The following is a 72,089-nucleotide window of genomic DNA, read 5'->3' on the forward strand; positions in this document are numbered from 1 at the left end:
ATGTGATAACAACGATCTTTAGTGTGCCCCAACTTTCTACAATGATCACATTTTGGTCATTCTCTTTGCCCTTTACTCTTGAAGCAGAGATTGTTTGATGGAAATCAATTTTGTCGCCCACCATGATCCACAACCGCAACCATATTATTTTTTACTATTGGCATTATTCTAAGTTCTTTATGTCTTTCCGCTTACAATACTTGGCAATGGATTCATGATTAAAATTTGGCTCCTTATGGGACCATAAGATTCATTGTGACCCATTAAAAAATCTATAAGTCTCTCTTGTTGAAGTAAATTCGAGAGAGATTTGGAGGCTCTGCAAATACATGTAGGGATAACCAGTTGTGTTGACAATTCGTCCCATAGAATTTTCATCTTTGTATAATAATTTGAGATAGAGAGATTTTCTTGATGAAGGGTCACAATGGAGCGACGAATTTGAAGAATTCGTGGTTCATTGGTTTGAGAGAAACGTTCATTAAGTTCTTTTCATACCTCGACTGTCGTTTCTCCATAAATCACACTCTTTGTCAAATCCTTTGATAATGAATTCAATACCCATGAGAGGACCATGTTATTACATCTGGTTCATTGGGCAAAGGTGGGTGAAGACATGTCCAGTTTCACAACTGAGCCATCAATGAATCCCATTTTATTTTTTGCTGATAGGTCTACGGTTATGGCTCGACTCTATGACACATAGTTATCACCTGTGAGAGGGCTGTTGACCAATATTTGTCCTGAGTTATCAAAATGACACAAAAAGAATGGGTTATCATTCGACTCACCGATAGTTGATTTTGGTTTAAGCTCGCCAAATCTACTACTTTGAATTGATTGAGCACCTACATCCGCCGTGATGAAAAAGGTCGCTTGGAAACACCGTTATCAGACTCGTTCGGATATCATATTAAGAGAAGCGTGATAATAAAGGACACCATCACAAACGGAAAATTTAGTTACCTCATTCATCTCATCATATTCTACATTGACCTGTTCCTTATATGTAATACAAAAATAAACTAATTCCTATGAAAAGGAAAAAGTTACAACAGTCAAAAAGATGCAACGTGATCTGTGATATTGATAAGGGCTATCCCGATGATTAACAGGATAATGGCAGCAACTGCCCACATGACAATTGGGATCAACTGTGAGGATAACGCGATGACTTGCTACAGTGCAAGTGTAACAACTGAATGTGAGGATAACACGATAACAGTCCACGATAAGTGGGATGAGTCCAACGATATCCACGATAACTGGCCACGACGTTTAACACAGCTCGTGAATTGAGCCCGAGCAACCCAAGCTTGGCTCTCTTAATTACCAGCCCATGTCCCAGCCCCATGTATGATAGGTCTGACATCCTGGAGCCGACCCTGTCTTAATGAAAACCTATCTGGATCCACATCCGGTTCAGGGTCGGGCCGGGTCCTTTAAACCTGACGTTTTTAGCACAGAGCAAGTGATGCCCCAATTAACATAATTCTTTGTACATTACCCAAACCCAGCCCGTTTACTACCCAACAGTTTCAAACTGGTTGGACTCCGGATTGTTTAAAAATGTCTCAAAATGAAACATACTGGAAATGGGTCGGTTCAGTTAAGATCTGAGTCATTTTCCTTCTTTTAATTTTCCACCTTTTTAAAGCGTTCAGCCACATTTCCGCGTTATGTTCCTTCTTTTCCACCTTTCTAAAACACGCGGTTAGGAACCCTGGTACGGACTAACGTGTCAATAACGCCACGTGCTAAAAGAGAAGAGCAACGTCTCCTGTGGGGTCCACATTATAACCTTCCTAGCTTCCCACCAGATCTCCCGCCTCCACGCGTTCCCCGCAGCATACACAAACGCGTACCGTATATCTCCAACGGCTATATATACTTATGCTATATTTTCAAAATCTCACCTCCCCTTCTCTCTATTCTTTCTCCTTTTGCCCCTATTCAAGATTCAAGCACTCAAGTTGCAGCCTAAGCTCCCCTCCCTAAAAAAAACATGGCTGAGTCAAAGCCAACCCACTTCAATGGAGCCTACTATGCTGGTCACCAAGGGGTCTCAAACCCTCCCCAACACCCTCCTCAGGCCTACCACCACCCTGGCAGCCATCACCGCTCTTGCGGCTTCTGTTGCTTCCTGACCACCTTACTCAAGATAGTCTTCACCATAGTCATCATTATCGGCATCGCCGCTCTCGTCATCTGGCTTGTTCTCCGGCCGTCTGCGGTGAAGTTCTATGTAGAAGGTGCATCTTTGACACAATTCAACTTGACGAGCACGAACACCCTGCATTACAATCTCAAATTGGATGTTAGCTTAAGGAACCCCAACAAGAAGATTGGTATTTACTTTGACGAGTTCGATGCTGCTGCGTACTATGGCTTTGAGAGGTTCGGCTGGGTTCCACTGCCTACTTTCTATCAGGGACACAAGAACACCACCATGGTTTACCCTGCCTTCAGTGGGCAGTCTGTCATGGTTCTCGGTGACTTTACTGCTACTTACTTTAATGAAGAGAAAGCAGATGGGTTGTTCAACATAGACATCAAGATTCATCCCAAGATGAGATTTAAGATTGGGCATTTGAAGACGACCAAGTATTCTCCAAATATTTGGTGCCACTTGATGGTCCCTTTGGCTTCCAAAAACTCATCATCTCCCAATGGTGGGTTTACAAGGACCAAATGTGATGTGGACTACTTTTAGATTGGATTCTTCCATTCTTTCTTGGATCCAATTATGTTCTTCATCTGTTCTCTTCATAGATGCTACTGTGTTTATTACCATTGATTAGTCATTGAGATTTCTTCATTTTTGTGAGTATTTTTTTATATGTAAAAAATAAAATTCATTGTTTCTTGTGGATTGATGATATTTATTATAACTGAGTTTCTATGAAGAGACTTTGATGGATTTCTCTTCAGTTCCTTAGACATGAAGTCATTCATCCAATGACCAATGTATTTTAGTGGAAGTTGATAAACGTGTGCTTTAGTAAAAATCTTGGAAAGGAAAACAGTGATAGAGCGTTCATCTAGACCAAGTCTGGATCTTGCAGAGGAGCGGATGCAGTTGGATCTGATTCATATCCTATAAAGCCAGGTCCCGAGCTGACTTCTAAGAACCAGCTCCATTTAAAAATTTTAAAAACCATTTATAGAATGTATATGCCAAAAAGAACATTCTAGTCGCGACGGTCGGGTCCGGTTTATGAGGCCCAAATGGGCATGTTCTCATGACATAGTTTTAAAACCATTTACAGAATGCATATCCCAAATTGTACCCGTTCCTGATGGTTTCCAGATCATTGGTGAGATTTGGTGGAAAAGGATGTGAGAGGGTTCTATTTTTCTTAACCAATTAATAAATGTGGGAATGGTCCCCATTGACCCAATCAATCGCAACCCTATCCGTTCGGATCATGTGGCTTCTTGTGTCTGCACTAACACATATCTCTTGTGAAACTTTACATGGTGTACTATTCGCTGCTTTGCGACCAAATAACTGCGTACTAGTCATGCATTGCTGACCAAGCTCCTAAACCATTCTTACTGGCGCGCGAGCTCTAAACCCCCATGAAAGCATGGTGATTTGGGCTTTTCGGCCAGCCATGTATTCCTTTGTCAATAAAGGCCAGTGTGGATGCAAATCTAGATATTTAATTGTCTAGTTATAATTTTTTTTGAGGTTTTTAGAACCTCAAATTTGAAAGTTCAAGAAAAGTGATAGTGCTTCGCTGCACTTTGATATTAAAAAACATATCCCAGTTTTAGTTTTATGCATGTTTGGCAGGCTCGCTCTCTTTCAAACATCATGTTACTAACAAGAATTTGCACGCATGTGGATCAGTAATTAAGGCACCTAAAACATGATATGTATAAGTTAGGAAGCCAAGTTCTTGGCAAGTATGATATCAAACAAGTAGGCCAACTAAGTTCTCACAACTATGATATCAAACAATGATGCAGTTGCAGAGGCATTGGGGCTAACCTAGCAACGCAGGAATAAAAAAAAAACCCATGATGTAATGATAATATATATTGGGGCTGGGCTGGCTGGGCCAGAGGCCTGGTTCCGGCCGAGCCAAGGCCAAATTTAAAGGCCCAGGCCCAACCCATGACGAACTGGGCCAGGCCGGCCCGCAGGCCACACGGCTCATTGCCCACCTCTAATTCTACATGCTACATTGAAAGTTCACCTTGATCAATTTACATCCCCAACTTTCCATGACTTATGGCAGTCCATGTACCCAAATTTCTCAGAGGCATTTCATCAAATAGTTTTTGTTGCATTGATCTCTCCCAAGTCAAAACGTTTTTCCTCCAGCCTCCTCTTTTCCTGCCATTTGATTAGCTGTTTATTCTTTAGGTCCTCTTCATCTGCCCATCCTTTGGACTCTCTGAGAGAGAGAGAGAGAGAGACAGAGAGAGAGAGAGAGAGAGAGAGAGAGAGAGAGAGAGAGAGAGAGAGAATTCTACCATGGTAAATTTCCGTTTGATATATTGAAAGTGATCGTAGAGGACACTCTGAAGAGCGTGACCGCCATCACTTTCACACGATTGCCGCTTCTTGGAGTGCCTAAGTTTAGACGGCCCCAGGACAAGTTGACTAAGGCATGAAGGACGATGCATGTTGAGCTTGAGCTTAGGACAGGCCGAAGAATACAGGAAATGAAAAACTTCACATAACCATAAGAGATGTTGTCTTCTACCTGACGTTTGCATAATTTTACCTTTATTGTTCTTAAGATTCAGTCTTGAATGCCTAGAGGCAAATGCTCACTGTTCATTAAAGGGTGAAAATGGTTTGGGATTGTCAAACATGCAATCCGAATTCAACACTTTATTGGATGAGAATTGTAAAATAGGATCTAAAATTTTATTCTGATTGGATTTGTATTTGCTTAATCAAATTATTTTTGGATATTGTATTAAGATCAGTATTTTATGTGGGGATAGCATTTTCTATGCTCGTGGGTAAGCAACTATTAGCCATATAAATGGCAAGTGGCCATGGCACCTCACCTTGAGGCCTATGCAGTAATTGTGACGAGGGCCCCCTCACTGTTTCCATTATCCTTAACCAAAAGAATTTCAACACAAGATTTGTCACCAAAATCTTCATACCAAAATTGGTTTTACAGGATGTGCCTCAACGGGTGAAGCAAGATTGGAGAGCCGTTTCTGCAGAAGTAAAATGAGCAACCCCAAGGGTGGAGTACTCTATATACAGATTATTCGCTACACAGAAAAGATTATCTCATACGCACTTGAGCAAAAACTCCTTGAGAAAACCCATATTCTGGAGATCACCAACCCAGTGACATCACTCTCCCTATTCTTGCCCATACAGTTGATCCTCAAACTCCAGTGTCGCACCATCAGAACTAATATTTGCATAGCCTGCTAAGACCTCTGCGAGCATCAGTTCGCTCAGATCGTGTTGTAGCTAAGGTGTTCGTTGAGTTTCTCTCTGCTCTTATGCATTCATCTGCAAAACAAGGGATAGCTATATCCTAGTAAGCTTCTGCCTATGTGAGGTTATTTTGCAGTGAATACTTAATTTGTGCGCTGACGCTATCCTGCACACATCGTGTTCTGACCTTGTGGATCCCAAATTTTTAAAAACAAAGTGTGAAACTGGTGAGAAATGCTGACGACAAACGAGAGCTGTGCTTACAGAGATTAATTTTCCATGGAGAGTTGGTATATTAGAAGACACGAGAACGTTGGGGGCATCTCTTTGGCATAGTGAGGAGAGGACAGAGGTAAAACTAAAAGGTAAAGAGCCCAGTAGGGCGGTGACACTGATGTTAACCTAGAAGTCACGCCTCCCTTCTCTATGCTGCCACTTGTACAAGAAGTATTTTTCTTCTTTGCTTTTGAGCATGGGTTATTTTGAAAATTTTTACGTCACCTCCCTATTTAGCAGTTTGGCAACAAAGGGCTCCCAGTCCCACATGGGTACGGGTATCAATGGGCCTGGTTTGACTCGGACCTGACCCTTACCAAAACCTAAAGGGTCTAAGGTTTGGTGATAAATAAGAAGGCTAGATTAGAATTGGAACCCGAAGGGTCTGATTAATATATGGAGCCGGGTATGGTTTGTGAACTTTCAAACCAGACTCGTCTCGACCCGAGTTCCTATTAAGATTCACTATTTGTCAATGTAAAAAATTATAAAAAAAATATAAATTTACCGAGTATGATCCCAGTCTAGTTCATGTAATTCTTATAGGATCCAAATATGATTTCTCTTATAGTGAGTTCAATTGGATTCGGATTCAAACTTCGTACCAGCATCTCAAATCAGGTCCGAGTCTAGTTTCACCTAAGTCCCAACCAAACCTGACCCGTTGACACCCCTATACTAACGGGTGCCGATGGTTCATGTATGACCCAATCCCAACGCGTGCAGGATCGTCAGGGTTTTGTTAAGGAAAGAAGGGGTTTCAATTAAGATTGTAAACCTCGGTGTCAGCTTAACCCATAGAGACAGATTCACCAGGATAGTCAGGGTTATAATAATCCCTAAGGTTTAATATATAGTGGAAAACTCTACTTCCATTTTCACCTACGCGAAGCGAACCTGCAAAAACTATTACGATGCCTACTGCGTGTTATGCAAGCCTCAAGACCGTAGGACAGCTTAGGCGATTAAAATGCAGCATAACTATCATATCCTTTGGCTCTGCTGTTCATTTTTTTGTTATGATCCTTCAGAGAGAACTGGGTCACTCATGAGCCGATCTACTGCAAGGTAAAACTCCCCCCGACTATGATAAAGCAACAGCAGCCCCTATGCACTTTCTGAAATTGGTGAGAAATGCTGACGATAAACACTAAGTGTCATCAGCAGAAAGGGTTGGCGACACTTCATGGGGTTGGCAAATTCTTGACGATAGACATATGTGTTGTTAAGAAAGTCACCATGACAAACACGTGAAAAGGTTAACTGCTAATAACACTATATCTGTCGTCAGCTCCGGATAACTTGGTTTGGACATAACTTTTGAATCTGATTTTTAGAAAGCTGAAATTCTCCTATTTAATTCTCTTCTTTATTAGGATCCATAAGAAAGTTTTGAAGGCTAAAAATATGATTGAAGTTAACCTTGTTTGAAGCAAGCCAACGACATGAGTTTCTCTGGTAAGTAAAAAATGAGATGTCTACAACCCGCTAGTGTATCCATAATAAAATCAAGCACTTGGTGAGTAGATCTACATCATTTACTTTATCTTTTATAGAAGGTGCAAATAAGGCCCTTTACTAGTAAAAAGTTTCTTTCTATAGTCAGTTGTGACTAGGATATGTGGCAATTTAGTGTGCATATGTAATGACTCAAACATGGGCCTTTCTAGCCCGGGTTCATGGACATTAGTTTTCAAAGAAAAATTATCAAAATAACCACAAAATCATTGCAAAACTTTTTTTTTAAGAATAATAATAAGGTTCATACATCCATCAATAGAATTAACAATGATGAACATCCAAACAAAAGTACTCAATTCACATAAACCCATAAAAAAATGTAGAGATAAAGTAAGATACTTCATGTACTTCGATGTCTGATACCAATCGAGTCTGAGTCCACAATCAAGTCCTTTAGTCGGTAGCAGTCCCTAAACATACAGTTGTAACCAAGCGGGGGTGAGTCTACAACTCAGTAAGTTTACATTTATAAATAAGATACGACCGTTACAACTGTAGTGAGTTCTAAGCTCCTAATCTTAGTTTAGTTTGCTAATTAAGTACACATATTATTTATGAATTTTATCTCCTTTTATTGATTTTCTATTTTTATTTTTAAATTAGACATTCATATTTTACTCTAATCAGCTATTCTGAAAGTAGCCTCATTGGGCGTAGCAACCCATGTAGACAACTCAAAGTTTACGGTATTGACCTGACATATGAACCACTCACAATATAGTACAAACTGACCCGAACTATGGACTCATGATCACTACAACTTTGCTTGTCAATTACAATCTGAGAACCTAAAAAATGCTCATCAGTAGCTAGCCAAAGAGCCTGAGAGGTCATACCAACCCCCTAGGTGTCCAAGGAGCTATACATGCCCCCCACAGTTTGTCATTCATGCTATATCCTACAGATGTCTATTGAGTAATGTTTTCAACCCCTAAGAGTCACCTAGGAATTCCTGAGTAAATCTTAATGTACGAACTTGATACACATACCCCAAACAATGTCCTAGACCATGTCTTTCTTAGTAGGGTTCCTTATTATACTCTGTATTATTTTCCTATGTGCATTATTCTTTCAACTTTTATTTCTTAGTGTTAGTGCATTATGCAACAACCAATATATGTTCACTAACTACTCTGAACATGTAATAACAGACACATATCATATTTTTAAGGATAACAACTCACCATAGAGTCAGCTCATCACGTCACGACATTTACAATGCCCCTCCAAAGGCATAAGCGTGACATTCTCAAGACAAATCCTATCCTGAAAACTTTGAAACTCTACTCTCATTTATCAAAATCAAACATCCATATTTAACAATATTTTACATGCATCAATGTCATGATTATCTCCACACAAGGTACATTCATAATCTAAATCATATCATAAGTCAAGAAACATGTAATATGTGTCAACATTTTTAAGCATCATACTAAACATCAAAATTATAGATTTCTAAACATGCTACTGAGTTGTTCTACTCAAAACAAGATAATAACAACATACTTATAATACATAGAATCACATTGAAAGATGCCTAAATTAACCAACATGTATTTTATTTAACTAATAAAGAATTTGCAAATGTTTGCTTACCTGAAATGCTTAAATTTCAAATCTAAGGAATAACCTTAGTCTTCTCACAAATTTTGATATAAAATAAACAAAAAATCTCATATTATCATTTAAAGTCTCGTTTTATAAAAATTACATAAATATCCCTAGGCTTTTATGTCAAATTCTGACTATATTTTCTTAGAATTTGTCATCATGTCACCTGCCCAAGAATCTTTCTCGAAAAGAAGAATCTAAGGATCCAAAAATCACTTGGATTTGATATCAAGGTGAAATGTTATATTTAATCTACTAATCAGGCATAACAAGGGAAAAATAATCTTTTTACCTTTTTTACCATTCTTAGACTCATGAAACTTATCACAGGCTCGTTCTAGGTTGAGTCCAATCTTGCCTTTACACTAAACCTAGTTCACACTCATTTTGGTCCAGGTTTAGTTCAACTAGTTTTTTTTTATTAAGTTTCGAATCCAGATCCAATCTTATTTTGATGTGGATCTTTTAATTTTTCAGATAGAGATCAAACTGGATCTTGGATCTGGTATGACTGATCCAAACCATATTTATACTAGGTTTGGTATAAAGGTGGTGTCAATGATGAAATGACCTTGGGTTTGAACTAAACCCAACTGGATCTATTTTTTTGGATCTACCATATATAGACAAGATCCGATCTGAGTTGGGATTCAATTTAGAAAACCGAGACATTCACATTCTCGTGTTTCACCATGTTTAATATATATATATATATATATATATATATATATATATAATTAAATTTTTTTGTTTTTAAAAAAAACTTGACCTATTCGCTCTAGACCGAGTTAGTCTGTTAATAGAAGACTTGACTCGGTCTCTTAAAAGCAGACCCGACTCAGTCTGGAGTTCATCTAGAACGAGTCAGTCTGATATATATTTACCTGACTCGGTTTAGTTTGACTCCCAGACTGAGTCGATTGGCCCACTAGCTCTGACTCGGTCTGGGGCACACCTAGACTGAGTCGATCTTGGTTAAGACTCACTCGACTTGGTTTGGGTTACACCCAGACTGAGCGGTCTGGTTCATTTTCAGGACTGAGATGATCCCAATTCATTTTTTTGTTTTTTTTAATATGACAAAGGGCTCAAGGCCCATCTCTCTTTCACCACACAGTGCCACCGGCAACTGTGGTCGCCGACGATGAGGATAGAGGGAGGCGACTCCCTCTGCTTCCTTGTAGGGGGCAGTAGGGACAGGGACAACCCCCTTGTTCCCCGCCCCTCTTTTATTTTTTCTAAGCCGACAACCCATGTGGTTGTCAGTTGTATATATATATATATATATATATATATATATATATATATATATATATATATATATATATATCATCGCCATCGGCAATGACTGCCAGTGGCTGAGGAAGGGGCATTCCCCCCTGCCTCCCTCTCTTTTCATCAAGAGCAGGCCATTGGCAACTGTGTTTCCGGTGGTGAGGATAGAGGGAATGATTCCCTTTGCACCTCCTCAATGAGGGTGGCATGAACAAGGGTGACTTCCTGTCTTCTGTCCCTCTCTCCTTCTTGACAGCCCCCCTCCTGATCATCTAAGCTGGCAACCGCTATGGTCGCCATTTTTTTTTATAGAAAAGGTGAAAGTGGAATACCTTTCACCGATGACAACTTCCTCACCGACTCCTTCTTCTCCTCTCCGCCCTCTAAACTGAACCTCTCTTCCTCACTGCAAATGAGGTTGTGGGAGAGAGAAGTGAGGGTGGTTACTCCCTTTGTTACCCCTTCCCCATTAAGAGAGGAGTATCCCTCTCTCCCCACTACCCATATGTGGGAGAGAGGGGTTACCCTCTTTACTTGAAATTTTAGATGAGCTTTGAATCTAATCTTATTTATAACATGGTGCTCTAATAATTGTTAAGACAAGGTTTTATTCTTGATATTTGTGTAAGAATTTTAAGATCGAGATATAGGTAGTGAAGGAAAAGAAAATAAAGAGATTGTTGAGAAACAAGAGAGGAGGATCTCACAAATGGCCTTATTTAGGGGAGATTTGCACTCAGATTCACCCTTCAACAACCCTCCCTTGGGTAGCCATTTCTCCAGCCTTAATGAGGATTTTAATTCCTAAGTTATATTTTCCCATGAGTTATGAGCCGATCGTTTTGAGTAGGTACTTGGATTCTTTTGTGAACCTATATGACCACATTGAATCTGATACCCAAATCCAATAATTTGCATAGAAGGGTTTTCCATGTATTGCATATAGTGGCCCTAAGTTAGAAATTTTTATTTCAGCTGTTATGATAGAATATATTTCTTTTCAATGTGATTCTAGTTAGAATAGTTTACTAATCAATAGTTAGAATTTATTGAGAAGTGCCTGAGAAAATTTGGATTACCCTTACTGTCAACTAAATTTTATAAGACCGGTTTATTTTTGCAAATATGCAAGTCTAGTGTTCTCATATTCTAAAATTGTAGTTCAGTTCTCATTGAAAAATTGGAATTTTTGAAGTCATTTTGCTGAAAATTACATGGTTTTTGAAATAGTTATAGTGGGTTTTATGAACTTTATAGAAAAGGCATATATCCTTTATAAATTTACAAATATCAGTCTTTATTTTTTTGAAGTTGCAGAAGACACATTTGTACTTACTAATTTTCAGAGAAATGGTGTGCTCACGTACATTAGATGAGAAACTACTCGGTTATTTGTTATGTTCATATATATGGGATCATGATGACATAAATATGATTATTTATTCTTTTATTTGGTTATATGGATATTGGATCCTTATCTATTATGTTTGACAAAATATAATAAAAAATAGAAAAATGACTAGCTTGCAACCGAGTTAGCAAAAACGGATATATTTAATAGCACCAATTTTCACATATAGAAGAAGAGAATTCCCTGGGTGTTAGACTCGATTGGTTGGGATTGCCTGGCTTATCCTAAAGGGTTTTCTTAGAAAAAAAGTAGATTTTGGTAGGATCACTAGGCTTATCCTAAGGTTTTATAAGGCCTAAAATTGAAAATTCATGATTTAGGCAAGTTGGTTCAGGCCAAAACACATTTCCTTTAGCAAAATTGATAAAAAATGGTAGGTTTTGAACAACTCTTCTTGTTTTTATCATAACTATCAAATATGACTGATTTTAACCATTAATGTTTCTTGTTTGAAGGATAACAAACTTACCTCTAACTTTTATTTTAAGCTCAAGACCTAAAAAAGCAATTTGGTTGGTAAAAAATGCATTATAAGTGGGGCCAAACTGAAAATTAAGGTCTATCTTGAACAAAAATTTTTGTTTTGGCCATAAACCCCTCCTAACGCATCCAATTTGAGCAAAAAATATTTTATTTGGAGGGTAAAACATTCTAAAATGTTTACTTTTTAGGTGGAAAAGTCAAAAATATCATATTATGGGTCAAAATCATATTATAAATCAATTCTACCTTGTTTTAGACCTAAAATGACTTATTTAAAAAGTCCAATCCAAAATCCAATTTACCCAAGATCCAAATGGGTCAAAATTGAGGTGTTGTAAACACCCCAAATTTTCCTCATCCATTTTTAGACACATCCCTCGTGTGAATGCCAACCCTGGTAGGTCAGTGTACGAGTCCAACCCTGAGTCTGTCTTATGAAATTACCATTTACCCACTTTTATTAGGAAATTACCATTTTACCACTAGGTCATCCTAAGACCCCAGTCAGTCAAAGTCAACCAAGCTCATTCTCAAGCTCAGAATAGTTAGAATGTCAATCATTTCTAGCTCACTTGAGCTCACAGTGAGCAAGTCATGTTCATTTCTGACCATTCCTGCAAAAATGTGACCATTTCTTCAAAAATGAGCTCATTCCTCACATAAATCCTTGCCAATTGGCTTCAAGTCAGTCATTCTCAGTCAATCATAGTCCCTTGAGTCTAGCTTGAGCTCACCAAAAGTTCAAATGCTCTGGTTTTAGTTCAAATCCACTTCCAAGTGTCTAGTAGCCCATTTCAGCTCTTTCAATTGAAATTGAGCTGAGTCCAGCCAGTTGAGCTAGTGTTTGGACTTCGATTTTAGTTCATCTCGGTATTACTGACCTTTATTCCAGCTCAAATCCAACTCTAGTTTGTAATTCACTTCACCCTAGTGACCATTTCTCTAAAAATGGTAGCTTTTCTTGATAATTCAGTCCGGGAGTTTAGTTGAGTCAGTATATCGTCAGTCCATCTCAGTTCTAAAACCCTAGAACCCAGTTCAAACTCTAATTTTCAATGTCACTCTGGCCCGGTAGAGACCAAAAATCATTTCTTGAACCATTTTTATCAATTTTATCACTTTTTAAACTGGCATAATTGTCAATCGGGGTCTAGTATCCAAAATTCTTTATCCAGGGTTAGCTTTTTGCATAGCATTTCATATCATTTTTCATCATTTTTCATCATTTTTCATCATTTCATAATATTTCATCACATTTCATTTCATTTTCAAGATCTAGAACTCCAGTTTTGAAATTTTCAATCCAGATTCGAGCTTTAAAGTTTTCAAAAATCAATTTCAAACCCTGGGTTTCAAAAATTGACATTTTTACCCCCAGGATTCTAAATTTGGAAATATTTTCTACAGAAAATAATCTGGATTCTTTTCAAACTTGGTTTTTCAAATTCTAAACTAGATTTGTTCTGCAACGCGGTATAGAACTTCAAATTCTGAGCTTGTTTAAAAAATAGCTCATTTGTTCGAAAATTTTCTGAGAGACCATTCTACCCCTCTGAATTTTAAAATGAATTTCAAATTTGAATGTGGACCCACTTCAAAGGTGGCGCCGCACTTTGAGTTTTCAGAATGAAAAAAAAAACTTTCTTTTTATTTACCATTTTTATTTCACTTTTTTTTAATGTGGGACCCACAAGGGGGTCGACCCCCTCTCCTCTTCCCTCCATTTCCTTTCCCTTTTCCCCTCCTTTTCTTTCCTTTCTCTCCTTTTCTTCCCTTCCTCTTATTTCTTTTCTTCTTTTCTTTCTTTCCCTCTTTCTTTCTTTCCTTTTCTTTTTCTTCCTTCTCTTTCTTTCTTCTTTCTCTTTCCTCCCTCTCCTCATTCATGTACAACTCTTTCTTCCTTTTTCTTCTTCTCTTCCCTTCTTTTTCCCTTCTTCTTTCCTTTCTTCCTCTTCCTTTTCTTTTCTTCTTCCTTTCCCCCTTCCTTCCTTTCCCTCCTTGGTCCAGCCCACCTTATGCCTCCTTTCCCTTTTCTAATCCACACTACTCCATACGGCTGAGACTCCTCTTTGGATGAATTCATTAACTCCAATTCTCCTAAGTTTCTTTTCCTCCCTCATTAAACCCTAGCTCTCTCTTTCCTATTTTCTCAACTAACACTCATACAATGACCTCCTTCTCTCTCCTTTCAACTCCATCTCTCTCACATTCACCTCTCCTTTTCCAGCCCTATCTCCCTCTTCATCATATTGCTTCAGCCACCACTTGGTTGCAGCTTCAGCCCAAGAAAACACTATACGGTGGAGGCTTCTTGACTCTCTCTTGATCAGCCTCCTCCAACAAAAGCCCTCCTTGGTACCAGCTGGTGCTACCTGAACCTTGCAGCCACCACGAGAGGAGTTCCAGCCGGCACGCCACCATAGCTCCAATGCTTCCAGCACCTTCGGCTCCATCCTGCTGCAACCTTCGATCTGGTTCCAGCTCCTCTACTTTGGAGTAAGCACCATAACAACTTCAAACTCATCCGGTTCCAGCTCCTTCTATTGTTGCACTGTAGCAACAGGTCCAACGCCTTCCACCTTGCTGCCAACGCCACCTCTTCCTCCCTACCAAGACTTCTAGCTAACGCTCAGCACTTCCAACGCCATCACTTTCAATCTTTAAGGCCTCCATTACAACCATTTTCACTGGTGCAAGGGTAAATCCAAGGTAAGTCTATGAATTCCGTCATCTTACTGATCCCCCTTGTTATTTTTATATATATTTCACCAAGTTTCATTAATATTCTCATTAAAAAGATGATTTTACTGTGAAGCCAGTTTAAAACTGGATCCATCTGGGTGAAATATTTTATTTATGAAAGTAAATAAACAAAAAAAAAATCTTTTACAATGAGGCAATCAGGTATGGTGTTTCCTCTTTCCGTGGGTGAAGCCACCCGATCCAACAGCCAACATCAAAGTATTTTATATCCCTAATTTTTTTTTATAACCATCATCATGTAGATTCTATACACCTCTTTTAATTAGATCTATTTCTTAGTTTGTAGTCATCTTGTTTATTTAGCTTAATGTTATTAATATCCAATGTTTTAGTTCATAGCTTTCTTTCATTTTTGCATATAGTACCATTGTCATTTTATGTGTGAATTTTAATTCATAAATCTCTAAATTTTTAGGTTAATTAGGTTTTCTTGTTACTGATCCCCTACCAAAAACCTAGATCCATTTAAGTCCATAACCCCAACAAATAAATCGAACTCCAGATTGGGTTTTGAACCCTCTGGAATTTCCATATCTCCCTTTAGCAGGGTTGTCGACCCGAGATCTCCCCTATAGGAGATCTGATTGATTCCCAAAAAAATGCAATAGATCTCTGATAAAACCTACTATTTTCATGTAATTTTTTGGATTTTTCTAAGAAGATCCAATCTCTGCCAAAAATCGGATTTTTCAGACTCCGGTGAAAATCTGGTTTCTTGTCTGTCAGGGTCTAGACCGACCCTAATTTGTTGCAATGCATCAATGGGTAGGTCCAATGCCAAAACCATCAACAGTGGAGTTGTTCCTAATGAACACCTCTATCTTTTCTCAGAATTTTAGGATATTTAGGGTTCGGATTCCTAGTTTTCTAGATTTTACAAATTCATTAGCTAAATCCCTGTTAGTTAGATTTTATTAGAATTAGAGGTTAGATAAACCTCTGTGTCCATCCAATCCGTAGGTCCATTGCAGAAACAGTCAAAAGAGAAATTGTTCTTCTATGTGTCAGAATAATTCTCCTAAAATTTCAGAGGTTTTGGCATCTGTTTACCATCTTTCTCTGAATTTTTATAAAAACCTGTCAGTCTGCCCTAAATTCCAGAGTCGTCGGATTTCGATCCGACTTGCCGGAGCTGTAAAGCTCCAACCATATGTCAAAACCAAAATCTATAAAAGGCAAAAAACTTTGCTTAACTGTCCTATGTCACCCCATAAAATTTGAAGAATTTCTATGGTAGGTTAATACCCAAATTTTAGTTTTCATTTGGGCAAATCTAGATTTTTAGGCAAAAATCATGTAATTTAGGGTTTTTATTTGAATTTCCCTATTGAAAAATATCAAAAATATTAATTTTCAGATCCCATTATGTTTTTAGGGTTAGTCCAAGTGTCCATGCTAAATTTGAGCCAATTCCAAACTCATTTTCGTTTTGTGTTAGTTGATTTTTAAAATCAAAAGTGAAACTGAGGCAAAAATCGATAATTTTGTGATATTTTTATATTTTAGGGTTTTTAATATGCATGTCATCATTTCATATCTTGTTATATTTGATTTCCATGTCATTTGCATGTATTTGAATTTCAAAGTTTGTATTTTTACAAAAATTATTTTAAAAAATCCTGGTTTCAAGGCCATAGTCTTGCTATCAGGGGCATTTTGGTCATTTGACCTCAATTTCGAAATTCTAAACTTTGATTTTCATATTTTCAATCATCTCATATCAATTTGTGTTTGATTTATTTTCATTTGAATTTCAAAATCTCATTTTTACAAAGTATCTTTTTGAAAACCCCTGATTTCAAGGCCATAGTCTTGCTATCAAGGGTATTTTGGTTATTTTGACCCCAATTTCGAATTTCCAAATCTTATTTTCATATTTTAAATTCAATTTCATCACTTATGTTTATATTAGGGATATATGAATTGGGTTTACATCTGGATAATATCCGATAATTTCCTAATATTTTTGAATAAACCCAGATAAACCTATATTTCTGTGCTAATATGTTTTCTAGTTTTGCAGGAATATCCAAGAAGAAGACTTTTATTTCTTTTCTTTTATTTCAATTCAATGTAAATATCAGATGTAAAAATATGAAATAAGAGTTACATTTCCTGCATAGAATAGGATGCATTGCATATAGTTTAATTTTGCAATTTCAATATCTAATGAATGTATAATTCATGCATTTTTCCAAATACACTATGGTTGACATGAATGACACGTGCACAAGCTCTTAGGGAGTTGACAAACTTGATGAAATTTATATTTTTTGCCATAGTCAGAATACGAATGAAACCCAGATTTGTGATCTTCGTATTAGCCACATTCAACATACACTCTTAGGCTAACTTTAAAAATGCACTACATTTTTCAAAACTCAAAAGGATTTTCTCAATTTCTTAAATAAGTGTCTTTCATATCCATATCCATTCATTTCAATTTGCATCATTTTCTAACTCATTTCCCAATTTCAATTCAGAAAAATCGATTTTCTCAAAATTTTCTAAGTCTCTCTCAGGAATTGATTTTCTAAAAACCTTGAGTTTTTAAATGATATTTCAAGTATTTCCCAAGTTCAAATCATGATTTTCCAATGTTTTAACATTCTCAATTTTATTTTCAAAGTTCACAAATCGATTTTCTTAAAGTCTTTGAAATATCTCTGAAACTGGTTTTCCCAGAATTCTCAAATCCTCTTTAGAAATCAATTTTCTCAAAAAAAGCAATTCAAATCTCAAAAACCGATTTTCTCAAAGTTCCAATTTTCATGAGAATTCATATTCTATTTCAAAGATCATTTTTCAATAAAATTCATGATTTTCCAAGAAATTCCTTTTCTAAGTATTTTCCAAGCAAACATCATATTTCTCAAATGTGCATCTTTTCAAAATCTTATAGCACAAGTTTGATTCTCTGTGCATTTTAGGAAAATAGGGCATGATTTAGATAATTATACTTAGTTAATGTATACTTTTGATCCTTGGTTCAATTACCCCTGGTAAAAGCGCCAGGAACGGTTGAACCTCGTATCGACAGGTGGATCTCATTCCATGAATTTTTTCTGTAAATTTTCAAAACAGTGGCGAGTAATTTTCAAAACCATTTTCAAAACTTTGGTCGAGTTCAACTAGCAGAATTGTTTCTCTCTCTCGCAGAGGGAGGGAAAAATTTTGCGATGATAACAGGTGTCTATAGTGAGAAACTTGAGAACTTCAAAAGGGACTTTTAGAGTTGCTAGAACAACAACAAAAACAATGAGAAAAAAGAAAGGTATGATATAATCTATGAATTTCATGTTTCTAACATCAATAAATATGTTGCATCTTCTGCTTATATTAATAATGTTCTTACCTTTAATACGAATGTTTGACATCAAAGATTAGGGCCCTTTAGTTTGGATAAAATAAAGAAACTGATTAAATTATTTTTATTAACAAAATTTAAAGAAATACTATTTTATAGATGTGAATCATGAATTCATGAAAAAATGACATGAAAACCTTTCCCATTGAAGTAATTAAAGCGTCAAAATTGTTGGAGATTATCCAATTAGATATTTATGGACCTTTTAAGATCTAAACCTATAGAGGCATGTAATACTTTATAATTATTATGGATGATTTTTTAAGATATAGTTATATATATTTTTTATCACATGAGTATGAGGCATTAGAGAAATTTAAGGAATATTGAAAAAAGTTAAAAATCAACTTGAGAGAAATATAAAAGTTTTTAGGTATGATTGAGGAGGTGAATATACCTCAAATAATTTTTTTTGAATATTATAAAGTGCATGAAATTAATCTACGAACATCAATGCCTAAAACACCTTAATAAAACAGTGTGGCAAAAAGATACAACAAAACTCTATTAGACATGGTGAGATCCATGTTTTAACGTGCATCTTTGCCTAACATATTTTTGGGATAAGCTATTTGCATAACTACTTATATTTTAAATAGAGTCCATGTAAAGTTATCATATCTATACCTTATGAATTATTGACTGAAAGAAAATCAGATCTAAGTTATTTTCAAAGATGGGGTTTTATGGCTCAAGTAAAAATTATGGATCAATCAAGAAACAAATTGAACAATAGGTCCATAAGATTTACTTTTTTTGGATATCCAAAAGGATCTAAAGGTTTTAGATTTCATCATCCTCATAAGGGTTTGATTGAAAGTAGAGAGTTTAAATTCTTAGAAGAACAAAATATGAATATGGACCTTTCCAAAATCAATAAAGATGATCTATTTAGTCTCATTTATGATTGATAATCCTAAGCAGTTAGGTAATGATGAACCAACTATTGATAGATAATTCATCTTATAATAATGCAATTTTGATTCACATGAATCAACAGACTGGATGAAAACAATAGATGAGAAAATTGAGTCCATTAAGAGAAACCAATTTTGGAAACTAACAGATCTACCTGAGGAAAAAAAAGTGATTGGGTGCAAATGGGTATTAAAAAAAAAGTTTGATGGCAGTATAGACAAGTTTAAAGACAAATTAGTAGTTAAAAGATTTTCTCAAAGAGAAAGATTAAACTATATTGATACATATCTACCATCGACAAAATTTGCCTCACTAAGAATAATCTTGGTCATTGTATATTATGATTTAGGTTTACATCAAATAGATGTAAAAAACTGCATTCTTAAATGATAATTTTTAAAAAAATATTTTATGAAACAACTTGAAGGTTATATCATTCAAGACCAAGAAGATAAAGTATATAGGTTGAAAAAATCTCAATATAATTTAAAACAATCATCACATCAATGGTATTTGACATTCTATAATGCAATTACTATACTTGGATATGTATTAAATAGACTTATCACTCTGTTTATGTATAGAAAAGAGAAAGTTAGTTTGTCATTCTTTTCTTATATGGGGATGCTATTTTTTTGATTGAAAATGATAAAACCATGTCATGGTTAAATTCTTGATTTGAAATGAAAGACATGGGATATGCATCATATGTTCTTGAAATAAAAATTACACACGATAAAAAATTTAAACTTTTGAACTTAAGTCAAGAAAGAGATATCGATCATATACTCAAAAATTTTAAATAAGTGACTGCAAGTCAATTAATACTCTCATGGCCAAAGGGGTTAAATTAAGTAAAAATGATTGTTTGAGTGAAAAATAAGATAGATTAAATGTCCCTTATGCTCAAGTTGTTGAAAGCCTAATATATGCAATGCTATTTATGAGACTTGATATTACCTTTGTTACTGATCTCATTGGCTGCTACAAGAACAATCCTGATTGAGCTCATTGGTAAAAAGTTATGAGAATATTCAAATATTTCAAAAGGACCAAAAACTTAAAATTATCAGACAAATGACTTAGAACTCACTAGATATTCTAATATTGATTTTGCTGGCAGTAGGAATATGAGTAATTCTACTTCTAGATACATTTTTCTCTTTGAAATATGTATGATTTCTTAGTCCAAGAAAAAAGGTTGTATAACTTAGCATACACAAAAAGCTGAGCATGTAGCTTGCAATGCGACCACCACTTTTGTCATTTAGATAAGTTGTTTTAATAAAGATTTAAAGTTGGCTATAACCAATGTATCAATTCAAATTTATTGTGGCAATCAAGCAGCTCTCATTACTAGTTATTGATGAAAGCGAAAACCTTGAATAGTAGAAGGAAAAACCAGTGTATTATCATTAGACCTACATAGCCAAATGGGAAATGTTAGCCATGTAAATGGCAAGTGATCATGGCGCCTTGCCTTGAAGCCCATGCAATGATTGTAAGGAGGGTGGCCCCCCTCACTGTTACTTCATAGGTAATCGTTTCAATAAAAGGAAAGAATCTAACCTATTCATTATCCCTAACCAAAAGAATTACAAATACAAGATTTATTACCAAAATCGGTTTTACAGGATGTGCCTCATTTGGTGAAGGGAGGGTTATCGTTTATATGGAAGTGAAACAATCCATCCAAGGGTGTACTCTATATATAGATTACTTGCTACAAAGATTTATCTCATACACACTTTACAAAAATCCTTTGAGAAAACCCATCTTTTGGAGATTACCAGCCCAGTGGCACCGCTCTCCCTGTTCTTTTTCATTCAATTGATCCTCATGCTCCTGTTGCGTCATCAGAACCCCCAGTTGAAACTTATTGGGGGAGGTTGTTTCAACTAAATCTGACCTCATCGATGTATTAATCAAGATCAAAATAGTAGGAATCTACCGTTGGATTATAGTTTTTCAACACATTTTTTTTTTTTAGATTACATGTGAAAGGTCATGTGGAAAAGAAACTGAAAAAAATAAAAAAATTATATTTTTTTACTAAGGTTTTTATGCCCACAAGGGTAGCAAAATGTCAATCCTTTTATGTCAGATTATGTTCAGATTTGGATGAAGTCAAAGTTTTTTTTTACACGCAAAGATGTGGCTTCGTCTTCTTTTATCTTGTCCATTATTATCATATACATTTTGGATCTAGATTAAACCCTGCTTTATCAGATCTCATGTGGATCTGAACTCAGATTTGGATCAAGCATGAACCAGTCTGCATTTCATCTATTTGCATCCCCCAGTTAGTGCTTTTGTACTTTGATTAGATGATCCACTGCATCATCAACCCACCAGGAGATGGTCTATATTTTAAGCAAATTCTATTTTCAGAGATCCTGAATACTAATATCATTCTTGCCAAAAAAAAAAGTAGGCCACACTTTTTGCACTCCTAACGAACGCATGAATTGTGCCAAAGAGTTCGAACTATGCCACTGGGACGATGACCGTAAGTACAGGCCGGCTAAGATATATTAGACTTTTGGAAACATCCTGGAAATGGATAAGTTCCATTTTGGATCTTGCACGATTCGTGACAAATCAGACATTGCCTAGTGGTTGGATCCTTATCTGTCCCAATCACATTCCTGATTAGGGCCCAACCCAACTACCTGAAGCCAATCCTTTCTTGCTGAAAACCTGACCCGATCCTTATCGGGTTCGGGCTCCAGTGGGGTCCTTATCGGGTTCCACATCTTTAAAATATTAAATTTGAAATCGACTGACGTACAAATAAGTTAATAACGCCACCTACTGAAAGGGAGAGCGGAAGGAAGGTCCCCTGTGGGGGCCCACATTCGAACCTTCTACTACGCTTCCCACCAAATACCCCAGCGTCGCCTCCACGCGTTATCCAGTCGGGTAGACAACGCGTACCGCGTTTCTCGAACTGCTATATATTCAAAATCTCACCTCCCCATCTCTCTCTTCAAGCTTCAAGCAGTCCAGTTGCAGCCCAAGCCCCCCTCCCTACAAATAAAAATAAAAATGGCTGAGTCAAAGCCAGCCCACTTCAATGGAGCCTACTATGCTGGTCAACAGGGGGTCTCAAACCCTCCCCAACACCCTCCTCAGGCCTACCACCACCCTGGCAGCCATCACCGCTCTTGCGGCTTCTGTTGCTTCCTGACCACCTTACTCAAGATAGTCTTCATCATAGTCATCATTCTCGGCATCGCCGCTCTCGTCATCTGGCTTGTTCTCCGGCCGTCTGCGGTGAAGTTCTATGTAGAAGGTGCGTCTTTGACACAATTCAACTTGACGAGCACGAACACGAACACGAACACGAACACCCTGCATTACAATCTCAAATTGGATGTTAGCATAAGGAACCCCAACAAGAAGATTGGTATTTACTTTGACGAGTTCGATGCTGCTGCGTACTATGGCTTTGAGAGGTTCGGCTGGGTTCCACTGCCTACTTTCTATCAGGGACACAAGAACACCACCATGGTTTACCCTGCCTTCAGTGGGCAGTCTGTCATGGTTCTCGGTGACTTTACTGCTACTTACTTTAATGAAGAGAAAGCAGATGGGTTGTTCAACATAGACATCAAGATTCATCCCAAGATGAGATTTAAGATTGGGCATTTGAAGACGACCAAGTATTCTCCAAATATTTGGTGCCACTTGATGGTCCCTTTGGCTTCCAAAAATTCATCATCTCCCAATGGTGGGTTTACAAGGATCAAATGTGATGTGGACTACTTTTAGATTGGATTCTTCCATTCTTTCTTGGATCCAATTATGTTCTTCATCTGTTCTCTTCATAGATGCTACTGTGTTTATTACCATTGATTAGTCATTGAGATTTCTTCATTTTTGTGAGTATTTTTTTTTTTGTATGTAATGAATAATATTTCATTGTTTCTAGTGGATTGATATTTTTATTGTATTATTTATTCTAACTGAGCTTCCATGAAGAGACTTGATTTAGTCCTATTTCCTTAGACATGAAGGATTTCAGCCATTGACAAATGGATTTTCCTGGTAGTTGATAAACGTGTTCTTAATTAGTCGAAATGTTGAAAAGGAAAACAGTGGGTATGACGTTCACCTAGTCAAAGTCTGGATCCTGCAGAGGAACGGATCGATGTGGTTAGATTTGGTTCATATCCTATAATGCAGGCTCCAGACTGACTTCAAAGACCGAGCACCATTTAGAAATTCATTGTTTTTAGAGTAAGACAAATTGTTATTAAATTCTTAAAAACCTTTTGTAGAATAAACATGCAGATACGGGACATATTGCCCCAAGGGGGGGGTTGGCGTAGTGGGGTGGGGCCTTGGCTTCTAGACCGGCAGTCAAGGTTCCATTCTCATGGGCGCTGCTCCTCTGCGCAAGCCAATGCATAGCGTAGGCCCTTGGGGCAGGTGTCCTAGCCTCGGAGTTCTATGCTGTTGGCAGGACAACCATAGGTATGGCAGACTGAGACAGCGGGACTGGGTCTTCGTGCCAGGTGCGGTTTCTTCGGGTTATAAATTCAAAAAAAAGATACGGACATATCTGTTTGAGTCGGGTCGACATTATAACATGGCCAAATGGGCAATGCCCCTGTGACCCATATCACGCATTGCTTACCAAGCTCCTATCCCGTTCTTACTGGCGAGCTCCAAACCCATGATGTAAGGCCATAATGCTTTCCTTTTCAGCCACTCCTGCTGATTTTATTTAAATTGCTAAGCGACCAAACTTATCCAATGCAGCACGAAGCTGAGTGCATGTTATTTTAGAGGGCTTGGGTGCGCCCTGATGGGTTGGATATATACCCAACCCATTGACAGCTCTACTTGGAATGCTAATTTCCTATGGATTTTCCAAACTTCCTACGTGCAACTTCAATGATACTGAAAAATAGATTTAAGGCCTATCATGCATTATTTTTGGCTTTTGGGGATATACATGCATCTTGAAATATATTTATCGTATTCATTAGTGACAATAGAATGGTGCAACGGCCACGTCCATATGGCCGGGCTCTAGATATATAGATGAGGTTTAAATTTAATTTTTTTATTGTGAAAAACAATAAAAAATCAATAAAGAAGTAGAATGTGAAATACATTAAAACTAAGATACTTATCTAGAAAAAATACAATGCCAAAAAGATTCAGTGGCCAAAAAGATTATGCTTACTATGTTAATATATAACTTTCTTGTACACTTAAGAAATTTACTAATAAAAGAACGGATGTCCATTGTTTTTTAAATATATTTTATTCATGAAATGCTAAAACTTAGTGAAAGTTGTTATTACACTATATATTCGGTAAAACAAATTAAATGGTAAAAATATTTGGAAGGATTGCAAATATAGGTGTTTTAAGTTAAATTTTGTTAATTTTACTGTTCTAAATATCTTGGAAGATAAAATAGGTAAAGTAATTAACCAAAACATTTAGGCAGAGAGAGAGAGAGAGAGAATGTTCGGTTGCATCTCATGTGATTTGAAATCGCGTGAGATGGAATCACGTGATTTGGAGTCATATGATTACAAATCACATATTCCACTTTGTGATTGGGAATCACACAAGATTCACTCCAAACGTGATTTCAAATCACATTCCATTTCTCATATTCGTTTTCTGATGTTTGGTTAGTTATAGTATTATACAAATGATATTCATTCTCTCATTCTCATGAGAATCTGAATCTCATGAGGTTATAATGTATACAGACTAACCAAGCGGCCGGTCTACGGACACCTGGTTTAAGCCCAATAGAGGTTACACCCATAGTGACAAAAGTTAAAACGGCAAAATATCGCAGTCAAAAACTCTGGAGAATTTATTTAATTTTTTTTAAATCTCACATTTTTTGGCAAAATATTGGCAATAAATAATAAATTAAATTATAAAAAAATTATAAGAAAATATAAATATAAATAAAAGCTACAGTTTTTCATGATAAATAGCCGTTAAAAACATAAATATCACATTTAAATCGTGATATTTATATTTTGACTAACAAATTATGATATTTGAATATATCATGAGAAATTACCTTAATTTCAAAACGTTCAAGTAATTTCTTGCGATATTATTGCGATATGTTCATAAATCTCGCGAAATTTGTCATTATGGTTGCACCCACATTGGGCCAGGACAGGCCAGCACTAATAGGGCCCAACAGGCCCGACCTGAGCACGGCCCACATATAGTATCGGGTTTCAGCCATGCCTTTTAGGCCCTACTACTAAATGGGTTGGGGCTTGTTGAGCCCTATGCAGATTTATACTAGGCCGACCCAATTTGGGCTCGTTCCATGGTGGACCCGGTACCCAATGTCCCCAAGGGGTCTCAACCCCTCCCCAACATATCCCCAACTGAAGAACCACCGTCACCATCACCAGTCTTGCGGCTTCTGCTGCATCCTTCACCTTACTCAAGCTCCTCTTGGTCATCATTGTCGCTCTCGGCATTGCCGCTCTCATCACACGGCATGTTCTGCGGCTGCATACTATGACGAAGAGCGGTTCGGCTGGGTGCGCATACTTTCTATCAGGGACACAGTAACACCACAATGGTTTACCCTGCCTTCAGTGGGCAATCTGCCATGGTTCTTAGCGACTTGATTACTGGTCATTTTTCTCAGGAAAGAGCAAAGGGTTTGTTCAGCATAGATGTCAAGATTCATACCAAGATGGGATTTAAGATAGGTGATTTAAAGACAACTCCAAGGTTTTGGTGTGACTTGAGGGTCCCTTTTGCTTCAAATTACTCATCATCTACAAATGGTGGATTTACAAGGACTAAATGTGATTTTGATTACTTCTAGATTGGATTTCTTAAACGAAAAATGACCTTGCTGTATGGCTAAAATGTCACGTTTTCTGAAATATCCTATAATTTTTGAAATCTGTCCCGTATACAAATTCGCAAATGTTGGACTTCTTTAGGACTATTTTATCCTTCGCATGAGTGAACCTCGTGAAGTTTGCGCGATATATCAGGTATGCTTTTCGAGTATCGCAAACTCTCAATAAAAGATAAATTTGCATGTTTTTTTTTTGCATACCTCACAAAATCCACGTAACCATATATGTGAACTTTCAGTAACTAAAACCTGTTAAAACTTCGCAAATATTGTAATGCCCAAAATTTTACCAAAAAATATAGTAAATTTTTTTTTTGTAAAACAAGCACAACGGAAATCTTGGGTGAGTTACAGGTATTTGCATCATACACAAGTATCCAATCATTTGAATTAAATATGTTTCACACATAAATTGATAATAAAATTATTTACATTGAGTTTATCAAATCAAAACTTAAAGAATGTTTAAAAAAAGATTTATCTAAGAAATGTCCCAAATTCTCATAAAATGTAGATCTCATGGCACCAATTGTAGCATCCCACAATCGCTCCTGCTTGTTCATTTTTCACCCATAAAATTTATAGTAAATGTGGGTCAAACTTTACAGTAAAAAATATTTTCCAAACATGTAAACAATGTGCCAACACAAATGAGTATACAAGTAATTGAAAACGACATTGTATTTATTCGAGACAAGTGTAAACAAATAATTCATGAAACATCACAACCATTTATTGAGCATTCACCAACGTTCATAAATTGCACTCAGGATATTTCTCAATGCAAATCAAGATTAAAAATTATTGCATCCACTTGATTTAAGCATAGATCGTAACAATTTCAGTAAAATAGAGTTATGCAAGTAAGATTTAAGTTTTATTTTATTAACCCCCTATGAGTACGTGCAGTTCACTTACGTCGAGACAGATGAAACCACTCAAGGGTTTATTATGCTTAAGTGTTTTAGTATACTGAATGACTATTTAAATCAGATTTTTAAAAAGGCGGTATAATGACAAAGAGAAAACCCTAAAGGCCGAGCTAAACAAGATGCATTCAACTTCTGTAGAAGGCACATGACATACCGCCTAAGATAAAATTTGGTAGTTTTGGTCTCTTAACTCTGTGGGTGGGGGACCAATCGAGCCATTACCACTAGTAATACAAAAATAATAGCACAACAGAGTTTGTACCATCTACCCTCCCTAAGGTAGACCGATATTAGATGAGTATCATTTTTTTTAGGTTATTTCATAAATTTTCATGCGTACTCTCACTTGTACCTACCTCATTGGGCATATAGGGCTCCGAGAGCCTAAATATCTCTCAAGGGTACTCAACATGTCTGCCTCCATGGCCGGAGCAACAGACTACACTCGTGTGGTAGTCAAATCATTTATTCTGGTACATTCATATGACCCATTCAATGAGCTTTTGGTGCCTTTAAACCAGTCGAGTGTCGAAAGAAAACCCTGGTTCTTTTAAACCAGCTAGACATTAGTTTAGGTTATGTGTGCATGTAATATTTAATTTTATAAGTTTGGGTGTACGTATCGTATCCCATTGATCTTTTTCAACCACATACCCAGTCCAAGGTAAAACATACAGGTGTAGGTATTATGCCATTGCATCATAATACATTCATAGCATGTCACACATATAAATCTCATAAGTACTCATTTGGCACCACAAAGGTTATACGGAATCACATGCTCAGTTTAGAGCCTTCGCATAATTATGACACTGTAATTTTCATTATTATGCAAAATTATCAAGAGCATGCATTCGTGGACTGAAATGATCATGACATTTGCTTGCGACTTACATAAAAAATCATATACAAAACAATTAGCATTATTAATATCTCATTATTTTGCAAAGCTAAAAAACAACATAACATTCTTTTCGTATGCATGCAATAAAATTTATATTTTTTTTGGCAAAACCATGCTCATGTAGGCTCATTCCAATAACATGATGGGCACAACAATAAAACAAATAGAACTCGCATCATTTTACTGAGTTTTTAAATGAAACAACTGCCCCAGATGAGTGTACGACAATACTTTTGAGGATTCTAACGTACATCCCAATATAACATAATAACCATCATTCTATATTTTTTTTCTTAAAGAACCTTGTATGCCGCACAATGGATATATATATATATATATATATATATATATATATATATATATATATATATATATATATATATATATATATATATATATTGACTAGGCTGCGATGGACTACTATCAGTCCTACCGCGCACCAGTCATAGTTGTACCTGCATCATTCCAACACCCGGTAGCGTGCACTACAGGGTTACATAAAATTTTTTTTAAAGGCCAGATGGGCTGCGACAGACTCTTATCAGGCCTGCAGCCTGCCACAATCCATGACTAGCTGCGCACCAGTAGGATGTCACCCCCTTCTGGTCATTCGAACAGGAGAGGGAAGAAGGCTGGGGATCAAGCTGACCCCAGCTTGCTGCTGTTTGCCACAAGAGGAGCAGTAGGCTGGGGTCAGCACCCAATAGGGTGCAGTACTGCTGCAGTGCACCGAAAAAGCAGCAAGCTGGGGTAGACTAGACCCCAGCCGGCAGCGCCCAGCAGGGTGCAATGCGCCCTTCAGTCCCAACAGGTGTTGTGCACAATAGCGCACACCAACAGACAGCAGGCTGGGAGGCTGTGCTGGCCCCTGCTTGCAGCGCTCCAGCAATGCGCAGTGTGTGCAGTCGCAAGGCACACTGGCCAAAAAAAATAGGTGAAATGAGTGAGTGGGCTGGGGTTGAACAGACCCCTACCCGTTCACAAATACAACCACACCAAACTAATTTTGTTTTTGTATACACAACAAAATCAAAATTCAAATGCAACTTACATGGCAGTTTATGTATTTTTTTCGGATATCTAAAACAAAAAGAATATTACCCAATCATGCATGTCATACTCAAGGGTTTGTGTAACAAAACAACATCAGAAATACATAGGTCTGCAATCGTGTATGCATATTTTTTTTATTCTAAATACCAAAAGTCACCCACCAAAATATGCAAGATCCAATGTATGAACACATTACCTATACATGGGATTCTAATTCATGATATATGGTAATGTAGCCCTATATTATAATGTATATTAATTTTAGAACCTCATTTCAATACACATACAACATCTCATGCAATATATGTATGCACCAGATATGCTAACACACACACACACACACACACACACACACACACACATATATATATATATATATATATATATATATATATATATATTTTATTCACCTAATGGGAAGGGTACATCACAAACTCCTTCATCTTGGAGATGTTTCGATCCTTCTTTTTTTCAGGAATTATACTGATGATATTGGTTCATTGGTAAAAAAAAATCTTTTAATGATAGCAAAAATCAAATATCTTTTAGGGTTTGTCAGAAGGTTCATCACATTCGCCTTCATCTCGACGGTGATCTGAACTTTCCCTAGAAGGATCCATCACAAACTCTTTCATCTCGGAGATGATCCAAATCTTCTTTGGCCTCGGTGGTCTAGCTCGCATATTTGTCTTCATCTTGATGACAATTGAGAGATCCCTTTTGCGGATATTTGATTGCAAGTTAAATGGCTGAGGAGATATGGATTGAGTGGATTCTTTTTATAGCTCAGGATATTTCCACTGCCTGATTGCCAGAAAATCGTGTTTAAACATGCGCCATAACTATGATCAATATCAATTTGCTTCTGGCTTTTCAACATCATTGAATATTTCTTTCACTATTCATACCAAGGATATTTCTTACATCCTTTTGGTTGATCAACAGAGAAAAGATTTGAATTTTATCCTTTTTCACAAAAAGCTTTACCTTTTTGGAAAGAATACTAGAGGTAATCTGAGGTGATTCCTTTGTGTAGTAAAATATTGGCATCAACAGATGTCTTCAATCAAATTGACAAAATTTTCAAGAATCCTTTATGAAATAATCACTCAATATAGATTTTGATGAGACCTTGAGTTGAATCTTTGATTTTGGAAATTCCGACCAGTGAAAACTGAGACCTTTTATTTAATGACCAGCGAAGGAGCTGGGACCTTTGATTTAACGACCAATGACAAACTGGAACCTTTTATTTAATGACCAACAACAGTTGGAACCTTTGATTTAATGACCAGCGAGAGAGCTGGGACCTTTGGATTTAACGACCAGTGACAGACTGGAACCTTTCATTTAACGACCAACAACAATTGGAACTTTTGATTTAATGACCAGCGGGGTGAGAGGGGCGCCACCTTTTCCTTTTGGTGCCTCCTCCTCTACAAGGTAGGTATTAAATCTTCTTTCTCTTTTTTATTTCTGTTTTATTTTATTTCCTTAGAGAGGAGAGGTCAATCCACTCTTCCTCTTTTATTCTTTAAATTCCCATAAAGTTGAGTTCCCTCTCTTTTAGGAAGAAGTGTCGACCCTCACTTGCCCTCTTTACTTGATTTTGATTTCCTTAATGTTGAGGTTGACTTTTAGAAAATATCTTTAATGTAGTTTTTGGTTTTAGGAAATGATTTAATTGGATAGCTTAAGGAAGATTTCGGTTAGTTTTATTATGGTAGGATGGCGAAAAGATAATATTTAATTAAAATTTTAAATTTTAAAACCCTAATCTAGATTTTCCATTTGATCCTGGATTCATATTAGATCAAATTCTATCTGAATTAGACACATATCCGTATCCAATTTCCAAGTGGATTTCAGACTATCCAAGATCCAAATCTAAATACCATATCCAATTAAATTTAATTGGATCTAAATCCAATTTGAAATTTATTTTAAATTCTATTCAAATTCCAATTTCTCGTGGAATTCTATTTCAAGTTAAATTCATCAAAACTTTTAAATTTATTTGAATTTATAATTCAAATTCCCATTCGCTTCTATTTCTATTTAAATAAAAATTAATTTTAAAAATCAAAACAAATTTTTTTATCGATTTAATTAAATATAAAAAATTTAGAGGTATTATAAATATTTTACTAAATTTGCATATATAGTATGAAGTTCGCATAACCAAATCTGTGAACTTTTCGTAATTGAAACTTGATGAAACTTCATAAATATTTCACTAAATTTGCATATATAGTATGAAGTTTGCATAATCAAGTCTGTGAACTTTCTTTAACTGAAACCCTCAAAACTTCATAAATATTCTACTAAATTCACATATATAATATGAAGTTCACATAACCAAATTTATGAACTTTTTGTAAATAAAACCTATCAAAACCTCATAAATATTCTACTAAATTTGCATATATAGTATAAAGTTGGCATAACTAAATCTGTAAACTTTCTGTAACTGAAACTTATCGTAGCTTCGTAAATATTTTACTAAATTTGCATTATAATACGAAGTTTGCATAAACAAATTTTTGAAGTTTCAGTTACTGAAACCTATTGAAACTTCACAGATATTCTACTAAATTTGTATATATAGTATGAAGTTCACATAGAATCATGTAGATCTCCTTTAAGTAACTGATCCTCAAATATGAGTCGATTTACATAAATTTTTACCGTGTGAATTTTCTTACATTCGCATGCTTGTTGAATCATATATTATTGTTTTTGTTCATTTTATTTTGTTTTCTCATTTGTTTCTATAAAGAATTCCAACCCTTTTTCCTCTAAAACCTTTAACATTTTTTTTCTCTTCTTGTGGTGATTTCTGTTAATTTTTTTTTTTGTATTTCGATGAGGTTGTGGTATCCTTCACGACTCAAGAAATGATTGATCGGTGACTCGGTTATTGCTTTTTGCATTATAATTTGGTTTTTGATTTATTGCCTGTCCTATTTCTCCCTATTTCTTTTGTCCCCTGTTTAGGATGCCACTGGCAAATCTCTTGGATTTTTTATCTTTTTTCCTTTCACAGAAGTATACAGTGTGATAAATGCATTTTTTGTAATACATACAAGTCCAACATCCTCTTTTTCAGCTTTATAGATGAATAGGTAAAAAAATTCTGTGTCAGCATGTTCATTTTTGTTGGTTAATATCTCAAAACCATCACAGAAATAAGTTCACAGAAAATTGTCAGAGACGAATTATGGTTTATCCTTCTTGCTTTGGTTTTGCGTGATTTTTGCTTGTGTTTTACAGGCACGCAGTTTGTTAGTTTATATTTATTTTTTGTTTGCTCTTTTGATGATGCAGACCTTCGTACAAGTGTATTGGTTGGTGGTGATAGTATGGAAAGCCAATTAGAAGAATTACCACAGAATCCTGATATCATAATAGCAACCCCTGGTTGACTCAATCATCATTTAGATGAGATTGAAGACATGTCCTTGCGTACTGTACAGTATGTTGTGTTCATGTAGCTGACTGCCTGTTTGGGATGGGCTTTGCTGAGCAGTTGCACAAGATCCTTGGACAATCGAGTGAGAATCACCAGACTCTGCTTTTCAGTGCAACTTTACCAAGTGCACTTGCTGAGTTTGCCAAGGCTGGGCTACGTGACCCTCAACTTGTGCGACTTGATCTAGAGACAAAAATAAGTCCCGACCTCAAGCTCATGTTTTTCACGTTGCGCCAAGAAGAGAAATATGCTTCTCTCCTTTATTTAGTCAGAGAACATATAAGCTCGGATCAACTGACTTTGACATTTGTATCAACAAAACATCATGTTGAGTTTCTAGATGTTCTTCTTAAGAAGGGAGGGTGTAAATGCATCTGTTGTCTACGGTGATATGGATCAAGATGCCCGCAAAATCCATCTTGCGAGGTTCAGGGCAAGGAAGACAATGTTGTTAGTGGTTACAGATGTTGCTGCAAGAGGTATTGATATTCCCTTGCTCGATAATATCATCAATTGTCCAAAGATTTTTGTCCATAGAGTGGGCCGAGCTGCTCGGGCTGGTCATACTGGTACTGCATATTCTTTTATGCCTTTAGAAGATACGCCTTACCTTTTGGATCTTCATCTGTTCCTTTCTAAGCCTCTTAAGTCTGCACCCACTGAAGAAGAGCTTGTCAGGGATACAGATGGAGTCCTTTCGGAAATTGTTAGAGCTATTGAAAGTGGAGAAACAGTTTATGGTCGCTGTCCCCAAAACACTCTAGATCTCATTTCTGATAAAGTTCGACAAGTCATTGATGGATGTGCAGAACTAATTTCCTTACAAAGGGCATGCACAAATGGTTTTAGGTTATACTCCAAGACAAAGCCTCTACCTTCTAGAGAATGTTGGCGAATCCCTGCAAAATCAACAATGACAGGAAGCGTACCTGAATTCGCCATAGTTCGTGTAGGTAATTCGGCATTCTCCTCAGCCGGTCGACGCCCACAATGAGCCCAGGCCTTAGGTCGACGGTGAGCATGCAGGACCCTATTCCGCTGCGTCCGAATGCGGAACGGAATTTGGCAGGAAAATGCTACGAGTCTCTCATCATCCTTGTAGCCCCTAACCCCTTATGTAATGGGAGATTAGGCAGTTACGTGAATGTGGTTATTCCACATTCACGTAACTCCCACCCACTACCCCATTACGTGGTCACCAACGTGACCCACTAGAAGGGTGTCAAACAGGGTCACATTCGTGGGTTGGACCCATGACTGATAATGTCCAACATTCTCCCACTTGACCCATTGACACCAAAAGTGTACTAAATCGAGGTGTATACCGTTATCTCAATTTAATTCTTTGTGTGGGTTCACATGCCACCCTTTATCACAAGGATGAATCATATGAGTCAAGGATATGAACACCCCTTTATGAAATGTCATATTTCCATGTACTACGCTACAATTCATCTTCAGTGCTTAGGCATGTAAAAATTACCTTTATGAATAGGTTGGTCTCTCACCTATTCTATTGGTCCTTTAATATTGTTATTCTGCTATTCTCTCTAACCCATATGAGAGATTCTTTATGCAAAATCAACAATAACACAAAACCTTAGAGAATCAAAACATAAACACAAATGTGATCACATAATGTATTGTCATACATCAGAAGGAATAAAAAAGACTCATCCTCTTTACATGTTGGGAATACAATCCCGGTGCTAGCCCTTTAGTAAGGGGATCCACAGTCATTTCCTTTGTCCCAATTGTATCAATACATACCAGATGATTCTCAGTCCTTTCTTTAACAACAAAATATTTTAACTCCATGTGTCGACACGATGTTGAGCTCTTGTTGTTATTTGAAAAGGACACGGCTGCTTCATTGTCGCATAAAATCTTTAGTGGTCTCTCAATAGAGTCCACTATATCAAGACCTATAATGAAGTTCCTTATCCAAATGGCCTGTGACGAAGTCTCGTATAGAGCAATAAATTTTGCCTCCATGGTATGAGCAGCAGTGGTAGACTCCTTTCCACTTCTCCATGAGACAACACCACCCGCTAGAAGGAAAATGTATCCAGTAGTGGATTTTCTACTGTCAATACACCCTCCTAAGTCCGCATTAGAGTATCAAATGACCTCTAGGTGGTCAGCTTTCTTGTAGGTCAACATATAGTCTTTCGTTCCTTGTAAATAGCGCATGACCTTCTTCACTGCCTTCCAGTGTGCAATGCCTGAATTTGACTGATATCTATCAAACATTCCCATAGCAAATGCTATATTAGGTCGAGTGTAGGTCTGCACGTACTGTAAACTCCCAACTGCCGAAGCATATGGGACAACATCCATCTGAGCCTTCGCAATATCATTCTGAGGACAATCCTTTAAGCTTAATTTATCCCCTTTCACTATAGGTGTCGAACAAGGAGAACAATTCTCCATCCCATATCTTTTAAGAACCTTAAGGATATAGGATTTCTGAGAGAGGCCAAGGACACCCTTAGTTCTGTTACGACGGATCTCGATTCCAAGGACATAAGTGGCCTCACCCATGTCTTTCATATCGAAATAAGAGGAAAGAAAGTCTTTTGTTTCATGTAAAAGACTCAAATCATTAGTTGCAAGAAGAATATCGTCAACATATAAAACTAAAATTATGAACTTACTCCCACTAGTCTTAATGTAAATACACTGATCAACAATATTTTCAGTGAATCCAAAGTTCATAATTACCTGATTGAACTTTTTATACCACTGACGGGAGGCCTGTTTAAGTCCATAAATTAACTTATTCAATTTGCAAACTAAGTTATTCGAGTCATCTATACTGAAACCAGGAGGTTGTTGCATGTATACCTCCTTATCCAGATCCCCATTCAGGAAGGCAGTTTTCACATCCATCTGATGCAGCTCTAAATCAAAATGAGCTACTAGGGCCATGATTATCCTTAATGATTCCTTAGTTGAGACAAGAGAAAAAGTCTCATTATAATCAATGTCCTCTATCTGTGTGAAACCTTTTGCAACAAGCCTTGTACCTCTCTACATGACCTTTAGAGTCAGTTTTGGTTTTATAAACCCATTTACAACCAACAGGTCTAACTCCATCAGGTCGAGGTACAAGATCCCACACTTGGTTCTTTGTCATAGAGTCAAGCTCTTCTTTCATGACATTAATCCAATGTGTTGATCTTTCACTTTCAATGGCTTCTGCAAATGTGAAGAGATCTTCATCAATGTCTATGAAATCATTTGACTCTTGTAAATACACCACATAGTCCTGATGGATAGCAGATTTTCTAATTCTGGTGGACCTCCATACAGGTGCTACAGATGGTTCAAAATGAGTCTCTGTATCCTGTTGTTGTTGTATATCCTCATCAACAACCGGATCTATTTGGGATTGATGTTCATTGACTGGACTTTCTCTTATATTACTCGAAGGAACAATGATAGAGAAAATTGAGTCTTTATCCTTAGCAGGTGTGAAACCTGAATCATGCATTTCCTCAAAATCAATATTTTGAGACGCATCCATTCCAACATAACCATTTTCAAGAAATCTTGCTTTATCTGTTTCCACTATCTGTGATGTATGAGATGGACAATAAAACCTAAAGCCTTTCGATCTTTCTGGATAACCAATGAAGAAACCACTAGTTGTCCTAGGATCAAAAGCTTTTATATGTGGGTTATATAATTTAGCTTCTGCTGGACATCCCCATATGTGCATATATGATAAAGAAGGTTTTCTACCTGCCCATAACTCGTAAGGAGTCTTTTGAACAACCTTCGTAGGAACCTTATTCAGAATATGCACTATTGTCTTAAGAGCTTCACCCCACAAGGTCAAGGAGAGGTTTGAGTGATTCAACATTGCTTAAACCATTTCTTTAAGCGTACGGTTTCTCCTTTCAGCTACACCATTCTGGTAAGCACTACCAGGCATGGTATACTGAGGCACAATGCTTTCCTTTTTTAGAAACCGCGCTAATGGACCTTCCTTTTGTCCTATCTCAGTGAAACGACCATAATATTCGCCACCTCTATCTGACCTAACAACCTTAATAACTTCACCGGTTTGTTTCTCTACTTCTTTCTTGAAGTCCTTAAAAACCTGAAAGACCTCTGATTTTTCAGATAATAAGTAGAGATACATATACCGAGAGTAATCATCTATAAAGGTGACAAAATATTTTTCACTCGTATAACACAGTGAAAAAGGACCACAGACATCCGTATGCACTATTTCTAACTTTCCATTGTTGCGTTTGGCATCTTTCTTATAGGTGTTAGACTGCTTAGCCTTTATGCAGTCAACACATGACTCTATATTCGTAAAATCAAGGGATCCAAGGATTCCCTCTTTCACGAGTCTTTGGACTCTCTCTTTCGAGATATATCCTAACCTCCGATGCCAAAGCAAATAGGATTGATCATCCTTTAGGCCACGTTTATTGTCAATCATTGTGTTCTCAATAGAGTGAGATTCCTGAATTTGGAATTTGGTTCTTAATCGATACAAACCATCACATATATATGCAGATCCTATATTCATTGAATTTTTCATAATAATAAGTTCAGATTTTTCAAATTTAAATAGAAAGTCAAACTTATCAAGTTTTGAAATTGAAATTAGGTTTCGACTATAAGATAAAACATAAAATGTATCGACCAAATCCAATATAAATCCCGACTCCAACACTATTCTGCAGGTCTCAACACTCTTGACATGCGAACGCATCTTATTTCCTAAGAAGATGCTTCTTTCATGCTCCGTTGGTTCCCTTTTGTTCAGAAATGCCTGCAAAGAGTTGGCAATGTGCACCGTGGCACCAGAATCAATCCACCAACTATACAATGGAACATGACATAGATTGCACTCATGAGAAACAAATAACTTATTATCTTTATTTTCGAGCCACTTCTTGTACTTCAAACAGTCCACCTTCTTATGCCCTTTCTTTTTGCAGAAGAAACACTTTATAGAAGGGCCACCTAACTGGGATTTGGCTTTCGCCTGAGAGTTTGAATTCTCTCCAGTGGTTCTCTTTTGATTCTTTCTTTTGAATGAGCTTTTCTTTGGCCTCGACCTTTGTTTATCCTTATGAGAGGCCATATGTGCACTTGGCACCCTCTCACCCTTCAATCTCTCATCTTCCTCAACACACTTGGCTAAGAGGTCATTAAAAGACCATTCATCATTATGTGTGTTGTAGGAGATTTTAAAGGGTCCATACTCAGTAGGTAATGAGGTTAAGATCAGATGGACTAAGAAGGAGTCAGAGATGGCGAACTTCATGTCATTCAGTTGAGTCACAATATTTCTCATTTCTAAAATGTGCTGTCGGATGTGACTGTCACAAACATATTTCATAGACACTAATTTGGACATGAGCGTACTGGCCCATGCCTTATTAGAAGTGACGAACTGAGCCTCAATGGCTCCCAGAAATTCCTTAACTGTCCTACAATAAGGAATGGCGCCTCGAATATTTTTAGCCACCCGAGATTGCAAAAGCAATAGGCTAAGTATGTTCGAGCGCTCCCACTTCTCAGAGGCAGCCTTCTAATCGGCTGTACTCTGCTTTGTAAGAGCGGGAGGTTCGTCAATTCTAAGAGCCAGATCTAAATCCATATAGCCCAAAGTGAATAACACGATTTCTTTCCAATCAGAAAAATTTGATCCGTCTAAGATAAGGATATTACTAGAACCGTCGATATGGAAGGAAACTGCTAAAACAAAGAACGAAAACGGAAAGACATTACTATTATTGCTCAGACGAGACTCGTGTTGAAAAGGTAAAAGTGAGACCCTTTATTTTCACCTTTTCTGAGACAAGCATAGTTAAGCCATTATCGTTCCACTTTGGTGAAAACAATAATGCTCATAGTTTCTTCGTCTCTTCAATTCTCAAGGAATTGGCTTCAGTTGGTGAAACTAGCAGATCATGTAACCAGAGGCAATTCGGCACTGTACCTTTGGGTACGAATATGCTTCATGGCTGGAATACACAATTACTATCACACTCTGTGTAAATTTGGAACACAACGACCTACCTTTGGGTAGAATTGATGTTTCATAATTTCACACACAATCATAATTACGAATTTTAATACGGTCCAAAGAATCCCTAATTAACACGACTCAGATCACTTTGGTGATTACACGAATCGGTCAATCAAGATCTTTTACCGAAAATCCTATTCATATTATGGAGCACGCCCATGCACACATTTTAATGCATGTATATTCATGACATAATATAAGTTCATACTTCAACAAATATGCATAAACTAAATTGTCATGAATTTAGTTACAATTCATGCTTAAATTTATCATGCACAACTTAATCAACGCAAAATACATGAATTAACATGCATAAGTCATGCATTATTCAAAATAAATACTTTATAAAGCATGAAAAATAACAAAAACATGCTTATATGGGTAAAACCCAAGGTCCTCAAGTAGGAACCGGTCTAAAAACACTCTGAACCGGTCTGAAACTGCCCCGAACCGGTCATCTAAGGGTCTGAACCGGTTCTAAACCTTATGAACTGATACTTAATATGAACAAAAGTTCATAAAACCCTATGACCGCATGCCAAAATCCCTGTATTTATTTATATTTATGAAAACATGGTTTCAGCATCTCGGAACCGGTGAAAAACTGGAAAGAACCGGTCAAAAATGACTCTGAACCGGTTCCGGAAGGGGTCGGATCAAGTTCCTGATCCGATTCAGTCTTAATAGTGTTTGGATCCTGCTTTCATGGATCCGACCCAATTCAAATGGGATCCGGGTCTGACCCGACCCATACTTGATACGGGTCGGACCCATCCCGAACAGAACCCGGGTTAGACCCGGTCCAAAACGGACCCGAGTTAGACCCGGTCCGAAACGGACCCGGGTTAGACCCGGTCCGAAACAGACCCGGGTCGGACCCGGTCCAAAAACAGATCCGGGTTAGACCCAATCCGAAACGGACCCCAGGTTCGACCCGGTCCAAAAAGGACCCCGGGTTCGACCCGATCCATAATAGAATCGGGTTAGACCCGGTCCTAAATGGACCTCGGGTTCGACCCGACTCTTAATGGGTCCGGATCGGACCCGATCCAAAATGGATACGGCTCAGACTCGGCCCAAAAGAAGACCCGATTTTTTTCGGACCAGACCCAGACCTGGGGTTATTATGGGTCTGGGTCAGATAAAAAAAATAGCAGGCCCGATCCACCCAAAATGGGTTTGGATTGGGTCTTCACTCCGGACCCGATCCGGTCCTCTGATAAAAATGAAACTGAAACCTGATGGGTTTCTGTTTGCATTTTTAGGGAAACCGAAAAGGGTTTCTGCCCTTTTCGGTTCCACGGCGACCCATGTCGCCGTAACGACGACCGACGCGTCACCCCACGTTGACGCCGATCCGGCGACAGCCCCCTGTAAACACCCCAAATTTTCACTCACTTCCCTGACATCTCCCTCAATCAGTATATTTCAGTTCTCCGGAGCAATGAAGGGCAAATTGGTTATTTTCTGAGCTTGAACCTTGCAGAAAGTCTAAAATTTCATTCTTGAGCCTAAAAAATTTCTATATTTAGGTTCAGAGACATCTTCAAACTGCAAATCTTCAAAATTCTATTCTGGACAAAAAAAAACTAGAATTTCCAAGTCCTGGCTCAGAGTAGCATTTCTTGAAACGTGTCTTTGCATAGTATTGCATGAACACTTTGCATCATTTCACTGCACAACAGGTCATTTTGAGATCCAGAACTCCTGATTTTCAAAATTGTCAATCCATATTTGATTTTTAAACTTTTCAAAATTGATTTTCAAAACCCTGGGTATTCAAAATTACCAAAATTTTCCATTTTACCTCCAAGATTTTGAATTACAAAAGTCTTTCTCAAGGAAAACAATCTGGATATTTGGATATTGATTTTAAAGATTTTATCTCAAAACTTTTTGCAAAAAGATTTTAAATCGCTTTAAAATTTTTTTTACATTTACTATATCCATATTTTTGCCCTGAAAACCAAATTTTCCAAATTCTTGGAAATAAACAAAGTTTTATCTCGTGTTATAAAAATTCCAAAAAAAAAGTTATTTCTTATGCTTTTTATTTTCAAATAAATGAAGCGGGATCCACCCGGAGATCGCACCAATTTGCAAATTTTTCTTTTTAATTGCTCAATGTTATTTATTTATTTATATTTTTTTGAGTTAGTGGGCCCACACACATGTGGCACCCCAATTGAAAATAAAAGATTTGCCAAAAAAAAAACAAAATAAAACTTTATTTTCAAAAGGATTTTAAAAGTGGATTGAGATGGCATTTCCATAAAAGCCTCTCATTTATTTCACTATTCATTTTCTTTTTATTTCTTTTTATTAATTTGCTTACATAATTTTTTTTTTAAGTTTTAAAGGAAACAGCTCAAAACGACGCCACAGATACTTTCCAAAATTTTTCATCTTACCTAAAACTTAGGTAAATGAAACACATTTTTTTGAAAAATACAAGAGGCACCCTCTTGAAAACGGCTACATTGAATATTTCAGTTTCAAAAATCTTCAAAGAGATGTAACGGAAGTTTTGAAAGGATTGTGATCTTTTTGAAATGAAGCTGAAAATCTCTTTAAAAGAGGGGGGGCATTGATCGACAAAAGGGGGAATTTTTTTTTTCTTATCTTTTAGGTTTTCGCAGGAAGCTTCTTCTCAGCAGCGTGAAGTAGCACTTTATCTCCTTCAACCCAGCGGCAGAGCACCTCCAACAGTTGCTTCCCATCTTCTTCAACCCATTTTCCTTCAGCCTATTCTCCTTCAGCTCAGCAATAGAAGAAGCAACAACCCATCCGTAGGAGATTGCCCCTTCATCGCTGGTTACAGGAGCCCAGCCAGTTGCTGTCCATCCTCTTCTCCAGCACCAGCCGCAGGGGATCCAGCCAATGACATCCACATCCACTTCAGTCCAGCCTATTGTTGTCCAACCCAACGTTTTTCACCTCTTCTCCAGCACCAGCCGCAGGGGATCCAGCCAACTGCATCCACATCCACTTCAGCCCAGCCTATTGTTGTCCAGCCCAGCGTTTTTCACCTCTTCTTCAGCCCACCAGCAGAAGGAAACCCCAAAACACTTGCTGCAAGCATACCACCCCTGACGGATGCTTCACTCTCTATTAGTCCTCACTGCCCTCATAAGTTGCCCGCTTCCATTCTCTCTCAACAAAATCTTCAAGGAGCTCGATTTAATTGGGAACAAAAGACAGAGGAAGGACCTCCTGCGCAACCCAAACTCGCCCAAGGAAAAAATCCCATCCCTTGCTTCTACTTCATTTTCTCCTTTCCATTTTAGCGTAACACCCTCTCACGCATATCATTTAGTCAATCTCTATCTGTATTTTTTTTTCTTTCCTACTGTGATTGCTTGTTTTATATTACCCATTTCTTCAGCATTGTGCATATACCTTCATAATCTGCAAACGACCATTATTGCATTTGATGCCCCTGATTGGTCTGGGATTACTGTGCGTCTGTTTGTATTACTCTGATTCACATTCTATTTTGCAGATTGATCCAGCGCAAGGCCTTTCTCAACCTATGCATCTGACATATAGTTTACTGATATTTTGTGCATTGTTGTTTTTTTTGTCTGCAAAATCACACTGCCACCCTGCACCTATAGTTCACTGCTGTAAATAACATCATTTAGGGCCTTTGCATCATACTATTTATTGTGAGGGAGCATCTGCTGAAGCCATTTGTTATGACCGATTGATATCATTTGTAAGATTGATTTGTTTGATTTATTAGATTAGTTCTTAAAATATATTATCAACATGTTTTATTTTCAGCTGTATGGATATGTATACATAGCTTAGTATCATAAGTACTGCCAAGCATGTTCTGTTGCATCCAGAATTTGGTTCAATGCTAAATAGTCACCATAAACTTAATTAATGATGGCTGGTCCACCTGAAAATCAAGTTGGTTACAGGAAACAAAGAGTCATTGTTTCTGGTTTTCACTGTAGTTAATTGAAAATCCTTCATTTAGTAATATAGTGAATTATATTATATAAAAAGGATTGATATCTTTGATTTAGCCATTTGATTTTCTACTGCAAAATGTCAAGCATCTCCTCAAATTGCTGAATGATTATCTGATGGACAATATGTAGACGTCTGGCATAGCCCAGCCATGTTAGTATGTTAATGTCATTGCTGCATTACATGGGATGCACTTTCCACAGCATCTTCACATCTCCACTAGGCCTTTCACAGCAACTTTCACCACACCCTTGAAGCCATTCCATGGTGCTACTGCAGCATATTTCCTGCACATATCCATTTTCTGCTGTAGGTGTGCAGTCTTGATAATTAGCCACATTCATGAACGAATATATCCATATCCGTTCATGATCTCTATACCATCTTTGGCATGCTTTGTTATTGATATATAGGAAAGCTCCATACCCATTTTTATTGAAAATTATATTATAATTTGGAAATTACGGCTTTGTGAAATCACCTACAGAAACTGTATATACCTGTATTTCCTGATTTTACCCATTATATATGAAATTCTAATTCTTATATACATTTTCTCATTATACGTATATATATCCATATATATATATATATCTATGTATATCTACCTATACATATATATATACATGTATATACATATATAAGTATATATATATATATATATATATATATATATATATATATATATATATATATATATATATATATATATATATATATTCCTTTTCTTTTTGTAAATGCATCTTCATCATCACATGTTATTTATCATAAATTCAAGCATTTAGATATAACCATATATATATTCGTTGTACATATTCTATATATGCCCATTTCCTTGGGTATCTTGTATATCCCTTCCTTGTACTAATTTTCATTTTGCAGGAAAATCTGGAGGAGGCTGATTCTTTTTCATTATGTATTTTTATTTCATTTATTTTTACTCACGTCAGAGATGTAATAATCAAACTTGGAATAATATTTACTTTTACTGCTTAGATTAGGCTGCATCTCATATAGTTTGATTTCAGTAATATCCTGATGCTATGATTCATATATCTCAATTTTCAAAATTCACTATGAATGAACACGAATGACACGTGCACCAACTCTTAGAGAGTTGATGAACTCGGTGGAGTCCAGATTTACGGCCCTAGTCGGAATATGGACGAGACCTAGATCCATCATCTTTCTACCAGTCACATTGAGCCTACACTCTTAGGCTATCTTAAAAATGCACATCATATGTCTAATTTTTCAAAATATTGTGAATTAACTCAAGTAAACTCTGAACATATTCATGGCCACAGTCAGAATATGTGAAGGATTTACTTTGGCTTAATCCACATTTTTCCAACAAAGTTTTCAGAAATCTTTTCAAAGTGCATTCATTCATTCAAATCATCTGCATCATCTGTTTTTCTCATGATTTTCTCAAGAAATTTTCACTTCATGGAAATCGATTCCTCAAGAAACTATGAAGATTTTCGAAGTTGGATTTCCCAAGTTAAAGTTTTCCCGTGATTTTCCCTGAAAATATTATTTTCTTAAGATGCTTTCAAAAGGAATTTCTCATCTTTCTTAAGAATCAAAGTTGATTTTCAGATACTTCAAAGACAATATTCTCAGGATTTCAACTTCCTAAGTTTTGAATTTCTTTCTCCAATGAGTTTTCCTATAAATTTTCCATCATTTTCCTAAGAAAATTCTCAAAGTCCGAGTTTCTCCTGATAAGTGTTTTCCTTCTCAAGTGTCCATCTTTTCTCAAGAATTCCTTCTATTTTCTCGAGATTCTCATTTCTTCATGATCTTCCAAATCTTTATAAACTTTCTTGAGATTTCAAATCTTCTTTGTCTAAGTTTCCTGAGACACTGATTTCCATCTTTTTCCTGAGAAATGCTTTTCAACTCCAAATGTTTTTCTAAGCATACATCATAGTTTTCCAACTTATATTTTACCAAATCTCATTGCACATGCCTGAATTCTCTGTGCATTTAGGATAGAACACAATTTCGATAATTTCACTAAGTCAAGCACAATTTTGGTCCTTGGTTCGATTACCCCTGTTAAAGGCGGCAGAAACGGTCGAACCTCGTACCGACAGGTCGAGCCCCATCCCATGGATTTTCCCACAATTTTCAAAACGGAGGCGAGTATTTCAAAACAAATTTCCAAAATCCGGTCAAGTTTGAATCGCGAAAGCATTTTCATCTCTCTTTCGCAGAGAAGGGAAGACGGAAAAAATTTTGCGACGATAACAGGTTTGGCGACCGAGATGTCACCCCACGACGACGATTCGCGGCTTCGCCGTCTGATGGCTGAAGACCGACACCGTCTGCCAGTCTGGCGGAAGCCCCGGCGGTGTCAGCAAGGCTGCCGCCGACCAATGGCTGCCCTTGCCGGCAAATTGCCCCACGACGATCAACCCCGGCGAACCCCCCCCCCGACAGGTAAGGGTTAATTTTTTTTTTTGATTGTTGTCGCCGGTTTACAGGTTACTCCGGTGATGAGGTGGGGCAACATGGGTTCCGGCAAGGTCGCTGCTGCTACCTGCAGCTCTCAGCAAAAGCCCCCCCCGCCCGATGGTTGAAATGGAAAACAGAGAAAAATGGGTTTTTAAAACCCTTTCGCCATCTGCCGGCCACATCTTCAGGCGAAAGCACACCGGCGAGGGTAAACCCCTCTGCAGCCCAACGGCCATAGGCGATTCAGGGATTTACCTCTACTGGCGATGAATCCAGCGACGGTCCCTAGCGAAGGCAAAACCTCCCTGCAGCCCGACGACCACAGGTATACAACGATCCTCCTTTCTTTTCTTTTATAAGGATTTGATCTGCCGCTTACCGGTGGTTGTCGCTCCACAGCGACTCCACCGACGCTTAAAACACTGAAACGGCCTACACGGCCACGTGCAACGGAAATGCGTGGCCAGTGGGCCCATAACCCAATGTTGGCGAATCCCTGCAAAATCAACAATGACAGGAAGCATACCTGAATTCGCCATAGTTAGTGTAGGTAATTCGGCGTTCTCCTCAGTCGGTCGACGCCCACAATGAGCCCAAGCCTTAGGTCGACGGTGAGCAGGACCCTATTCTGCTGCGTCCGAATGCGGAATGGAATTTGGCAGGAAAATGCTACGAGTCTCTCATCATCCTTGTAGCCCCTAACCCCTTATGTAATGGGAGATTAGGCAGTTACGTGAATGTGGTTATCCACATTCACGTAACTCCCACCCACTACCCCATTACGTGGTCACCAACGTGACCCACTAGGAGGGTGTCAAACAGGGTCACATTCGTGGGTTGGACCCATGACTGATAATGTCCAACAAAGAATCCATAAAGCGAGCAAACGATTTACCTCATGAAGGGTTGCATCCAATTTTTAAGAATGAACTGGAATACCATGAGTTAGCAGCATTGGCAATTTCAGAACGTTTAAAAGCTTTTAGGTTAGTGTTGCATGCAACCACTCATGATATGTTCTATTTCTTCGTTCTTTCTTAGCCTTGTGAGTGTTAGCATCTCTATATAACATGTTCTACAAAAGACTCGATCATTTTCAATTTTTGAAGGTTGTTTTAAGGTTCTCAACTAAATTTTCTTCTTTTATCTTTGAATCTTTATTATACTATGCATACATTTTTATTGATGTAGGAAACACTTGTTGAAAAAATTCTAATTTTTAATGTATATGTGCTAGGTCAAAGCAGACAATTTTGGAGGCTGAAGGTGAAGCTGCTAAAGCAAGACATTTGCAAGTAATGTTTTCTTGCTTTAGCCATATTTCTGCTGGACCAAGCATTTTGATTTATGATTATATATTGCTGAACATATTTTACACATATGCTCAAAACCTGTCAATATATCAACTGTATTTATTTCGGCATCTATATTGGCAACATTTTATATTAGTTTTATGTGTAAGCTTCCAATTATATCATTCAGCATAATCTTCTGATTATATTAATGATGGTTTCACTATTTTGACCCATCAGATAGTAGAAACAATGATGCACACTAAACTTCATAGATACCTCCTTTGACAAAATTGTCATATTGTTATAGACCGACCTGATCCGTTCTTTTTCTGTTTGGATCAATCAGATCCATTTCTTCTTGGTTGGACCCGTGTGTATCTGGGTCGGGTATTTTCGTTGGATTTTGGACTTCTTGCTTTGGTTTGGTTTGTTGAGATTGAATCCATCTTGGACCGATCCGTATTTGCTTTGGGTTGGATCTATTTGTACTGGATCAGATTTACACTGGACCTGATCTGCCCCTGAACTATTTAAGAGGGACCTAGCTAGGAGTGTCAATGGGTCGGGTTTTCCCGGACCCGACCCAGACCAAACCCTATAGTATGGTGACAAATAAGAAGACCTGATTAAGACCCGGGTCTGGACCCGAAGGTCTGATTAATACATGGATCGGGTATAGTTTGTGAACTTTTATACCAGACCTAGGCTCAACTCGAGTTTCGATTAAGACCCGCAAATTTTCAATGTAAAAATGATAAAAAGTATTATTTACCGGGTATGGTCCGGGTCTAGTTCATGTAGTTCTTATCGGGTCCGGGTATGGTTTCTTTTATATTAGACCTGGGTCTGGACCCGATACCATACCCAAAAACTTGGTCCAAGTCTGGTTTCAACTGGGTCCGAACCAAACCCGACCCGTTGACACCCCTAGACTTAACCCCATAATGAATCTATCTTTGACATTTTTAGGGAATTCCCCTCTCTTAGATCACATTTTCTCCTTTTGACGTTTTTAGGGAATTCCCTTCTCTGAGATCACATTTTCTCCTTTCTCCCCCTTTCATGTTTTTTGAGGGTACAATCATCGGGATTGAGGATCTCCCTTTGATTGAACCCGCCGCCTTGGATCGCTTCGTTCGTGGCATCCATGATTTCACGGGATTCATGAACGCATCAACGAGGGCCCAAGCCCTTCACGATTTCTGAGAAATCCGTTAGGGCACAGATCTCAAGACTGGCGTCCTAACATATATATGTAACTCCCATTTGCGAGACCAAGGCTTCAATGCTTATGTTATTTAAATTCTTAGATTCTTATTCTCATTCTTCCTTATTTAGGTGGAACCCAAGAATTGCATCTAAAGTTGATATTTAGCAATGGATATCTCGTCTTTTGAAATTTGACTGGTAGTTATATGTTAAGTATTTCTTATTCTAGATTTTTTATACTAGGGCATTTCAAATGCTGCTATTGGAGCTGGGCCATATGGTCTGTATAGCTATATATTGCTACTATGTCCTGTGTAAATATGTAATAAGCCCCCATCAATGATGGGCACAACAATAGCGATGATTGTCCTTTTGCCATATTGAAGCATATCGTGCAAGACATTTTACAAGAAAGCCTTCCAATATAGGAAGGAAATGCATATGCATTATGAGAGGCTGGTGGTCAATGGTTGAATAAGGATAACCTATTGGTAACTTTATGTGCTTTGTTTATGGAGGATGAGGTAGTTTCTACCTTTCAAAACATCAGTCACATGCTGAAGAGATACTGTAAATTGTGCAGGAGTGATTTTATGAGTTGTAAAAAAGTTAAAGAGTGAGAGGTCTTTCTATTGCATAGATCCAAAAGAGTTTATTACGGTGGCCTTTGTTTGAACAGATCTATTCATTGAAATCAGAACCCTTGAGATGTGTTTGGCATCGTTTGCTTTTACTGTTTATGTTGAGTCTATATGACAGCATGGGCTGTTTGTCATCTATGGTTTTCTTAGTGCAATATGGGGTCTGGTGGCTTTGTTTAGGAAATCAGCTGCATTGGGTTTCTTATCAGTTATCACTGATCTAGTTGCGCGGTGGGAGATCTCTCTAATCCAATTCGCTGACTATTTTTTTCTATTTGGCAAGGCTTCTTTATCTCAAATTTTCAGGGCATAGATTATCCTTTGCTCCATTGCTTTTATCTCGTGTGTAACAGTTGACAAATCAAAATGTGAGTTCCTGCTATTCAATTTCCATCGAGCTACAGAAGAGGTTGCCGAGAACATCTTTGGATGTAAACAGGGCATCCTACCTCTCAAGTACTTGGGACTGCCATTGGTCAAGAGTCAAACCAAGGCTTCTCATTGGGTCATGGAAATCGAGGTTTTCATAGCTTGCAGGCCTTATTATGGTGGTTGAACATGTGTTATCCAATATACCTTCTTTCCTCTATCAGAACAAAACAACTAAAGTACTTCCAGATGATACGGTCATTCCCCTGGAAAGACCATAATAATAATAAGAAAACAAAACTTGTTAATTGGAAAACAGTCACCTTCCCAACCAACCTTGATGGACTTGGCATTAGGACACTGAAACCTATGATTAAAGCCTTGATCGCAAACTAGTGGTGGTGCTTATATAGTGAGGAATTGTCTTGAATAAGGTTTATTAAAAGAAATACTAAGTTGATGGTGCGCCATGGTGTTGGGAAGATACTAATATGTGGAATTGTGGTTCAGGCCTATGGCTTGGATGGATAACAGTTTTGGAAGATTTCAAAAAGCAGATTCAGGCTCAGATTGGAAATGGTATAACATTTAAGTTTTGAAAAAATTGGTGGCTAAGTGGCTGGTGTTTAACAGCAAGATATCCTGCTATTTTCAATGACCAAACACCAAGATTGTAAGGTTGGGGATTGCTAACTGAATGGCAGTCGATGGGATTTATAATTTCAAAGGAGTTTCAAAGAAAATGAGATTGACTGGTTGGATTTGAGGAATATTCTAGCAGAAGTCAAACCAATTATGGAAACAGTGGATGGAGTTATTTGCAGGAATAACAGCAACTCAAACACTTTCACTGCTCCTAATGGTTGAACCTGCAGTGGAATGTCCCTAAAGACACCATATGGGATCCTTGTCATCAGTATATTCTCTTGAAGTTTTCTTCATGTACTATTAAAATTATACAATTTTTTATATATATATATATATATATATATATATATATATATATATATATATAGAGAGAGAGAGAGAGAGAGAGAGAGAGAGAGAGAGAGATTGGTTCCTCATGGTAGGAGAGTGTGGACAGTCTAAATTTTCATTTTTTTTATAATTTTTTGGAATCTAATCTTACAAATGTGATCTAGATAGTTTGTTTAGTAGGATTCAGCTTTTTAATCGTCTGATTATGGCATGCAAAAAGGTTTTTATAAGGATTCAAAGTCAATGACTTAGAATTTTTAATAAATTTTAAAGCTCATAAAATCACATTTTTCCCTCAAAATAGATAATGCTGAACACATCTGTGGGGTCAGATTTATCAACATAGCTTGGAACATTGAAAATCAGTACTGTCCACACTTTATATGGATGGTTATAGGAGGTTCTTATATATATATACATACATCATTATACATATGTATGTATCATTGTTGTTAAAAGTGCACCTCAAGGCACAAAACGCGTGCCTCGCCACAAGGCAAGGGCCCTTTGGCCTTGAGGCGCACATAAAAAGCGCAAACCGTACAAGGCGCATGCCTCATACGCTATGAGGCACGCCTCATAGCATGTGAGGCACTCCTCATTTTGTTTGGGTCAAATGGGGTCAAAGCTCCCATTTGACCCAAGAAAGGGGAGAGGCCCGACTGATTAGGGCCTTCCCCTTCTCTCTCTCTCTCTCGTTGTGTCCCTCTCTTTCTCTGCCGAAAGGAGGAAGAAGAAGGTCTTGCCCTCACTCTCTCGGTAAGTCTCCCTCGCTATCTCCCTCCCTCTCTGTTTCTCCCTCCTGCTCTCCCTTTCTCGCTCTCTCCCTCTCTCAGTCTCTCCCTCTCTCTCTATCCCTCTCTCGCTGTCTCCCACTCTCTCTATGTCTCCCCCTCTCTTGCTGCACACACACATAACTCAAACACATGATTTGTCCTTCTTGTTAGTCGACCGACCTTAACTCAAACACATGATTTGTCCTTCTTGTTAGTCGACCAACCTTATTATTGTGAAAATATCTCCAAGAATAGCAAGTTCAAAGATGACTTGAATAACCCACAAGAATCACAAAGAGAATAAGTGCATAAAGGCATAACGAAACACTCACAAAGGAGCACAAATGCACAAAGGCATAAAATTTTTTATCTTTTATTGAGAGAGTAAGCACTCCAAAGCATGAACATACAATGGGGAAACACCCCTTATTTATAGACTACAAGGGATCCAAGAGGGGCTCCCATATAGACGTTGGAGCCCCTCCAACGGTCATATTTATGACTGTTGGAGGGGTCCAACATCTATAATGTGGACCCCTCAATCAATAATAAAAAAACAAAAAAAAAGAAAAAGAGAAAAGAAAAAGAAAAATAAGAAAAGGAAAAAGCATATTCAAGTTACATGTGAAAAGACATATTTACCCGTAGAGGGTATTACAAAGAATATATATATATATATATATTTATATATATATAAATAGATAGATACATAGACATATATATGAATATGAAATATATATGTATATGTATCTCTCTCTCTATATATATAAATATATATGAGATACAATTTAACAATTATTGTTCATCAAGTTGAAAATTAACACTATTTTGATTACTAACCTTTCTAAAAGTTAGCACTGCTCTGTCCCTCTGAACTTTTTTTCTCACTTAAGGAATGAACTATGTAACCAGCTAACCTTTATAAAAATTATATTGATGCAGTAATTTTGTTGTTCAAATAATTGTCATGCTATTCATATTGGTTGCATTTCAAGTTTGCTTTGTTGTATATGTTTTCTTGTGAAAGTTGCTTAAATGTTTCTATTTCATCTCTTCAAGTAACAATCTCAAATTCATTTGATATGCATCTAGATAGATATCAGATACTCTTTAATGAAATTTGAGATGGCCTACTTTTCATTTACTTTTCATTTAATGTTTTCTTGTGGCCTACTTTTTATTTCTTAGATACTTACGTAGATCAATATACACATTAATGTTACTTTTACATGTTAATCTCATATTTGTCGGTATTTATTTGAGATTTTCTATTTCTTATTGTTGTTGCTTCATCAATAAAGCATTTTTTATTTATTTGTATTTTTAGATATTTTTAAAGGATTTTTTTAAGTTTTGTTAAAAAAAAATATGAGGCTTACGCTTTACGCCTCGAGGCTTATGCCTTGCTTCAGTTTTTGGTGGAGCGCTACACTACGCCTCAACGCTTTTCACAACATTGGTATGTATATATGTATGTACTAAGTATGCATGAGAAAATAGTCTTTCTGAACCACAATAATATATAGAGTACACATTCTTGTTTGCATGGATTGTGCCACCAAATGTTGGATCCAACCGTACAAACATTTAGAATGATTTATTTGCCAAATTAGTAGGCTTAATCATTTTCCAATCCATCATGTGATTCAGTTCTCAAGATATTGAAAAATCAACAGCTCACAATTCATTCAGATGATATTGTTTAAAAAATTTACTAAAACATCTTGTTGAAATCAAACTTAACACATGAAAATAGTAAATAGATCGTGTTGAATATCTTGTCGATGATGAAAAAATGTAAATAGATCATGAAAAATCAATGGCTCAAATTCATGAAGTTGACATGATTTAAAAATATCCTAAAACATCTTGATGAACAATAGATTTTGCAAGTGTGTGTGTATTTATTTATGGAATATATGTATGTATGCATTCATGTATGGATGTATATATGTATGTCTGCATGTATGTATGCAGCTGTTTATCATAATCTGACACATGTTGTTTGGTAACCTTCTTTAGTCTAGCTGTGTGTGCTACATTTCTTTAATCAATCTGTGCTTTTCTTTTTCAGAATTAAGTTTTTTGAACAGTGGCATATATGCATTATATGTTTTATTAGTTCGTCTAGAAAAACATATCGGCTATGGCTTCATATCCTATAATCTTTTTGACAGATTTTAATATTTTGTAATAAAATTTTCGAGTGATCGCCGGTTCCTGCTAGTCAGTGGGTTGATGTAATGAAAAAAGAGCTGTGCATGAAGAAATCATAAACAAGGTTCATCAACAAAAATCTGGTGGGCTATCTTCATATAAGGTACATCTCTTATCGGATTATAGCTTCTAATTTAGCCATGCACCTTTGATTGCCATGTTGGAGTCCATGATATATAATATTTCTATGTTATATAATTTTTTTTACATTGTTTGTGGTACTTTCTAGGTGATATTTCCCTGAATTTATAAATCTTACATACATGTGTATGAATATATGTATGTATTAAGGTTGAATCATACATCAAGTCTGAAACTTTAACCTGTAGAAAATGATGGTTTTAGGGGTTTCTTGTTCAATGCTAATGGGAAAACCTAAATACCAGTGTCTGAATTAGGCACATCCGGCTAATGTATTTCATGCATTTGATACAGTAAATGTTAATTGCCATCTTTGAAAAGTAGAGGCTGGAACCATGTTTTAGTTGAAGGTTCGGTTCCACATATTCCTTTATACATGTTTGTGCAAGTGTATGCGTGCATGCATGCAATGCATTTGTTTTGTAACATTGACAAGTTTTAGTGGACGCTAACAAGTTTTCACCACATTTTCTTCCTCACTGCGAAATTTATTTTTTGTAAGATTATGAAAAGATCCCATTAAAATACATTCTGCATTCTCAAAGAACAACTAATGAATACATCTTTTATTTTTATGAAATTACTTAAATGAATATGGTGATCCATTTTATGGAACTACCATTGAATTCCTAAATTTGTCAGGGGTGTAATTATATATTCATTTATTTTTTGTTTCTGTTTTTGTGAAAACCCTTAAATTAGAAAGATTAAACTATATAATTGGTATATATCAAAGATTAAATACCTATATATACTATTCGTTCATTTGATAATTCTTTGAATAATGACTAATACAAACATATGAACAGATTGTTTCAAAATAAAATCTTGGATGCTATTAGTGTCAATAAATTTGGAAAAATTTACCAAAATATATGTTCATAACCAAAGTGCGAAAAGGGGGCTTAAAGCTAAACTTGAAAAAGCAATGTCCTTTAGCGAGAACAAGTGTCAAAAATTTGTTTGGAGTGATCAAAAGTGCCTAGCACTCCATGAATTAAAAGCTGTAGCACCTTGAAGTCCTTAGGGAGTGTTAGTGGAAACAAATACAGGCCCTACTGTCCCTAGTACGTATGTACATGTTGTAATTGTTAATGAACTTCTGCCCATCCTGACTAGAGGGGAGTTGTTTTGGTCTTTATACTTGCTTTTTTCTAAAGATGGAAGACTAAGGAAATGCAGAGGACATCATTTCCTCTTTTTTTATTTTGATACCATCTATGCAAGCCATGAGGCTAGGGGTTACTATCATATAAACTCTCGTGCAGTTTACCAATGAACATTAACAATCCTTGACATTCTTCATTGTAAAACTAACCCATGTTTAAACCTTGGCCTGGAGTTTAGGTTCTGCACTATATTTCCTTTTGCCAAATAACATATTGGTCAGATATACTGTTACATATTCATGATGTGTAATTAGTCGTTGGAGTTCATTTTACAAATGCTGCTCATTTGATTGATTAAATTTGGTTTATAGAAATTTTGGTTTTCTTTTTTATTTGCATGGCTGGATCTTGTTCCTTTCTCTCTAATATTTCACATTTTTTGTTTTCTTGTATAGGATTCTCAGACAGAGATCGTGGTTTCCAAGAAGAGGAAGGCAAATGGTATGTGATTCTATACATATATACACATAGATAGATACACACATACATAGACACATACATACACCTCCAGAATCTTCTCAGAATTTGTAAGGGTCACATACGCTATCGGAATTCAGAAGCTTATGAGTTCTTGAAGATCAACTTTTCAAGCACTCTATGCATGCTGCCAACTTGTTCGGTTGAAATACCATATTTTAGTCTAGGCAATTCAAAAACCTATCCAAATTTATAGAGGAGAAAGCTTGCAATGCAGTGATTTATTACCTATGACATCCTGCAATGTTGATGCTAGGAAGTTTCTTTCTGGGTTTCCTGCTCCTAAATGCTGTTTTTGCTAATTGACACTATTCTCACTGGATTTTAGTATGGTCTGCTTTATATTGATGAGTAATGATCTGTGTCAACATTCCTTTTGAAAACCTGAAGCAGAGGGAAATAGTTAAATGGTGCGTTGGTGTTTATACTGGGTAACTAACTGGAAAAAATCAAAAGAGAATATGCTACTTTGGCAGATGCTGAATGCTTCTTCTGCAGTCCAGCTTGATTGGTTGATGGTGGCACCTTTATAATCATTTAGAAAAATGGAGGGGAGGATGTTACCAATGCGAGCAAGGCAGCTTGATTGAGTTGATGGCTTAATCTGTATCCTCCATGCTGATGGTGGTACAATAACCTTATGATTATCCAAAAGAGGGGAGGACGTTGCAAACTCGAGCAGAGGCCTGTTGAAAAATTTAGAATTCTGATGCTTTGCTAGAATAAGATATCTAGAATGGGAATATGAAATTATTAGTAAAAGGCTTTTCCCCCTTTTGAATTGTATAAGCAAGAACTTTATGTGAGAGTAACAAGCCCAAGGGAAGAACTAGGTATTTTTTTGGTAGGAGATACCGGTGTCTTTTATTGGAGATGGAAAATCCATCCACCTGGTTTCATCAATTTACAAGGTGTTTATTAGCCAGTTAAAGAACAGAATTGGAATTATTATAACAAAATTAAGAAGTTTAGTTATCCTTATGGGAGAACTCGATAGATAAAATAATAATTAAGAAACACAAGCTAGTAATTCTTTTTCTTGACCCAATCCTCAAAAGAGACCTATAGGCTCATATGGTTATATGTGTATCTGTGGTGCTTGCACACATGCACTGATATTTTAGAAGTGTTGCAAATATTTTCACCTAAGCTTTCCAAAATGAAAATTTTTGAATATACTGTTTCATTTTTAAATATCTATTAGTTTGAAACTCATCATGATATTATCATGCTCTTTCATATAATACCAGTAGACATTCTAAATGATAAGTTTGAAAAGTTAATTTACCTTTTTCCTTTCTATTTGTCTGTCTTGTGAACATTCCCAAGATTTTTCCAACATTTTTTTTGAGATGTATCTATGCCTGTATGTCGGTATCCATGTAGATATGCGTTGTATATATCATTGTATGTATGTCTGTCTTTCCATCCATTTTTTTGGGTTTGTTATTGTTTTTGGTATTGTTACCTAATAGCTGATATATGCATAATGAGCTTGTTAACACAGTCGTTATTAGAAACTCATACCTGATAATACAACTAGTACATGTTATTGCTTGCTTATGAGTTCAGCTATCACATCATGGGGAAGCAATCCTGGTTGCTTGAGGCGTAGCACATAGGACATCAGAAACTTACACATGAACATGACGATTGAACAGGGTGTTTTGTGTGAGAATTTCTTCTCGTATAACTCAAGGCTGATTGATGTCTCCCTGTAGATCATCTCTTATGATGTTTTTAAAACTAAACAACACATCATAATGGTGAGAAACTGGAAAAAGAATTTCTCGAGGAAAAGAAAATACGATGAAGGATGCAAAAATAAGCAGAAAGTTTTAAAATTCATGATCTACTATAATTCTGATATTTCATTAGTAACAAAATAAGATTAAAGAATTTAGAGTGCATCATTTAAATCAATGCTGTAAAAAGCATATCCTTACATGTACTGTAAAGAGTGAATCTAAGATGCAAAAAGCATCATTATGTGCTTTATGTTTTTAGTACTTATTGTATGATACCATAAGACATGTTATCACCGTATAAGGCATTGCATTAATCTCTTCTAATGATGAGCACTTTCGTAGTTTTTTTCTGCAAGTTGCCAACTGTTTTTTTTGCCTGCAGACTAGAAGCTGTTGTTCTTGATCTGGTTGCAGATGACAGTAGTGGTTTGCAAAAGCAGAAATCTGTGTACCACTGGGATAAGGTATGCATACTTCACCAGAAACTCATTTTCTTATAGGATCTTCATTATTGCATAGTGTTTACAATTTGAAGTTTGACTTATGCAGAGTAAAAAGTATGTAAAGTTGAATAATGGGCAGCATGTCACAGCCTCTAGGAAGGTACTATTCTCAGGAATTTCTAAACTTTTTATTATCACCATCATTCATTCATTCTTTTTAAATATCTTATTTTGGAATTCTTTTGATTGACATTTTAAGAAAACTATGGGGATTTTATGTTAAATGAATGCAAATCACACACGATTAGCCTACTTACGATGAGCTTCCTCTAAGTTTTTTACCTCTTGCATCTTCCTAGTGCACTTTATTTTGAAGATATGGACAATGTTAATATTTAAAGTACTTTCAACTTATTAGTGTGGTGCAAAGTTATTTGGACTGTATTCCTTGCTTTTATTTGTGAAGGCTAACTGTTCTATGTTTTTTTGGAGCATATGTTGCTTTAATGTTTTAAAATGTTATGAATCAATAAAAGGCGGGAGATGATTCCACAGCATTACTGATGAGTAGTTTCTGGCTAAATATGATACAAAGCAATCCTGAAGTAAAAAATGAATTACAAGTATGTTAATATTATTTTTAGAGGGGCCCACCATTTAATTGAAGAAAGAAGCCTTGCAAACTTGTGTGATTTACTCATCTCTTGATCATTTTTTTCGATGTGCAGATAAAAAATGAGTGGGACTAAAGTACAGAAGGGAAAGACTGGCCTGTACCAAGTGGAAACAAAAATCACATACAAAAGTTTCACTTCATGGAATGCCTGACTATGGAATTTCTAGCAATGAGAAAGGCTTAGAAGGTAATGCACGTGTATTTGTGTGTTTGTGGGGAAATATGTTATGGTACTAAAACATGTTATACTATTTTGATACTCTGTTTGGGTTGACTTAGGTGTACGAAGATGTAGTTCTTTTATGTGACAATTTGCCAAATGCCATACTGTATCTTTTGTTAGTTGTCATTGGCAATTTTATTAATGTTATTGTAAATTAAAGCTCAAATATAAACACCAGTATTTTGGCATCACGTTTCTGTAAGTTCTTATTTTGGGATGAAGGCGTAGTTGTTGTTGTTGTTGTTTCTGTAAGTTCTTTAAATGAAATAATATAGGACGCTTTGGTGAATTAAAAGAGCAAAATGAATTTATCTTTATAATGTTACTATATAATAATTTTGAAGGTATCTTGATTCTTGACCATACGTTTTTTAAAACTTCTAGAAAAGCCAATGTTAAAAGTAACGACGACTTATTTCTTAACCTCTTGCTATAATTTTAGAACCTTTTCCATCTTTTTTTCCTTTTCTAAGTTATCACATCTTTTCAAGAGAAAAGCACTTTTCTTTTCTTAATTCTATTAAGAAAGAACCTTGACAATATTATTTTCAGGACAGCATTATTGTGCTTTAGGATACAAGGATTATCATGAATAAGTGATGGAAAAGTTTTTGAAAATTGGCTAAGATACCTATTGTGTCAATCAATTAGTATATGAGGTCAGTTTGATAATTTTGAACTCAATAGTCAATACTAACTCAAAAGTTAGGTTTTAAACTCATAATCAATAACTCAAGATAACCATGGTAAATAAATTGGTTTATTCGCTTAACAAGGTTTTGGGTTATTCAAAAGTTTCAAAGCTATGGTGGCCATAGTTACAGCTAAAACTAAAAAGTTTGATGAAAAAGGAACAGTAACAGATTTATTTATGACGGGCAGGTCCAAGAATAAATACTAACTAAACAACCTAAATAAGCATGCGCCTATGCATCCATTATATTTTGCACGTTGACAAAGTAATGTGTGCTGGGAGACTTCACACACAAGCACCACTGAATTTAGATATGATGCTTCAAGTATCACGCTGAGTTATATTTCAGAAATCTTGCTTCAAAGATGATATTTGTATATTATATAATTGATTTTTTGAAAGAAAATATTATTATAATTATAATAGTATAATTATATAATTGTTGCATGATGGTATGTAATTCTAGAAGCACTATGGTGGATTCATGGATAGTTGCAGTTTTCTTGTGATTTTCCCTTGCCTTGTAAATATTCTTTTGCTAATTTTTTTTCCATGTGTTATTGAAGGAGATAATAAGCCTATTTATGGAAACAAGAGAGGGTTTAAAAGGCAAAAGAGAGCAACGCTGGTTCCTAACTCAAACTTGCCATCTGAGCTTCGAGATGTGAAGCAAATCCAAAAATCACAGCAGCAAAAGGCCATGAGAAATTCATTCTCTAAGAGTATGTGTGATGTGTCGTTCCCAGCGGGATTTAGACGGAAATCTCGCTGGGAACAGAGATTTCCAACAAACGTTGGACGCGGCGGACGGCGTTTCGTGCATCCACCGCGTCCATAATAGTATGTAATTTTCGATCCACCTCCCCCAATTACAAAATGAACAAGGATGGAGGGGACGAAAAAAAAACGTATCGACGGGCGCGCCTGTCGATGCGTCTTTTCTCTGTGGAAAATGGCTCGGGCTATCATCCTCCTCTTCTTCGTTTCCCTAATTTCGATCCTCCCCTACGAAATTTTGCCGGAATCCGACGCCGACCTCCTCGCGCTGCAGCAGCGGTCCCCTTCAGGCATCATCCATCTCGATGACCACATCCTCCGCAACATGCCCATGTTTATCGTCGATTGCAACGACCCCTCAAAGCTGATCTTCTTCTACCAGAGCTCTGGAATGCAGCTCGGGCCGAAGGATTTTTGGTTTGGTTCCTTTACACCATTGTGGGGGTGCTCTTGGTGCTAGTCGTTAACATCCTCGTTTACGTGAAGAACATAAATTTGTAGAGGATGTTAATGTTCGTTGCGATGTTGGTGTCGTTCTGTGCTGTGAAGAAGGTGATTTATCTGGACAATTGGAAAATGGGGTACACGATTCATGCTTTCTGGCCTCCTCCGAGGCATTAAAGGTTATTTTTGCTTGCTTTCAAAATCCTTGTTTCTTGTTTCATCGTTGGATTCAGAATGATACTGAGATTGGAAACAATCTTATGAAGGATTCAGTGACGGTTTTGTGAGATTTAGTAGCCTCAAAGTTGTAATTTTTATATTTGATATGCCTTTGTTTGAGGGGGATGATTTCTCGTACTGAGCTATAAAAATGTTGTAGGATCGATGCAACGAGCACTAGAGGAGGGGTGAATAGTGTTTTTAATCTTCGTCTTTGATATTTGAAGGAATTTGAATACTGCAAAACAATCACACACAAAGAACACAAGAATTTTATCCTGGTTCGGTCTTCCAGACCTATATCCAGTCCCTAAGCAAAACCCGCTTGAGATTTTCACTATCATACTTATGTCACCACAAGATCAAACAGACCAAAACCGGTCCCACTTTCAGCAACAACGCTGCTAAAAGCAAACTTCTCCTTGAAACCAAGGAGACTCTATCCTTTTACAGAAAAATTGAAATAACCAACTTACAATCAATCTACGAGCCTTTCTTATGAATGCAAATAGAGTGTAATAGGCTTCTAAGGCTGCTGAAATACTCAACTCACGATTTCTCTAACTCACAAAAAGAATTGGAGTGAAAAACTAGAGTGAAAATACTTAGTGAGTGAGAAAATGAATACTTGAATGAATAGGAGTGAGAAACAAAGAATTTGAAGTTTCTCTTGATGATTTTGAGTTTAGATCTTATTCTTATTTATAGCTAAAGAATTCAAGACGTTGGTGGTATGAAGGAGTGTCAAACAAAGGTTTTTGAACAATAAAAAATGTTTGAAAAATGAAAGAACGTAACTTCTGAAAGTTTCAGAAAATGCCTATATTAGTCGACTGGAATAGTTATTAGTCGACTGAACTCAAATATTAGCAGACTGACTGTTACCGTCAGTCGACTACTGTATATAGCTGAACAATTTTGAATTCTGGATTTTGAAACTTAGTTGACTAAAGAAAAAAGCTTTCAGTCGACTCCGGCTAAACTTTTCAGAAATCGAACATTCTGGCCGGTCAACTAAGAAAATTTCCAGTCGACTCCTGTTAAACTTTTCAGAAATCGAACTCTCGGGTTGGTCGACTAAGAGTAAATTAGTTGACTGATAAGACTATTGGTTGACTGATAAACCTGAAAAATATGGGTAAAAAGTTTTCTAAAATGATTTTTGCCAAGGGTTCTTTTAGAAACGTTTTTCTAAGTATTTTTAGGTGAAAAGCAAGTACGATATGCAATCAAAGTAAGGCTCTTACAAGAATCTAAGACTTTTAAAAATATTTACATTTGTACACTTGTCTTCACAGTTCTTCAACGAATTCTTCAATTCTTGTCATCTTTCTTTATTGCCTTAGCTGAAATTCAGTTGTTCCAGTTGTTTATCATCAAAATCTTGTACTTGAATTGTCGTGCACAGCTTCCTTGTCTTAACAATCTCCTCCTTTTTTATGATGACAAACTAGTCACAGATAGAGCATTGATAAACAGATAGAAAACTTACTCCCCCTATCAATATGTTGTCAAACATACGAAGTTAGCATAATATCGCATATTATCAATATTGTTAACACATTGTTTTTCTTCTCATGCATATTGTTTTTCTTCTCCCCCTTTGTCATGAAAAAAAAGAGTGGGTGAAGCCATAGTATTAAAAAAATACAGATATAAGTTCAAAAATATTACAAACCAAAAATGTTATCATAGCAATCAAAGTTCAAGAAAATTGTTAGTCTTAAAATTTTTTAAGTAAAACAAAAATTTAAAAAACAAATTATAAGTCTAATAATGAGTAAATGCCTAGTTCTCTTCTAATTCTCATAAAATCTTCGTTTTTTAGTGGTTTAGTAAAGATGTCGGCATGTTGTGCATTTGTGGGTATAAAATTTAAAGAAATATCACCTTTTAAAACATGATCTCGTAAAAAATGATGTCTCACTTCAATATGCTTAGTTCTTGTGTGCTGAACAGGATTTTTCGAAAGATTTATAATACTAGTGTTATCACAATAAATAGTTGTTATGGAGTAATTCAAACCAAAATCTCTTAAGGTTTTCTTTATCCATAGTACTTGTGAACATGCTAAACTAGCCACTATATATCCTGTTTCAGTAGTTGAGAGTGATACTGAATTTTGCTTTTTATTAAACCAAGAGACTAAGTAATGTCCTAAGAAGTGACAAGTTTCACTAGTACTCTTGCGATCAAATTTGCTTCCAGCAAAATCTGCATCACTATATGAAACTAAATCGAAGGAAGATGATTTCGGGTAAAACAAACCAAAGTCTGAAGTACCTTTTAAGTATCGAAGAATTTGTTTTACAGCAATTAAGTGAGATTCCTTCAGATTAGCTTGAAATCTAGCACACATACAAACACTAAACATTATATCAGGTCGACTAGCAGTTAAGTATAATAGAGATCCAATCGTACCTCTGTATAGCTTAGTATCTACAGTTTTACCGTTTTCATCTTTGTCAAGAGAGGTAGTTGTGCTCATAGGATTTCTTCTTGATTTAGATGAGTCCATGCCAAATCTTTTAAGAAGTTCTTTTGTATACTTGGCTTAGTTGATGAAGATTCCTTCTTTAGTTTGCTTTATTTAAAGTCCAAGGAAGTAGTTCAATTCACCCATTAAGCTCATTTTAAACTCTTCCTGCGTAACTTTAGCAAAATCTTTGAAAAGAGAATCATTAGTAGAACCAAATATTATATCATCAATATAAATTTGCACAATAAGAATATCTGAATTTAGATTTTTAATAAATAGGGTGAAGTCTACCCGACTGATGAAAAAACCAGATAGTTCTAGAAAACTTCGTAGTCTTTCATACCATGCTCTTGGTGCTTGTTTGAGTCCGTACAAAGCTCTTTTTAATTTGTAGACTTTTTCTGGATATTTCTCATCTTGGAGGTTGTTCTACATAAACTTCTTCATTGATGTATCCATTCAAAAATGCATTTTTAACATCAATTTGGTATAACTTAAAATTCATGTAGCTAGCAAAAACAAGCATCATTCGAATTGACTCCAATCGAGCCACTGGTGCAAAGGTTTCATCAAAATCTATGCCTTCTTCTTGGTTATAACCTTGTGCTACTAACCTTGCTTTATGTCGAATGACTTCACTGTTCTCGTCCAGCTTATTCTGGAAGACCCATCTCGTTCCAATTACCGATTGATCCTTTGGTCTATCAACTAGATCCCACACGTCATTCTGAGTGAATTGGTTAAGTTCTTCAGACATGGCCAAAAGCCAAAATTCATCATCACACGCTTCATTGATATTTTTTGTTCTATTTTTTATATGAAAGAAAAATTTGCAATATATTTTTTTAATTGCCTTCTAGTTTGGACACCACTCTTTATTTGTCCAATAATATGCTCGTGGATGATTACGAAGTTCTTTCCAAACTGGTGGAAGATTTTGAGGAATGTTTTCTTGTGAAATGCTTTCTATCAAAGGTTCTCCTTGAAGTATGATTTCTTCTCCTTCGCTTAGAGGTATAACCTGCTCACAATTCTCATCAAATACAATATGTAAAGACTCTTCAATGCAAGAGGTTCTTTTATTAAAAACACGATAAGCTTTGCTTCTAGAAGAATATCCAAGAAATATTGCTTCGTCTGATTTTGAATCAAACTTATCAAAATTATCTTTGGTATTTAATAAGAAGCATTTACTACCAAAAATTTTGAAATATGAGATCTTTGGTATACGATCATAATACAATTCAAAACATGTTTTATGTAAAAGAGGTCGTATAAGAACACAGTTTAAAACATAACATGCTATATTTACTGCTTCAGCCCAAAAATATTTTGATAAATTTTTATCTTGAAGCATAGTTCTAGCACATTCTTGCAATGTTCTATTCTTTCTTTCAATAACTCCATTTTGAGGAGCTGCTCTAGGAAAAAAAAAGTTGTGAGATATTCTATGTAAATCATAGAACTTTAAAAAAGATTCATTTTCAAATTCTCCTCCATGATCACTACGAATAATAATAATAGAGGTAGATTTTTCATTTGTAATTCTTCTACATAGTTTAGAAAATTCAGAAAAAATATCATTTTTGCTTTTCAGAAAAATCACCCGAGTAAAATGAGAATAATCATCTACTATGACAAAAGCATATTTACTACCATTCAAACATTGAATTCTTGATGCTCCAAATAGATCTAAATGTAAAAGTTCGAGAGGACGATTTGTTGAAATTATATTTTTTGCTTTGAAAGAACTCTTGATTTGTTTACCCATTTGGCAAGCATCACATAAATAATTCTTTTTATATGATATTCTAGGTAGGCTTCTAACAAGATCATTCTTGGATAACTTAGAAATTAATTTAAAATTAACATGTCCAAGTCTTTTGTACCATAACCATTGAATTTCATTTGAAGCAATAAGACAATTTTCATTGAAGGTGGGTAACTCATCAATATAAAGTTCATATATATTGTTCCTTCTCTTTTCTTTAAAGATGATCTTTTTAGAACAAGAATTAGAAATTAAGCATAAATCATGTTCAAAAGAAATGAGAAATCCTTTGTCATATAATTGACTAATAGATAACAAATTATGCATTAATCCATCTACTAAAAGAACATTTTCTATCAAGAAAATTTTTGGATTACCAATATTACCAATACCGATTACTTTTCCCTTACTATTGTCACCAAAGGTGATGGTTCCTCCTTCCTTACTTTGAAGGGTGAAAAATAACTCTGGCCTTCCAGTCATATGTTTGAAACAACCGCTATCCAAGATCCACTTGTTTCTTATTTTGTGTACCTACAACAAAATTGGAAGACAAAGCATTTGACCCCTTTTTATATTCGAGTTCATGAGAGTTAGTCTTAGGAACACAAATCCATTTGGATTTTGGTTTCCTTTGAGAATAATTACTCTTTCTATCATAAAATGATTTAGCATTTCTAGAATGATAAGATGGATAATCATGTCTAGGCTTATATGCATTGGAATACCATGATGTAACATGTTTCTACCATGATATACATGTCTAGAAAACTGAGTTCTTTGAACCAATGATTGAGAATTTTGACTTTGATTCTTTACCATATAGTTTGGTCTATTTTGAGTATTAAAGAAACTATATCCCAATCCAGTTTTGTTAACATAGCATCTTTGAGAACCAAGAAGTTTTTCTAGATTTTCTTGACCATTAGTGAACTTAGTCACTATAGAGAGAAGATCATTAGATTTTTCTTTCAAACTAGATATCTCTTCTTGTAAGGCATTGGTTCTAATGCCAATTTCTTTTATCTTAGATGCTTGAGAAAGATTTTCCTTTTTGAGATCTTCCATCTCTTGAAGTAATAAATTATTCTTAGAGTCAAGAGTCAAATTTTCTATTTTCAACTCTTTGTTTTTAGAACTTAGACTCTTAAATTTAGCATATAAATCATTAAAAGCTTCTAATAAGTCATCATAATCAAATTGACTTACCGAGTCTTCTTGTGCTACAAAACACATGTTGGCGACTTCTTCATTTGATTCTTCATCGGAAGAAGAGTCACTTTCATCCCAACTTGCTTGAAATGCCTTTTTCTTCTTGAATTGGTCCTTAGGCTTGATTTTGAGAAGAAGACAATCTCTTTTGATATGTCCAGCCTTTTTGCAGTTGAAACACTTGACTTCATCAGGATTTAATGGTTCAATTTTCTTCATCTTTCTTTGAAATCTTTCTTTTTTGATGAATATTTTGAATTGCCTAGTGATAAGGGCAATATTTTCATCTTCATCTGAATCTTCAGAGTCTGAAGTGACTTTGAATACAAGAGATTTCTTCTTTGGTTCTTCTTCTTGTCTATCTTGAAGTTGAACTTCATATGTCATCAAATTATCAACTAAATCTTTAAGAGAAAGGGTGTTTAAATCATTAACTTCCTCTATTGCTGTGGTTTTTCTCTCCCATTCAGTAGTTAAACACCTCAAGACTTTTCTAACTAAATTCGCTTGCGAATATTCTTTCCCAAGGGATTTAAGAGTATTAGTAATATCGATCATTCTAGTTATCATGTTAGGAATTGACTCATTTTGCTTTATTTTAAATAACTCAAATTTATGAACTAAAGAAGCAATTTTAGATACTTTTACCTTTGACGTACCTTCATAAATCATGAGAAGAGTATGTTAAATTTCATTTGCAGTAGAACATTGAGAGATACGATTGAACTCTACTTTGTCAACGATACAATATAGCGCATTCATAGCTTTGGCGTTGAGTGAATCAGTCTTCTTTATTTCATCGGTTCATAGGCTGAAATCAGTTGATGATACTTGGTACTTTTTTGAAATGAATTTCCAAATTTCAAGATATATGAATTGTAGGAATATTGTCATTCTTACTTTTCAGTAGCCATAGTTTGTTCCGTCAAAAAGAATAAGATAAACTGAGGAGCATTCTTCTTTGTGCTAAGAAGACGATGTTGTTGCCATGCTAGTAAGATCAAAAGATAACAAACCTTGCTTTGATACCAAATGAAAGTTTTATAGGATCGATGCAACGAGCACTAGAGGGGGGTGAATAGTGCTTTTAATCTTCGTTTTTGATATTTGAAGAAATTTGAATACTGCAAAGCAATTACCCAAAAAGAACACAAGAATTTTATCCTGGTTCGGTCTTCCAGACTTACATCCAGTCTCCAAGCAAAACCCGCTTGAGATTTCCACTATCACACTTGTGTCACTACAAGATCAAATAGACCAAAACCAGTCCCACTTTCAACAACAACCTTGCTGAAAGCAAACTTCTCCTTTAAACCAAGGAGACTCTGTCCTTTTACAGAAAAATTGAAATAACCAACTTACAATCAACTTACGAGCCTTTCTTATGAATGAAAATGGGGTAGAATAGGCTTCTAAGGCTGCTAAAATACTCAACTCACGATTTTACTAACTCACAAAAAGAATTGGAGTGAAAAACTAGAGTGAAAATACTCAGTGAGTGAGAAAACAAATACTTGAATGAATATGAGCGAAAAACAAAGAATTTGAAGTTTCTTGTGATGATTTTGAGTGTAGATCTCATTCTTATTTATAGCTAAAGAATTCAAGACGTTGGTGGTACGAAGGGGTGTCATAGAGGTTTTTGAACAGTAAAAAATGTTTGAAAAATGAAAGAACACAACTTCTGAAAGCTTTAGAAAACGACTATATTAGTCGACTGGAATAGTTATTAGTCGACTGAACTCAAATATTAGCAGACTGACTGTTACCATCAGTCCACTACTGTATCTATCCAAACAGTTTTGAATTCTGGATTTTGAAACTTAGTCGACTAAAGAAAAGTTAGTCGACTGATGAAAATCATCAGTAGACTGAAGAAACTTTCAGTCGACTCCTGCTAAACTTTTCAGAAATCGAACATTCTGGCCGGTCAACTAAGAAAACTTTCAGTCGACTCCTGTTAAACTTTCCAGAAATCAAACTCTCGGGTCAGTCGACTAAGAGTAAATTTAGTCGACCGATAATACTATTGGTCAACTGATAAACCTGAAAAATGTGGGTAAAGAGCTTTCTAAAATGATTTTCGACAAGGGTTCTTTTCAAAAAGTTTTTCTAAGTATTTTTAGGTGAAATGCAAGTACGATATGCAATTAAAGTAAAGCTCTTATAAGAATCTAAGACTTTTAAAAAGATTTACATTTGCACACTTGTCTTCACAGATTCTTCAACGAAATCTTCAATTCTTGTCATCTTTCTTCATTGCCTTAGCTGAAATTCAGTTGTTCTAGTTGTTCATCATCAAAATCTTGTACTTGAATTCTTGTGTACAACTTCCTTGTCTTAACAAGCTATTGAAATAGAATATACTTTGTCTAGATGGTGTTTGATATTGAATTAATTCTTAACGGCATAGTCACTTAAACATAGTTTCGATCAACGATTTGATTGTCTACTTCTTTCAGCAAGATTTGTGGCATCACAATCTTTTCTGACCATTCAGTTGGATCGGAGAATCATGTTATGATTCATTCTCTCTTTTTTCCTGTAGATTCTTTAGTCTACACTGCTTTCTGAATTTGATCCAACTCTCTTTGTAGTTTAGTTATTAAATTTTTAAATACCCAAATCTGGTGGTCTAAGTGTTGTTACACTATATGTTCAGGTTGTAATCTCCTGATGATGAGAATCAAATTGCCAAAGAGGTGGATGCAGCTCTCTCTGATATTGATTAAAGGGAATGAACAAGATTAGATATAGGATCCACAGGAGCAGATGCCTTTGCTGGGAGCATTGGGTTAATTAAGCATGGTAACCCTTAATTATTCTTACCATGAGTTTATTCCTTATCCAATTGGTGCAGTTCAGATCAGTAAAGAAATAATTGTATAATATAACCAGTAAATTAATCAAAATATATGCAAACAAAGGAATAGCCACTATAAAATTTTGAGATGTGTATTTAGGTGGGGAATTTCTCTTTTATCAAAGGATTTTGGCTTTGGATGCTGAAAATAGTTGCCTTTCTTTTATTTTGATGCTTTTTTATTTGATGAAAATATAATTGCTCTTGTCTAGGGAGCCTAGTATCAATTAGTGAAAAAACAATTATGCATATAGCTATATACCATAGGCTAGCCATGATCAATGTGAAACGGATTGTTTGAGAAATGTCACAATCTCTTATTTGTATTTGCGACATTGATTTTTTTTAGTTTTGTAATATGAGAATTGGCATCATAAAAAAGAGAACAAAAAAAGTTGAGAATTAGAGAGATGGAAACTCAAATGTTGAGAATAATTTCGTCATTGTTGCCTCCATCTCAAATGTTTCTGTTATGGTGCAGCAGAGTATCAGAACAACTTATGCTATGCCCGTGCATTCTGGTTTTATCATAGTTGCTGGAGTGTGACAAGTGCTGGAGGATTTGTTGCAGCAGGAGTTTTGTATTTTTTCTGAGATTCTGTGTACAACATTTCTGTGGTAAATGGTTGCAGGTATCGTCTAATAACGGAGTCTGGTTAGCTAATTGAAATCAGACAAAGGTCTTTACAGTTGAATTTGTGGAGGCTACAATTTTTTGCTGATCAGGTTCAGGATTATCAAACCAGATTTGTTGTCATTTGTTGAATTGTGTCTCCAGTGACGGAGAGCGTGATCTGCTTGTGCGACCATTCAATAAGGGTGCTGAATGCAAGTGAAGGAGATTTAACCCCAGACTATTAATAAAAAAAAAAAGGAAAAGTAGAATCACAACAAAGTAATGTCGTATAGTAAATATCAACAACATTGCAATTGATGAATATAAGGAAATCAATAAATTGAACTCTTATTACAACTTGACTTTTTTGTGATTTTATCATGGTATAGTCGTGTTAAATTTAAGAAACTTCCAATATTTGTGACGTACAATAGATTTGAGCAAAAATCATCAATTGCAATGTTGTATAATAGATTTGAAACTTTCATACTCGGGGCAAAAATCAAATTTCAAATCCATATTCAGGGCAAAAATTCATGATTTTAGATATAATTTCGTAATTGGATCCATATCCGGGCAAAAAACCATAATAAACTTGTTAAAACATGTAAAATGGTGGACGGATCGGGTCATATGATCCAAAACAAAGCAATTCGATCTATTCTCCATGACTGTCCAAGTTGTATGTACATCATCATCAAACAACCACTACAAGAAAATACGTTGTTAACGACGGACTTTAGCGACGGAAGTATTTCGTCGCTAATTAGCGACGGATTAACGAGCGAAAATCATTCGTTGCTATAATGAATGAAATTTACAAAAATAGCGACGGAAGATATCCCGTCGCAACATATGTTGCTAATTAGCGACGAATTTTGCGACATAGTGTTTTGTCGTAACAGCCGTAACATTTGGCGACGTCGTTTGAGATGGAAGATTTTCCGTCGCTAATTAGCGACGGAATATATTTCGTCGCTATGTTGGTAAATTTGATTTACGTCGGCTTAGCGACGGAATTAATCTGTCGCTAAGCCGTCGCGAATTTTTGCATAACCCTAATCTCAGACAACTTTTCCTTTTCTTCTTTCGCTGCTCTTGCCGTTCGCCGCTCGCCGATCCCACCGTCCGTAGGCCCCGCCGTTCGCCGCCGCCCGGAGACAGGTAAACGAGGGGGTCCCCCCCCCCCCCCCCCCCCCCGCGTTTTTCGGCAGGGGGTTGACTCCCTGCAAGAAACACAAGGGGTTAACCCCTTGCCTTTCCTGCAGGGGGTCGACAACCCCCTGTCGGAACAGCAGGGGGTTAACCCCTTGCCTTTCCGGCAGGGGGTTAACCCCTGCCTTTCTGGCAGGGGGTCGACCCCCTGCCTGAGGTAGGGGGTTAACCCCCTACCGAAACAGGCAGGGAGTTTCGGCAGGGGGTCGACCCTCTGCCTGTTTAGGCAGGGAGTCGACTCATTGCCAGAAAGGCAGGGGGTCGACCCCCTGCCAGAACAGGGGGTCGGTTAACCCCTATGTTTCGTAAGGGGGTCGACCCCCTGCCGGAACAACCTCGTTTTTTTTTTTTTGGTGACTTCATTTTAAAACAATGTTTTTTTGTGCAGATTTTTCAACGGAACCAGCTTGTGCTCAGCCACTTGTGGTAAGTAAGTGAAAAAAATAATGTAAATCGGGTAAATACCCGTGGTGAGTAAGTGATGCAAGCGGATCACATGTTATTTAATTTATTAGATGTAACACTTTATTATTCACACACTCACTTAGTTGTTGATATTTAAGGTTGCTTTGTTGGAGTTCGGAGATCATGCTGAGCATGATTTTAATGTATGAATATGAAAGTGTTCTTATTTTTCAAGTACGGAGTCCATGCTAGGCATGGTAGTAGTTAGTGAAATATTGAAGTGTTTTTGCTGCTGGTACATGTTTGCCATTTGTTTGATATGAATAATTACGATGTATTGCAATGTTTGATGTGATTGCATTCATGCTTGCATTAGTTACTTTCAATTTGATTATGGCTTCCATGTGAAATTGTATAATGAAAGCATGCTTCAAATGATTGTATCGTGTCATTAATAGTTTGCACATGAAAATATTAAGTTATCAATGCATGCATCAAAATTCTTGTTATTGTATGACATCATATATTGTATGATAAATTTGATATTTTCTTCATCATAGCATTCTGATGGTTCTCTTTTAATTCGTTCGTTTATTATTCGTAACATCATAAGAAAATGACTGCAAACCGTGAATGGATGTACCATAGGATAGTGGACAATGAGTTATCGCATGAATATATGGATGGTGTTGAAAGTTTTATTGAATTTGCAATGGCAAGTGTCAGTACAGTGGATCCCACAGGTCGGATTAGGTGTCCCTGCAAGATTTGTAAGAATAATCGATTTGTAGAACCTCATGGCGTTAGACATCACCTATACATGAAGAGTTTTGTCAGTGATTAACAGAATTGGATGTTTCATGGAGAAGAATTTAGAAGCAAATTTGAAGCACGGGTCAATGTGGTGCACAATAATTCATATATGGATTTGATATTTGATGCTGCAGGAACAAAACTGGGTTCTGCTATGAGTCATAGTGATGTAAGAACTGCCGTAGATGAAGAATCACCAAATGATGATGCTAGTAGATTTTATGATTAACTTAGAGATGCTGATGAGCCACTTTGGAACGGTTGCGAGAGTCACACTATCTTGTCTGCAGTTCTTCAACTAATGAATTTGAAGTCCGAGTATAATTTGAGTCAATCATGTTTTGACCGTTTGTGCATGATTGTGAAGAGTATGTTGCCCAAAGATGAGAAATTGCCATAAAATTTCTATCGTGCGAAAGTTATGGTCAACGCTTTAGGTATGGGGTACAAAAAGATTGATGTTTGTTCAAATCACAGCATGTTGTATTTCAAGGAGCATGAAAACAATATATCATGCCCATCATGTGGGCATCCTCGGTTCAAGCCAAAGACAAGAGGCAATGGTAGCACGAGATCAAAAGAAGTTTCATACAAGTCGCTCTGCTACTTTCCTATTACTCCTAGATTGCAACGATTGTATATGTCTTCAAGGACAGCTAAACACATGAGATGGCATTCAAATAAAGTTCGACACGATGAAAACAAGATCACGCATCCTGTTGACGCTGAAGCTTGGAAGCACTTTGATCGTACTCATCAGAACTTCACAATGGAAGTGTGAAATGTTAGACTCAGTCTATGTACAGATGGATTTAATCCATTTGGGGGTAGATCAACTCCATACTCATGCTGGCCAGTATTTGTAACTCCATACAACCTTCCACCAAGCTTGTGTATGAAACGTCCAAATCTTTTTTTGTCTCTGTTGATCCCTGGTCCGACCTCCCCTCGCCAAAATCTTGATGTATATTTAAGGCCATTGATTGATGAACTAAAAGTACTGTAGGATGATGGTGTTGCCACGTACGATGCCCACAAAAAAAAAATTCAACATGAAGGTCGTTGTTCTATGGACAATCAGTGACTTTCCTGCATATGGTATGCTATCTGGTTGGAGCACACATGAGAGGTTGACATGTTCGTACTGCATAGAGGATTCCAAAGCTTTTAGATTGACGCATGGAAGGAAGCCTTGCTGGTTTGAGTGCCATCGTCGATTTCTACCCAGCGACCATCCGTTCTGACGACAAAAGAATACGTTTAAAGCAGGCACAACTGAAATGGAAGGTTCATCCACAAGATTGTCTGGCATAGAGATTCTAAGAAGATTGCGATACTTTCTAGATGTATTAACAGATGCCCGCAGTCCTACACCCTTCCGTGGATTCGGAAGGATCATAATTGGATGAAGAAATCTATTTTTTGG

At 36.5% G+C, this 72,089-nt stretch overlaps 3 pseudogenes; all 3 read left to right on the forward strand.

The window, feature by feature from the left end:
• Positions 1–2,005: 2,005 nt before the first annotated feature.
• LOC149847188 (NDR1/HIN1-like protein 10 pseudogene) lies at positions 2,006–2,713 on the forward strand (annotated as a pseudogene).
• Positions 2,714–22,098: 19,385 nt separating this feature from the next.
• Positions 22,099–22,824, forward strand: LOC149847189 (NDR1/HIN1-like protein 10 pseudogene; annotated as a pseudogene).
• A 2,809-nt stretch (positions 22,825–25,633) lies between these two features.
• Positions 25,634–57,308, forward strand: LOC149847190 (putative DEAD-box ATP-dependent RNA helicase 29; annotated as a pseudogene).
• Positions 57,309–72,089: the final 14,781 nt, after the last annotated feature.

Source organism: Nuphar pumila, chromosome 2, assembly GCF_984573655.1.
Source record: "Nuphar pumila chromosome 2, dmNupPumi1.hap1.1, whole genome shotgun sequence".
Taxonomy (NCBI): Eukaryota; Viridiplantae; Streptophyta; class Magnoliopsida; order Nymphaeales; family Nymphaeaceae; genus Nuphar; species Nuphar pumila.